General features: G+C 35.7%; 2 protein-coding genes across 3 annotated transcripts; one reads left to right on the top strand and one right to left on the bottom strand.

The window, feature by feature from the left end:
* The first annotated feature begins 1,629 nt into the window (after positions 1-1,629).
* Positions 1,630-58,784, top strand: Atad1 (ATPase family AAA domain containing 1). Of its 2 annotated transcripts, XM_027949230.3 has the most exons (10): positions 1,630-1,711; positions 5,437-5,611; positions 23,290-23,388; positions 27,052-27,172; positions 30,252-30,452; positions 32,433-32,539; positions 39,327-39,416; positions 42,586-42,636; positions 54,926-55,059; positions 57,062-58,784. In XM_027949230.3, exons 2-10 carry the CDS (start codon positions 5,450-5,452, stop codon positions 57,180-57,182), a joined length of 1,086 nt encoding a protein of 361 aa, XP_027805031.1. In that variant the 5' UTR covers positions 1,630-1,711; positions 5,437-5,449; the 3' UTR covers positions 57,183-58,784. The 2 variants fall into 2 exon arrangements, with proteins under 2 accessions (XP_027805031.1, XP_071467350.1); XM_071611249.1 differs by lacking the exons at positions 54,926-55,059; positions 57,062-58,784 and adding an exon at positions 45,023-50,707.
* Positions 50,580-53,415, bottom strand: LOC114103513 (gap junction alpha-1 protein-like). Its single transcript, XM_071611691.1, is given in 4 exon segments — positions 50,580-51,586; positions 51,588-51,854; positions 51,856-52,518; positions 53,411-53,415. Coding segments are annotated over 4 exon segments (1,251 nt in total). The 3' UTR covers positions 50,580-51,270.
* Positions 58,785-60,948: the final 2,164 nt, after the last annotated feature.

Below are 60,948 nucleotides of genomic sequence, written 5' to 3' on the forward strand. Positions count from 1 at the left end.
TCCTGAGAGTAAGGCAGGTAAGCTGCTTAGTTGAAGAAGTTTCACAGTAAATAATGATAATCCTTTGCCTTCTTGAATTTCTCAGTTCATTTTTCTTACTAGGGGCTATGATTACCCTAGTTGGCCTCAAAACCTAAAGTTTTTTACTTTCATAACACCTTCTTTTGGGCCTTGTCAAATCATATCCCTGTGAACCTCCCAAGCAATGACTTAAGTTTGGGATCATCCCAGAGAACCAGCGGAGAGTCTCTTCCAAGCCAAGCCTGCTAAGCACTGATGTCCTCTGCTTTTTTGTGAACATTTTCCTGGCTTCATAATATCCTGTTCTTAAAGACCTATCTTCATCTAGTATTCCCAAACCTAGCTTCACATTACTTTTTTTTTTTTTTTTAGAGAGAGAATTTTTAATATTTATTTTAGTTTTCGGCAGACACAACATCTTTGTTTGTATGTGGTGCTGAGGATCCAACCCGAGCTGCACGCATGCCAGGCGAGCGCGCTACCGCTTGAGCCACATCCCCAGCCCCCACATTACTTTTTTTTAAAAAAAATTAAGAATATAGACACATATATAGGAAGCCTTAAAAACAAAAAAGGTCTGGATGTAAAACATTAACCGCTTATAGTATTAAATTCCATTCTATTCTTGTCAATGAACTATATACTACAATATTACAAGATTGTAACAGTGGTAGCATTTGCTAATTCAATAATCAGGCTGCAGAATTCTTTAGCTATCCAAGACGATCCCTACAGCAGACAGATACAAACTGCCTTTCCGAGGAAAATATGGAAGGGAATTGTCTCATGACTTTATAGTCTCACCACCTCTATCTAAAGGAAGTGATGCCTCTTTTATCTGGGGACAGGGCTAATGTTATCTCGCCCCATCTCGCCCCCAGGCAGTCTGTGTAATCAGATGGCTTTCAGTTTGTTCCCTTAGGACCTCTAGTGTCACGTCGCTCATTCTAGAGGATAAGGAAAAAAAAAAAAAAAAAAAGGAAAGGAGTGGTGGTGGTGAAGTAAAAATACGTGAGAGAAATAAAAATATATATTATCAAATACCCTATTCCGTCCCAACTGCTAGTCCTGCCTGCGTGGGCTGCTCAGTCATTTCGTCAAAGGTTTTTCAGGCGCCACCCCCAGGTGTTTGTCAGTACAAAAATGGGAGAGCAGGGTGAGCTCACTCTAAAAACTAAGACAGATGGTGAGGGGTGGCCATGCGCGTCGAGCTTTGGCTAGACAGAGCAGCAGCGCAAGGAACTGCATGGGGTGATGGGAAAGAGTCAAAATCAGCTGGCGTCAGGAAAAAGATTTTTGTTCTTTGCGTTCTCAAAAAGCCTCCCTTATTTGTTAGTGTTGCTCCCAGCAGGCCAACAGGGCAAGGACTTTATGGTGATAAGCGCCTTCTCCAATTCAATCTGAGACACAGCTCTGATCCCTGGAAAGCTGCTTGCAGACACTCTGGCTTTACGGAAAGACTCAGCTCAGCGAGTACCAGAGAAAGCACGAGGTACGCGAACCCACTCGCATGCAGCGACAAGCCATTTCTAGGACACCACAGCGCTCGTTCGGGGCCTGCGCCGCGGCTCGCGCACGCTCAGTGTAGGGGGCGGGCCGCGGCTCCGCCGGAAGCGCTTTCTCCCAGGCGGCATTTCCTTCCTGTGCAAGGCCGGCTGAAGGTTCCTGCTGCTGCTGTTTCTTCCTCTGGGTGAGTAGCGGGTTCCCGCGGGGGCTGGTGAGACTCATACAGGATCTCTCCGAGCTCTCTTAGGGACTGGCACCACTCTGGGAAAACCCACCGGAAAGGTCACCTCGCCCTCTTCTAAGTCCCACCTCAGTGCCGCCCCCCAGCGCTCCGTAGCCCTTGCTATCGAGCGGATTAACCTCCAAGGGCGTCCCGGGCCTCGCCTTGGCTTCGGGCCCGGCCTGGGCCCTGGGTCTCTGTGGGCGCAGCCTAAAGACTTATACCATTCCCAAGGGAATCTCTATAGACAGCCTGGACACTGTGGAGGCTTAGGGTCGTCCCGGACGACTTCAGAACTAGGGTTCATGGGCCAAGGCAGCCTGAATGAGCCGGGTCTGGTTGTTGCACTGGTGCTTCTATTATTTTGTGCAAAAGTAGAGGTGTTGTGTAACCCAATTTTGAGGGCTGGGCAGGCTTTCACAGAGAATGATGATGTTAACTTGTCCTCTCTGTGAAGGCAGGAAGGCCTTCATCGTAGGGCCTTGAAGTCTGTGAAACTGGGACTTTTTGAGTTTGAGAAACCCGTTGTAAAAAGCTGCAGTGACCTAGAGAAACAATACAGCATGAATGCTATACTCTCGTCTCTTAATCTGTCAGTAAATTGCTCATAGATGAGGTAGTGTGATCTTAAAGTTTTCCATCCTGAAATCGAGAAATCAAAATAAACCATTTGGAATTCATGGTTGCCTAACAGATAACTGAATTGCCGGAGTTTTGCGATACATAGAACTGAGTATATGTACATCATTGTGTATTCGTTTTGTTGAACCTAATGTTTATGCAAGATAGAAATGCTTCCATCCTGTTATGTGCATTGGCAGCTTTTATTTGTATTCTTCTGGAATGGTATTGTTTCTGTAATAGCCTTACCTTGGAAGTATATCAGTGCTGTAAGAATGTGCTGTAAGTGCACATCTCATCTACAGATAAAATGTAAAGTATTTGCAGTTACAGTCTACAAAGCAAGAGCTTTCAGTTTCATTTCAGGATTCTGAAGTCATTTAAAAAGGTAGACAATATACAATTTTAGAATTGCCATCAGTACACTGCTGTACTATTATGTTAATAATTTTAGAATAGGAAACTATATAAACTGGTTTCTTATCTCGGCATTTTAAAATAGGATTAAAAATTGTAACTATCTTGATGACTTTGGAATGTGCTTTGGAAACAACCTTAATTTGTTCATGTAGTTCAGTGAACATCCAGTAGATGGCAGTTTATCACTACCAACTCAAACTATAGACCAATGAAAATGTTTTATTGGAATGTCACCACTTTTCACAAATTGTTAATAAAACTCCTACTTTGCCTGCTGGATTATTTTCATCCATGAATTGTACCTCAGATTATGCCGCCACACATTGCTACTGCATTTTCAATTTTATTCTGATGGAATAAAGACTGAAGAAGTCAATTTTTCACTTTGTGTGAGAAGTGTTTTGTAACCCAACTTTAAAAATCCATCCTGATGGAAAAATCACACTTTGATTTGTTACCCGAGGAAAGATTTCAGTTATGTGGTTTTTTTATAGCTCCATTTAAAAAAATAATTCATTATAATTAATATAATTAGTTTCTTAAGTAGTTAGGCATTATTGTATATCCACTATATAGTAAGCTTTGTATATAGATGTTTAATAAATGGCCATTGGATGGATTAAATTGTTTAATATCCTTGGGCCAAAATTTCTTCATCCAAAATGAAGGACTTCAGTTATTTGTTGTGTTTAAATTATTGTATTTTGGTACTGGGGATTGAAACCAGGTATGCTTAACCACGGCGCCAATACCCAGCTCCCTCCCACTTTTGTATTTTATTTAGAGACTGGGTCTTGCTGAGTTGCTGAGGCTGGCTTTGAACTTGCAGTCTTCCTGCTTCAGCCACTGGGACTACAGGCATGCACCACCATGCCCATCAGTTATGTTTAAATTAAGTAATATAATTATTGTGAAGTGAATGGTTCTGACTAATAATGTGAAACCTTGACTTTTGGAAATTCTGCAGAAGTCTGACTTTGTTGATTGAATGTAAGATTTTTCTTCAGTAGAACAAATAATTTTTGAATAGTCTCTTTGTGTGACAGTTGTAAAGATGTCAATAAGATGAAAATCCTGTTTATGAGGATTTAAACTCTAGTTGAGTAGACTAGATATAAATCCAATAATGATTTAAAATAAGACATTTCTTAAAATTGTGTAGAACTAAATAAATAATATAGAGAGTTAATGTGATTTGAAAGACTTTATGGAGCAGATAAGGTTAGTGTTTGAAGTTTGTATAGAATTTGAGTCATCTTAAATGAATGAGGGGAAATGGCCCCTCCAGGGCACAGACTGAAGGAGAAATTTGGCATTTTCTATGCCAGTGACTTCATTTGTTGAGAGTTCCTATTGAGAAATTTGAGAAATGGTCAGAGATAAAAGGCTTTAAAGTGACTCTTTGGAGCTAGATGAGGATAGGTTTGAATGCTTCGGAATCCTGCAAAGGGAAAGCTTTGAAGTCTTGATAAGGAAGAAATAGAGTATACGTGAATGAATAGGAGGTCTATAATAGAATTAAAAATATTGTGGAGTTAAAAAAATATTGTGGAATTAAAAATTAAAAATATTGTGGAGAGATGTTCCAGAGGGAAGGAGATGAAGAGGATCTTTAACTTAAAAGAGAAAACAATAATTTAGAGCTAGAAGGACCATGGATTTTAATCTCTGCAGTACCTAATTTTTAGGTGCTATTAAGCTGTTTGCACAATTGTGATTTACTCCTTTCCACTTGAATGCAAAATATATATTCCTGTGTGCATGTGTCTGCGTGTGTGTGTGTGTGTGTGTGTGTGTGTTTTGAATGGCATTGTTTGAAAATGAGATCCTATTCCCCAAAATGCAATTAGTCACATCATCCCTAATAAGTTTATTGTTTTATATATTTATTGCCTTTGACAGTGGAGTGCATGCCTCACTGTAAACCCAGCTGCAGTTGTTGTAGCTGTTAAGGGATATATACTTTATGTAAAAGTAAGCATATTACTTCCTTTTTCCCTGCTTTATTTTTGTGGTAGTTTTCTTGATTAAATCTTTTGAAAGTTCTATTGTTTCATATTTAGCTGGGTTGTTGGGAGCAATAGAGGGATCAAAAAATTTAATATCACTTATTAATTGAGAAAATGGAATACTTAAGATTAACCAGGCTTCAAAAACTTTTAAAAGTAGGTATGAGAAAAAATAAATTATTTCGTAGTTTGAATTTCACTCTCAAAAATTATCTGGTATATAGATACCTAATTGAAGAGATAGATTGTCAGCATCATATTAGTAAAGTATTTCATTGTCAGGCAGCCTTTCTTCAGTTAGATTAGTGTAAAGTCATTATTCTCCAGATTTCCAGATTCTCTGGAATATTTATTTAAAAACTGAAAGTCACTTAAGACCATGTTTTTCAATAAAATTATTCTACTCCTAAATAAACTTGTTTTTTAATCTACTTCAATTTGTAAGAAAAGCTTTAAATGTGTTTGTTTATTTAACATTGAAAATCCACTTCTCCTTAAAAATGAAACACATTTTTCTAAGGTAGGTAGTGTTTGAATTTGATTAGAACTTAGCTTCTTGCTTAGTTCAAACATTTTAATAGTCTCTCAATGTTAATGAATATAGTTATTATTTAGTGACATTTCTCTTTGTTTTTTAAGGTTAACAATCAAGATGGTACATGCTGAAGCCTTTTCTCGTCCCTTGAGTCGGAATGAAGTTGTTGGTTTAATTTTCCGCTTGACAATATTTGGTGCAGTAACATACTTTACTATCAAATGGATGGTAGATGCAATTGATCCAACCAGAAAGCAGAAAGTAGAAGCTCAGAAACAGGTATGATTGAAATGTTTGAAGATAATTTCTATTATGGCTAACAAACATTCTCCTTCAAAACTAAAAATAGAGTAGAATTTTAAATTAATAAGTTATATAAACCTCATAAGAAATGCAATGGTACTGAAAATGAAAGTCACTGAGATAACAGGCATGTGCCACTATGCCCAGCTGAGTTGTGACTCTTGATTCATTCAATAAGCATTTATGCTTGGTGTTAAGGAAAAAAGACGAATAACTCTTGTTCTTTCAAAATGCAACAGACAAATGTTGAGAAGAGGGCTGCATTATAGGCATATCTCTTTTTTTTTTCAGTAGTAATATGATTTATCTTCATTGGCTTACAGTGTACCAGCATATTCAGAAATTCTTTTTTTAAAAAATTAATTAATTTTTTTATTATTTCTTACCTACATCACAATAGAGGAGTGCATTAAATTCTAATTTTTTTTGCATTACAATTCTTAATACACCTTTATACCACAATTTATCAAATCTCTGTTTGTATATAAGGTATGTTGACACCAAATTCACATCTTCATGCTTGAATTCTGTATAATGATGACCATCTACAGGCATACCTCTTAAATCAGTAAAAAGTGAAAAATCAGTTTAATTAACACTGATAGTAAATATATATCTGAAAAGTAGTTTTGATATTTATGAATTTATTTCTTAAATTTGATTATAAAATAATTGGCTCAAGGTCTACTTATATCTTTAGCCTATTTATAACACGCTGGGAAGTCTGAGCAGTGTAGGTTGAAAAACAAAAAACTGACCATGGCCGGGTACTCTGGTGCACACCTGTAATCCCAGCAACTTGGGAGGCTGACATAGGAGGATTGCAAGGTTGAGGACAGCTGTGGCAACTTAGCAAGACCCTGTCTCAAAATTTTAAAAAGGGGGTAGGATGAAGCTCAGTGGTAGAGTGCCCCAGGATTCAAACCTCAATACCATCATAAAAAAGAAAAGAGAAAGAAAAGAAAAAGCACCTTATTATATATTATATACCTCAGTGTAGCTTTTTTTTTTTTTTGCCATCTAGAGAAAGTCAGTTTGAGTCTCAGGTTAAGATATTGATAAGATATATCATTTTCAGCTTTTTGGGAGGTACTGAGTTAGAACTCAGGGGCACTCGACCACTGTGCCATATTCCCCAGTCCTATTTTGTATTTTATGTAGAGACAGGGTCTCACTGAGTTGCTTAGCACCTCACTTTTGCTGAGGCTGGTTTTAAACTCATGATCCTCCTGCCTCAACCTCCTGAGCCACTGGGATTATAGGTGCATGTGCACCAGTGCACCCAGCCCAAATATGGATGCTAAGGGCTATGTAAATAGATCACATCATTAAGCCTTTGGTGAAAATTATATGTATAATATTGTTCTAAATATTGGGTATGTGAAGTGTCAGATAACTGTCCTCATTGTGCTTATGGTAGGGAGAAAAAACTTGTTGTGACAATATAAATTATAGTAGTAAGTGGCATATGCTAGTTGTCTAATGAGTAGTATAGAAGACAAACTGGCTTTTGGAGAAAGGAATAGTTACCATGATTGAGCCAATTGAGTATGGTTTCATGAAAGAGCTTGGCCTCTAGGTTCGCAAGCAAGGACAATAGTAAGTAGAAAGAACATGACCACACTCATAGTGGGGGTAGAAATAGCAAGACCTATTAAAGGAATGGTAAATGGTCTAGTCAGGTTGGAGAAGGAAGGTTTATGTAATTAATTAGGTGGTAGAACCTTCAGGGATATGTAAGGACTACATGCTAACGGGTCCTAAATATAAAGTTTGAGATTAGGGTTCTACTTTTTCTTCAATCTTTAATTTTCTGGTGGGTAGACTGAGGCTGATTAAAAAATGGTACAGTATTTTAAAAGTCCATCATCACCTGAGGAGACATGCTTTTTGCTTCTAATGTTATCCTGTTCCACACTAACTTACTAGTGTTTAAAACATCAAGAATGAAAAGATTATCCTGAGTCTTGGGTGTCTAAGGGCTGTAGCTTCTCTGCACTCTGTTATTCACTACATTGCTGACCAACTATTGAAATACACTGTTGAGCAGTTGAAGATTTCTGTGTAGGCAATGATAAACCATTAAATGTATTTGAATAGGTGGGTAGTATGCAAAGCACTGCTTTTGGGATAATTCACTTTAAAGTGGTTTATAGGAGGAATTGAAGTCAAAAGAAACCAAAAGGGAGATGTGTTAGTTATAAACTACAAAAATCCTAACAAAGACCTAGAATAGGGGAATGAAATAAATTCAAAGGAATGAATGCAGGAAGCACTCTGTGATGATGTGAGGAAAGAAAAAGGACATTGTTTAAAGGAATCAAAGATTTGTCTTGATTCCTCAAAGACTCGCTAATATTTTTATAGAGGTTTGGAAATTGTTAGGGCAGGTTTTATGAGGTGATGACTTTTGAAATGTGCATATTGAGTTTGTTTTGATGGTAGAGATTCAGGGAAAAGTGTTGACACCATTTGAAGTTGTAGATCTGAATCTCAGCAAAAATGTCAGTCTTAGGGGTACTTTCTTATGCCCATAAGTAATTGGCATTGGAATCATTAAAGTAGTGAGTCTTGGTCGAAATGGTGTAAGTCATAAGATTTTTGCTGTGTATGTGTGCATCATTTATAGAGCTTTTTCCAGACCACTCTCCAATCTTCCCCACCACTATCCAGAATTATACATTCAAATACTTGTTGAGAGCTTTTGATATAATTATCATAATAATCAATGCTGATGACTCCACTGAGAGTGTTGAGATCTTCAAAGGAAGTGTGATAAGTAGTAGTCTAAAGAGTAATCCTTGACACATTCTCATCATTTAGAGAATGGGAAGATGATATGAAGCCAGTGGAGAATGACTAGGTCATTCTGAGTTGTTACATACCTTAACTGAATTTCCTGTTTAGAAAACTAAGTAAACTTAATTTTATTTATATATATATATATAAATTTTTTTAATCCTCTTTTAAAGTATTCATGAGCTGTCAAGAAAGTAAGGAATTCTGACTGGGCACAGTGATACATGCCTATAATTCCAGTGATTTGGAGGCTAAGTCAGGAAGATGGCAATTTTGAGGCCAGGCTCAGCAGTTCAGTGAGAGCCTATCTCAAAACAAAAAATAAAAAGGTCTAAGAATGTAGCTCAGTAAAAAACACACTGGATTTGATTCCCAGTACCAAGGGGGTGGGGGGAAAGTAAGTAAGGAATTCAGGTAAGAAATACTTCAGGCAAAAATTCAGAAAGGTAAGCTGAACTTGATGACTAACTTTCACCTTGAGGGAATTTGCTGAGCCTACTGAATTTTCATTGTTTATTCTTATGACTCCAAGGAACTCAGGATGCAAAGCACAGAGCCAGTCCAAGATAGAGTCTCATAGACAGCAGGTAACATAAGAGTATCCAGAGATGAGTAACTCAAAAGATTTGGTTAAAATTTTAGTTTAAGCTGGGCAGGATGGCACACAACTGTAAGCCCAGTATCTCCAGAGGCTGAGGATCACAAGTTCAAAGCCAGCCTCAGCACCTAAGTGAGACCCTGTCTCTGAAATAAAATTCAAAATAGGTCTGGGGATGTGGCTCAGTTGTCAAATGCCCCTGAGTTTAATCCCCAGTACCCATCCCCCACCAAACAAAACAAAATTTTAGTTTATATAGTATCTTAGCAAAGGAACAATATGTTTTTAGAGAATTGAGCAAACAAAAGTGCCGCAGTCTGGCTGGGCACAATCAGGAGCCACTTGTCAAAAGAAACTAACTTTATTTTTAGAACCACACAGCCAAACAAAACAGCCTCTCAGGAAAAACCCTCAGAGCCTCAACTGCCACCACCGGCTTTCCACAAGCCTCTCCCACACAAGCTTCTCCCCCCCTCCCACAATCCTCCTGCTCTTGAGGTCGATTGGCTGGGTCACGTGGGCGGAGCCAAAAAAGTCCCCCAATGAGCAGCTCCGTGGTCTGAAAGGGCAGGGAAACAGTCCAATGAGCATCACCGCAGAGGAGCCAATCAGCTAGATGTTGCTGGGGCCGAGGAGCCAATCAGCTAGATGTTGCTGGGGCCGCTGTGAGCCAATGATCAGCCGGCAGCTGGAAGTTTGCTGGCAGCTGGAAGTTTGCTGGGGCCCCTTCGGCTGTGGCTCTCAACATCTCCCCCTCTCTGTTTAAACAACAAGCATGTGGCTTAGGGACCGTGTCTGTTAGGCAGTCCAATTCAACATATGGTCCTTACCCGTCATCGGATGAACTGACCTCTAGGAGTCAGCCTCCTGTCTTAGGTTGGTACCACTGCAATTGGATCATACCCGTCACTGACTACCGGTCCAGCATACAGCTATACTTGTGGATAGGCCTTTGCACCAGTGGGGGGGTGAGGTTCTTTGCCTCACCTCTGTTGGCCCCCAAATTTTAAACCATCACTAGTAGAGGAGGATGCAAAATGCCATGACATTAAGCCAATTGAGGGCTCCTTTGAAAAATTGTACCACCGGTGACATCATCAGCAAAAATACCCCAACACTACCACAAGTCGCTGCACCAACAGATAGTTCACAATGCATACAGGTGAGCTCACATTGTGTCCAGGCAAGTTCTGCAAGCAGTTCAGTGATGGCTATTGTAGAAGCTGTAGATTGGTTTTATCTTTGACTTCACCAGCACTGGGATGACGATAGGAATTCTGGCAATAATGGCTAAAGAAAAAATTATGTAACATTACAGAAGGCACTAAAAGAAAACAGTTTTCTTAACAATTTACATTGTCTTCACCGGCACTGGGATGAAGATAGGAATTCTGGCAATAATGGCTAAAGAAAAAATTATGTAACATTACAGAAGGCACTAAAAGAAAACAATTTTCTTAACAATTTACATTATCTTTAAGAGAATTATTAAATATAATGAAAAGGAAAGGTGAAAGTAAACAAACAGATCTGTTAACCTTCTTTTTTGTTTACATATTAAAACAATCCTCAACAGTTGTTTACCCAATTTAAATTAAACCATATAAATCACGTGAAAAAAAAATATTTGGATCCATTTTATCATGAGCGCTCATCATATATGATATATGGACATACATACATTCAAACATATAACACAAAACACAAGTGTGCACACATAATATAATACATACAACACATAACATTATAGTAAAGGCCTTATAACTTTTTACAGGTGAAATCTCCATTGCAATGTTTAAAAACTCTATAGTCAAAAAATAGAACTGATCAGTAAAACATTAACCTAGGTCTGTATGAGCTCAAAAAACAAAATAGAACTTCATGATATGGCAAAGGGCAATAATAAAATAGATATTGAAAAAAGCATCCTGGTTCTGTTGCAGATGTAAGAATAGCCAAACTGGAGTTTTGGATATCAGTTGTTATGGATTTGAGCCAAATCATCTTCTTTTTGGTCTGTAGAAATCGCTTTAGTTAATCTTTCTGGAATCCAAATCGGCTGCTGTTCTCCCTGTGGAAACACATAAACAGACCCCCGACTCCAGACAATCACTGGGTCAGGACCTTGGTTAATCTCTCTGGAATCCAAATCGGCTGCTGTTCTCCCTGTGGAAACACACAAACAGACCCCCGACTCCAGACAATTACTGGGTCAGGACCTTTCCATTATCCTGTTAGAATATCCTTCCAAAGTACCTTGGGCTTATGCACATTTTTTGGACACATATGCCTTTCCGCAGCACTAAGTCCTGATGAATCCAAATTTAAAAAGTTTAGAGTAAAAAGGGTTATTTTAAGTTTATCTTTGGGGAATATATACCCCTTCCCAATTCCTTCTTTTTGCTTTAATAAGTACATTTTAATAGTTTGATGAGCTGTTTCAACTATGCCTTGTCCCTGTGGATTGTATGGGATTCCTGTTATATGAGTAATGCCAAATGTTGAGCAAAATTGTTTAAAAGAGGTAGAAGTATAACCAGGGGCATTATCTGTTTTTAACTGTTTTGGAACACCCACAGTGGCAAAATTTTGTAAGCAATGAGCTATAACATCTTTAGTTTTTTCTCCGGCATGAAGGGAGCCCATCAAAAATCCAGAAGAAGTATCAACTGTAACATGCAAATATTTTAATTTTCCAAATTCTGGCAAGTGTGTGACGTCCATCTGCCAAATATGGTTAGGTATCAATCCTCTAGGATTGACTCCAAGATTAACTTGTGGTAAAAAGGTCACACAATTTTGACATTGTTGTATTATTTGTCTAGCTTGTTCCTTAGTTATTTTAAAACGCTTTTGTAAAGTATTAGCATTGACATGGAACTTTTTATGAAAATTTATAGCTTCTTCTAGTGTAGAGAAAATATGTATGTCATGTGTAGTTTTATCTGCTAAATCATTGCCCAAACTAAGGGCTCCAGGCAATCCTGTATGTGCCCTGATATGTCCTATAAAGAATGGATCTTTTCTGTCCCAGATTAGACTTTGTATAGTGGAAAGCAAAGAGAAAACAGTAGAAGAAGGGGAAATCCTACCAGCATCTTCAAGAGATACTATAGCATTAACTACATACTGACTATCAGAAAATAAATTAAATACAGAATCTTTAAACATCACAAAAGCTTGTAAAACTGCATTAAGCTCTACCTTTTGAGCTGATTGTTTGGGTACTAAAAATGTAAAAGTTTGATCAGGGGTAACTAATGCTGCTGTACCATTATTTGACCCATCAGTGAATATATTTGGAGCATTCATGATAGGTGTTTTTCTTGTCATTTTTGGAAAAATTACAGGATGCAATGACCAAAAAGACAATAAAGGATTAGATGGTAAGTGGTTATCAAATGAAACATTAGATTTGCACATGATTATTGCCCAAGTATTTAACTCATTAGCTAACTCATCAATTTGATTCATATTATATGGAGTAATAATTTTATTGGGAGAAATTCCAAACACTCCCTTTGCTGCTTTTATTCCTTTGAGTATTAATTGTCCTACAGCCTCAGGATACCTAGTAAGAATAGTGTTAGGAGAATAAGATAAATGTATCCATAATAATGGACCTTCTTGCCAAAATACTCCTGTAGGAATATTTTTTGTTGGTAGTACAATAAATAATAAAGGCAAACTTATATCAATTCTATCCAAATGCATATTTTCCATATATGTTTCAATGATTTTTAATGCCTTTCTTGCTTCAGGCGTTAACATTCGGGGTGAATTTGGATCTGATGGACCTTTTAGGATATCAAATAAAGGTCCCAACTCTCCTGTTGGTATACCTAAATAAGGCCTTATCCAATTTATGTCTCCTAATAACTTTTGAAAGTCATTAAGTGATTTGAGTTGATCTACTCGTATTTGAATTTTTGGTGGACGGACCATGGTTGAGGATAATAGAACTCCTAAATAATTAATTGGAAAATTTAATTGTACTTTATCTATTGCTATCTCTAGATTATAATTTTTTAATAAGTTTGTAAGTGTGGCATAACATTCTAGCAATGTGTTTTTATCTTTGTGTGCTAATAATACATCATCCATATAGTGAAATATTTGTAGTTCAGGATTTTGATTTCTAAGTGGCTGGATTGCTTTGTTAACATAAATTTGACACATAGTTGGGCTGTTAGCCATCCCTTGAGGGAGTACTTTCCATTCATATCTCTGATCAGGACCTTCATGATTCAGTGCAGGGATAGTAAATGCAAAACGTGGACTATCCTCAGGATGAATTGGAATTGAAAAAAAACAATCTTTAATATCTATAACTAAAACATACCAGGTTTTTGGCAAAGCAGACAACTGAGGAATCCCTGATTGAGCAGGTCCCATAATAACCATCTCATTATTAATGGCTCTTAAATCTTGCAATAATCTCCATTTACCAGATTTCTTTTTGATGACAAAAATGGGAGTATTATGGGGAGATACAGAAGGTTGTATATGTCCTTCTGCTAATTGTTGTTTGAACAGGTCATGGGCTGCTTGTATCTTTTCTTTAGTCAGGGGCCACTGAGGAACCCATACTGGTCTTTCTGATTTCCAAGTAATTTTTATTGTCTCAGTGGCCCTTTCTGAAAATCCAACCCATGTCTGTCTGTTCCTTGATCTATTTGTATTGGTGCTGCTATACCTTGTTCTTGTTTTTCTAATCTTTTTCCTTTCCTAAAACCTTGTCTAGTCATAATAGTGGGTGAATTTTGGTTGATGTTATTTGTTAATGTCAAACCTAATTGATCTAGGACATCTCGTCCCCATAAATTTACGGGAAGATGATCCAATACATATGGCTGTATAGTTCCTTCACATCCTTTAGGATCCTTCCAATCTAATACCATTGCACTTCTATGGGGATTAGTTGCCACTCCTAGGCCTCGAAGCATTTGAGTGGCTTGTTGTAATGGCTAATGTTTTGGCCATTCTTGACGAGAGATGATGCTAAGGTCTGCACCTGTATCCAGTAGCCCATTAAATTCATGTCCTTGAATATTTAGTTTTAGCATGGGGCGAGAATCTAAATTTAAAGAAAGCATAGCCCAGTCTACACCTGTGGAGCCTAATCCCTTGGAACCTCTTTCTACAGTATGACTGGAAAATTTATCATGTAGGCTGGGTATTATTAGTAACTGTGCTATTCTATCTCCTGGTGAAATTACTGATATACCCTTTGGAGAACTGGCTATAATTTTTATTTCACCTTCATAATCGGGATCAATTACCCCAGGACTTATCATAAGTCCTTTTAGAGTAGAAGAGCTGCGTCCCAATAATAAGCCTACTGTTCCTTTGGGAAGAGGTCCTTTCACCCCTGTGGGAATGATTTGAACTCCCATCTCTGGAGTTAGTACTGCTCTGGCGGAGGCGCAGATGTCCAACCCTGCGCTCCCTCTGGTTTGTCTGATGAGGGATCTGATGGACAGTGTGTCCTGGGCACTACTCTGATGGGGTTGCTGGGTTCCTCCAGTGCTCCGTATATTTGTGGTTTTGGGCCCCGGAGCATTGGGCCCCCCTGTCCATTTTTTGGCAATGGAGCCCGATGCCTTTCTCCACGATATCGTGGATAAACACCTGGTCCTTGTTCGTTTTTTGATAATGGAGTACCCTCTATGGTGGTTTGAGAACGGCATTCATTAGCCCAATGTCTCCCTCTACGGCATCGTGGGCAAATACCTGGTATTCTACTCCTTTGATACCTAGTTTTGTTAAACCCTCCTCCAATGGGGCAATTCCTTTTAAAATGTCCTGTTTGTTCACAATTGTAGCATGTTCTTGGCCTGGCATCTAAAGCCTGTTTTACTGCAGCTGCCACAATTTGCCCTTGTTCATTAATGTCTCTGGCATCTAAAGCCTGTTTTACTGCAGCTGCCACGACTTGCTCTTGTTCATTAATGTCTCTACATAATTTAATATATGTGTTTAAATCTTCATGTTTCCATGGTCTAATGATATCTCTGCACCAACGATTCGCTTGCTCATAAGCCAGGTGTTTTAGTAATGGCATTGCTTGTTCTGTATTCCCAAAAACTCTGGTAGCTGTTTGAATAAGCCTATCTACAAATTCAACATAAGGTTCATTAGCTCCTTGTATTACCTTAGATAATTGACCTTGTAAACCTCCATGTCCTTGTAAAGTCTTCCATGCCTTAATTGCATCTGTAGCAATTTGTGCGTATACGCCAGGATCATATGCAATTTGTTGCTGCTGACCTCATAAGGTCCCTTTCCTAACAACATATCTAGATTTCTCTGAGGATAACCAGCTGCTGCATTTCGCCTAGCCGTCTCCTTGCAAAATTCCTCATTGGCAACCTTCCATAACAGGTATTGTCCTCCATTTAGCACAGCTTTACACATATTAGCCCAATCTGCTGGCGTCATGTTCAAGTTGTTAATGGATTCGACCATGCTTACAGTGAAGGGTGCTTGAGGATCATAGGTTGTTACAGCCTCTTTTAGCTGCTTCACTGTTTTGAAATTTAAAACTTGGTAAAATCGCTGCCCTCCTGCCTCAAATACAGGGCATGTTAATATTTGAGATCTTGTCTCAGGATCCCAACTATCAACTGCGGGGGTTGGGGACCTCCCAGCATATGGAGGTGGCCTTGTTAGTTGGACACTTACGTCCTCTGGTGATAGAAAGGTGTTAGTAGCAGTCTCCTGTTGTAACTTTCCCCCTGATGGCTTTTTCTGTTTTACACTTTCTTTCTCTGTCTGACTAGCTTGAGAGGCCTTCTCTTTGACTTGAATCTTTTCCTCTGTCTGACTAACTTGAGAGACCTTCTCTTTTACTTGAATCAATATGTCTTCTCCTTCCTCTACCATTGTCTGAACTGAAGGCTTTGGACTAAGCAAACAAGATATGAACGTCCACAATGGTAATGTGCCAACTGGCAGAGTCCCTGGGCTTTTCTTTTCTATTCTTTTTAAATCTTCACCATGATGGTTCCATTGTGATATATTTAACAACTCCTCCTTAAAAAGCCATGGGCTACATTTTTGTATTGTATCAACGTATGCCCTGATTGTTCTTGATTTTACTGAGATGCCTCCTTCCTCTAACAATTTACTTAACACTCTTTCAGTTTGTTTTTTACTAATTTCTGATCCCATATTTCTACTATAATACAACCCAACAAGATAACGCCTAACAAAACTGAAACTGAGTGAAACAAAATTGGAACAATGCAAAATCATTATAATAGCCTCCTGAAATGTCCATCTGTCCTTTCTCCCTATCTGTTCCTCAGATGTGAGTGGTTTTTCTTCCATCTTACACATCTCCAGGGACAGGCAACTTAAAACAAAAGTGAAACAAAATAACAAAAGAAGAATCTTAAAATGGCTACCCATCCTCTCGCCCTGCCCTCAGGGGCGAGCAGTTCACTTACCCTCAGTCGCTCCCCGTGCGAGCCACCAAATGCCGCAGTCTGGCTGGGCACAATCAGGAGCCACTTGTCAAAAGAAACTAACTTTATTTTTAGAACCACACACGCCAAACAAAACAGCCTCTCAGGAAAAACCCTCAGAGCCTCAACTGCCACCACCGGCTTTCCACAAGCCTCTCCCACACAAGCTTCTCCCCCCCTCCCACAATCCTCCTGCTCTTGAGGTCGATTGGCTGGGTCACATGGGCGGAGCCAAAAAAGTGCCCCAATGAGCAGCTCCGCGGTCTGAAAGGGCAGGGAAACAGTCCAATGAGCATCACCGCAGAGGAGCCAATCAGCTAGATGTTGCTGGGGCCGAGGAGCCAATCAGCTAGATGTTGCTGGGGCCGCTGTGAGCCAATGATCAGCCGGCAGCTGGAAGTTTGCTGGCAGCTGGAAGTTTGCTGGGGCCCCTTCAGCTGTGGCTCTCAACACAACAGAGTTTGATGGGTGTAGTGGTGCATGCCTATAATCCCAGACTTGGGACACTGAGGCAGGAGGATCACAAATTCAAAGCCAGCCTCAGCAATTTAGTGAGGCCCTAAGCAACTTAGCAAGACCCCATCTCAAAAACAAACAAAACAGGTTGAGGGTGTTGCTCAGTGGTAAAGCTTAAACAATCAACCAACAAAATTAGTAGAGTTTGTTACGTAAATTTCTCTGGTGAACATCTTCAGGATATGTCTAATGTGGACTTCGTGATTGACTTCTGTCCTTGGTAGAGAGGGGAGGAATGACACTTTTGTAAGCTTATGTCCTACTTTCAGGAAAATACAAGGAGGAAAGAGGATTTTTCTTATACTTATTTGTTTCCTTTGAATTGCCCTCAGCTCAAATATGGCATTCAGCAGAGAAAAGTAACTAGAATAAAACCAAGATATTTAAGGTACTGATTATTGTCATTTTCCCCTAATCTCACATGTGGCATACAGAACACTGAAGACTATAATAACGGTTCCTTGGGGCATTGATTATCAACTGACATGCCTGTGTTCTGGAAAGAAAAAAAATTGAGAAAATTGGTGGAATGGTGAATATAATTTTAGAAAGCTCTAGAATTTTTTTTGTTTATACCCCTCCTCACATTCTCTCATACTATCTGGAGAATAACTTTTGTATAAAGTCACCATTAGCTAAAGGAAGAGGTCGCAAAAAAGGATTGGTGTAAATGTGGTATAGAGTGGCCAAGAGAAATATGACCTAAGAAAGTGTAGTAAGTTTGGTCATTTAGTGGGGGGCAAGTATAGTTTGAGGTAACGAATATGGGCGTTCCAGCCAGGTGAAGTGGTGTACACCTGTAATCCTAATTATTAAGGAGGCTAAGGCAGGAGGATTACCAAATTTGAGGCAATTATTAGTAATTTAGACCCTGTCTCCAAATAAAATTTTTTAAAAAAGGAGAGCTAGGGATATGGCTTAGAGGTAGAATGTTCCTGAGTCAATCCCTAGTACTGGGGAGGGAGTTGGGGGAGGGGTACGAGGAGGAAGTAGATGAGATTACTAAAGAAGGTGTGTAGTAGATGGAGGAAGGTTCCAGAAGAACCAGGAGGAGTTGGGATTAGTAGTTAGAGGAACATTTTAAGGTTGAGCTAAGTATTTTTTCTCAGTAACATGAAAGGGAGTGGAGGAGGTTGAAAACCTGCTGAGGTAAATAAATGTTTGAGCAGTTTAATGGGATTAAATTATCATTGACCATAGAACATTAGGGGATAGTTGAAGAAATTGGGAACTCAATTGGATGTTTGTTTTGTGGTACTAGGAATTGAAGCTAGGGCCTCACACATGATAGGGAAGCCCCTCTACCTTTAAGCTACAATCCTAGTCCTTGTTATTCAAGCATTACTTAGCAGCTTAGTGTCTGGGAGTATGGTAGTGCTGAACCAGCATTGGGGATAATGCTAATTAGAAGTGTTAAAGGGTTCTGAGGAGGGCATTATCTAACCTTATCTGACCTTATAGTTCAGCCTATGTAGGAAGTCAAATATTGCCAGATAGGGGAATAATTCAGTTGGAGAATTTCCAGGAATTAAGGAATTATAGTACACTTTAAGAGCAACAATCAGATGTGAATGAGAGAGAAGAAAAATATGACTTTGGTCAGAAAGAATGTGGAATCTAAAAGCTTAGATATAAAATACTTCTTAGAGGTTGCCAGATTATTAGTAGACCTCATGTGATTTTTTTGGGGGGGTGGGTATTGCGTATTGAACCCAGGGCCACTTGACCACTAAGCTACATCCCCAGCCCTTTTTAATTTTTATTTTGAGGCAGGGTCTTGCTAAATTGTTTAGGACCTCAGTAAGTTGTTGAGGCTGGCCTTGAATTTGCAGTCCTTTTGTCTCAGCCTCCTAAAGTTACTGAGATTATAGGCGTGTGCCACCATACTTGGCCCTTATGTGATTATAAAGGCATTACAGTTTGAAAGGTGCAAGGTAAAAGATGGCATAGTTGCACTGAAATCAGGAGTATTAACCTGGAGGTAGTTTTTGTTGGATTAAATGGGATATTTGTAAATAACTTCTAGTTTGAAGTCAGGAAAGCTTCCAGCTTGTGAGAATATAGGATATTTAATGGTTCCCGCAGAATGTTATAGAGGGACAGGAATTTTCTGGATATATGCTGCTGTTTGGACCATACTTAAATGTAATAGGAGAGTTTTGATAGACGTCTCTGTAATAAACAGTGGATATTATTAATTGGGACATTATTGTTGTTATTATTATTATTATTATTATTATTTTGTACCAAGGATTGAGCCCAGGGGTACTTTGCCATCAAGCTCCATCCCCAGCCTTTTTTTATATTTTATTAAGGTCTTGCTGAGTTGCTGAGTTGCTCAGGGCCTTGCTAAGTTGCTCAGGCTAAGTTTGAACTTCACGATCCTCCTGCTTCAGCCTTGTTCACTGAGATTACAGGTGTGTGCCACTGCACCTGGTTATTTTATTTAAAAGCTTTAAACTAGGTATTGTGGCACTTGCATGTAATCCCAGCTATTTGGGGGAGGATAAGGCAGGAGGATTGCAAGTTGAGGCAATTTAGGGAGACCCTTTCTCAAAAAAGAGCTGTAGATATGTTAGTGCTTACCTAACATGTGCAACACCTGAATTCAAACCTCAACATGACCAGTAAAGAAGAGCTTTAATGTACAGAATGAGTGATTCATACTGGAACTGTTGTGGGCATTTATAAATGCAGTATTTTGTTTGTCACATTAGTAAGACTATATACTTTTCCTGAGATAGATTTATTTAGTAATAAATCACAGAAAAGATTCAGTACCCAAAATTCGTCATATACAGGAAGATAATGTACATAACTGTGTAACTGTGGCCTTAGTTTTCTTCCTGTTTGTCATACTGTCATTACAACTATAATCTTACAAATTTTGTTTCCATTATTTTGAGAGAAATAATACCTCAAATGCTTTATAAAGAACTGTACACTGGAACATTAAACTGAAACTCTAAGCTGCTAAGTAATTTTAAAAGTAGCCATCATATAATGACAATTGGAAGAACTATCATTTGTTACCCCAGAAAACAGTTGTAAAACTGTATCACTGTATCATCAATCATGTGACTTTTAAAGCGTATGATTTACTGGAACCAAATCTTAGAACAGTAAAAGGTAAGGTCAATAGGAAATTAAGATAGGAAATCCGTAAGGAATGTACAGTATTGTCTGAGTGAGAGAGTAGATAGAGGAATAAGGAAAGAAAAGCAGTAAAAAAGGAAACAAGAGGAGGAGAAAAAAACTCAGTTTAGCATTGAGTTTTATACATAAGCATAGTAGAAGAGCACTATAGTACAGATATCTTACCCAGGAGCTTTCAGAACCCTACGGTAATATCAGATATTACCCTAATATTACGACAATAAGTACACTAATGCTAACAAAGAAGTTTCCTGTCTCCACATTTCCTAGAAAAAGATGTTTCTAGTCTTTATTAAAAGTTTGTGATAATAAGGGCTTATACTTAACATGTAAAGATACTCAAATTCTCTGCTAGTTCTGCTTTAAGTGCATTTCTTAAGATAGTTTATCAATGATTTCCTCTACCTACACTTAAAATGGAGCAGTTCAGCTGTGACCTCAGTGAAAGAATCATAGGTTGTCCTTGTTTCTGATCTGTTTAATTAGTTCCTCTGTGTTTTTCATTTTAAGTTGTTAAAGTAACTTCCTAAAATTATTCTTCCAAAAGGACAGTTAATCTTACGAATCTTTTAGAACCTGAATGAAATGAGTGTTACGCATAATAGTTCCTTTTCTATTACTCCTTTTCCTTAATTCTTCCTTCCCCATTCTAGGCAAAAATAGTAGTTCACTGTTTCCTATCCCACTACTTCTTCTTCATTTTTTTTTTCCTATTCCACTTCTTAACAGCTTTTAATAATTGTACTTCACATGAAGAAGAAAAAAAATAGCAAGAATGGGTAATAAAGTAATGTGAAAGGGTAAAAAAAAAATAGTGTAAAATAGTTTTTTTAAAGAGGGTGGGTATTCAGTAAAAAGTAATTTTCCTACCTGTTTTTTTGGTACCAGGGATTAAAGCCAGGGGTGCTTAACTACTGAGCCACATCCCCAGCCCCTTTTTTTGAGCTTTTTATTTTGAGACAGTATCTCACGAGGCTATTTAGGGCCTTGCCAAGTTGCTGAAGCTGTCTTTGAACTCAGAATTCTCTTGCCTCAGCCCTCAGAGCCGCAGAGATTATAGCCATGTGCCATTGTGCCTGGCTCTTGGTGCATTTTAGTCGTATATAGTGCTGGGTGGAGGGGGGCTTTCTTGTGCATTATAGAATGACTAACAGCATCCCTGCTTCAATGGTCTAGATGCCGATAGCCCCTTCTTCCCCATCTCCAAGTGTGCTAGCTAGAAGTATTTCTAGACATTGCCAAATATCTCCAGGGGACCACATTTCCCCAGTTGAAATCTACTGTTTTAGAGCATTGCCCTAAAAGAACACATATAGGATGGCTTCACATTTATAGCAGCATAATGAAAAAGAAGAATAAATTAATGTCTTTACCAGTGCTAAAATAAGATACCTTCCATAGCTGACACATAAAAGCTTTACAGACAGTGAAAGAGAAGGCATTTTCAAGAGATAAAGGAACCTGGAAAAGGTTACTTATTTCATAGGAAGTGAAAAATTGAAAATTTATTCTATGTGATTATCTGATATGACTTATTATTTTTTAGTTGTAGTTGGACACAATACCTTTACTTTATTCATTTTTACGTGGTGCTGAGGATCGAACCCAGGGCCTCGCACATGCTAGGCATGTGCTGTAACGCTGAGCCATAACCCCAGCCCTCCCCCTTTATAGCACTTTTTTAGAAGAGGTATTACCAGGATATGACTAACACATATTTCTCCTAATAACCTAGCTAAACTGTAAGCATAAGCTCTGTGATATGAATTTCCTTTATAGAACAGCGATATCCCTGACAAACAGCAAGATCAGCAAAAGCATCTTAGGAAAACGTAACAAAAATTGTAACATTTTAAAACATGATATACTAGAGTACCTTTATTCTAAAATGCTCACTTATTTGAAATTTTAATGTATATATAGATTTATGAAGACTTTTTTTTTTTGGTGGTGCTGGGGATCAAACCCAAGGTCTTGTGCATGTGAGGCAAGTACTCCGCCAACTGAACTATATCCCCAGCCCTCTGCATTTTAAGTAGAGAAACCAAGGCAAATATGTGTGGTGGTTAGAGTATGTGCTCCATAGTTGTATGGCTTGGATTCAGATCTTGCCTCTTACATTTGTTAACCTTTCATCTAAGGCAAATTACTTAATCATGCTAAGCTTCAGTTTCTTTTTCCTTGATAGGGGAAAAATCATTCTACTTTATAGGATCACTCTGAAGATTCAATGACTTCATCTGTTTACTCTTTTGGCATAGTCTTTGGCACACTCAGAAAATGTTTGCCTTCAAACATTTGTTGCATTGCTAGAACTCAGAGATTTAAAACTAATTTTGCCCTACTTCCAGAATACATACATACACACACACACACACACACACACACACACGTTATTTAGAGTCATTTTATTATCTTTGGTTAACTAGATCCAGAAATTGACATTATTATTATTTTAGTTGTAGATGGACACAATACTTTTATTTATTTTTATGTTGAGGATTAAACCCAGAGCCTCTCACACATGCCAGGCAAGCATTCTATTGCTGAACTACAACCCCAGCTCCCAGGAATTGACTCTTAACTGAAAGGGACAGTGTCTCAAAACATTCTAAGTTAGATATTTACAGACACCTGTCGTAGATACCTGGATAATTTGAAGGCAGTTGGATATCTATTTTAGATTCTCTGCTAATTTAAGGAAAGAAACACCAATTGTACATTTCTTGGTATCCTTAGCTACTTGGACTTTTATCTTGAGGTTTTACCTTTTCTTGTGTGTTCATTCTACTAGGTCAGAGAAACCACATTGTACCCTAAGGTCTCCTTGAAACCATATGAGGCCATATTATGAAGTACATCCTTTCTTCAGTCTTGTATTCTATTTTCTCATTTCCCAAGAGCTGGTTAAATTGCCCTGGTTTCTGTGGAGTGGAAATTTTTTTCTTATAATTCTTAGTGTCTCACAATAGGGAAGGATAAGACCAAGAAACCTAGAATAGTCCTTGAAGATTCTTGTTTATTTATTGCTTTTTAGACTATCTGTCTTTCTATCTATCTTGAAATACCAGTAACTAATATCAAACTAACAATGATCGCTTGTTTTTTCTTTCTAGGCAGAAAAACTTATGAAGCAAATTGGTGTGAAAAATGTGAAGCTTTCAGAATATGAAATGAGTATTGCTGCTCATCTGGTAGATCCTCTTAACATGCATGTATGTATCCTTAATCTTATTATGATTTATGTATTTTGGCTAGTGTTCTATATTAAAGGTGTGGAAGATTATGAGTAGGTTCAGTGATTCTCTAGGAGGAATCACAGGACTTAAAACGTAATTGTATTCACAGATATGATTTATTCTGGGTACAAGGCAGCATCAGCAAAGGGAAAAGGGAATGGAGTAAAGTCTGGAGAAAGGCACAGTCTTCCTAGAATTCCCTCCACTTGAAGTCATAAGGACATGCTTAATTCTTTCATCAATAAGTTGTGACAACACATGTGCAGTATTGTCTTCTAGGAAGCTTAATAGAGACACAGTTCAGGGTTTTTAATTGGGGGCTATTCATGTAGTCCTCATCTTCCTTACGTGTTTTGAAATTCTAGACTCCCAGAAGGAAAAGTGATATTAACCATAAACCACATCATTGGCACACACTGTTTAGGAACAGTGAGCTGTTGTCAAGGAATTGTGGGAACTCTCAAGTTCCCAAATGCTAGGCCTGCTATTTTACTCTTTTCTGAACTCATTTTGAACACATTTGCCTAGGAAAACTTGTAATTTTATGTATTTTTCATTGTTTTATAAAACTTCTTTCCTCATATGGGTGTTTTGATTTGTGTAGTTTAAATCTAGACTTTTTTTTTTTTTTTTTTGTACCAGGGATTGAACCCAAGGGTGCTTCACCACTGGTTTCTCCACATCCCCAGCCTTTTTATATTTTATTTAGAGACAGGGTCTCACCGAGTTGCTTAGGGCCATGCTACATTGCTGAGGCTGGCTTTGAACTTCTGTCTCAGACTCCTGAGCCTCTGGGATTATAATCATGTGCCACTGTATCCAGTTAAAATCTAAATTTTTATGGTATGTTATGGTAAGCAACACAGGATTCTGAATCCCAGTTTTTCTATTTGTGACCTTGGCAAATGGTTTTCTCAAGTTTCAGTTCTGATGTCTATAGCCCAGGGATAATAGCATAATACCTGTATATATACTTCATAAACATTTTTTTGAGGATTAGATTAATTTAGTTTATAAACTCCAAGATGCTATGTGAATACTTGATTAGCAACAGATATAAATATGCTAGAATATATTTATCTAATACATTAATGTTATTGATACAAATTGAGTAAAATATGGTAGACCCATCTCTAAATCTAGAAAATAAAAATGTGCAATACCTTTTAATATTTGTGTATAGAGAGACATATATACACATCCCTAGATTTAAGCCTCTAATTTAATTTATGACTTTACAATGACATCTTTTAGGGCCCTAAATGTATCTATGTGTGAGTTAGTCACAATAGGGATAGTATGTTTTCCCAGCTATTATGAATATTTTCTTCAGATTTGGCTACTGTTTTACATCCCCACCGGTTATGGTTTGGATTTGAGTTGTTTGCCAAAACCTCATGTGTGAGACAATGCAAGAAGGTTCAGAGAAGAAATCATTGGGTTGTGAGAGTCTCAACCTAATCAGTGAATTAATCCCTGATGGGATTAACTGAGTGGTAACTGGAGGCATGTGGGGTGTGGCCGGAGGAAATGGTTAATTGGGGGCATGGCTATTGGGTATATATTTTGTATCTGGAGATTAAAAAATATTTTATCTTTTAATTTTGAGATAGTGTCTCTCTATCTTTTCCCACTGCCCACTCTTTGCTTTCTGATCATAATGTGAGCTGTTTCCCTCTCTCACACTCTACCACCATGATGTCCTGCCTCACCTAGAGCCCAGAGGAATGGAGCCTGCCTTCTGTAGACTAAGATCTCTGAGACCATGAGCCCTCAAATAAACCTTTCCTCCCCTACAGTTGTTCTGGTCGGGTCTTTTTAGTCAGAGCAGTGAAAAAAAGCTGACTAAAACACCACCCCACTTTTTCCCCAAAGTTATAAAAAAAAAAAAAAAGTAAAGCAATGCTTCTGAATGACCCTTTTACTGTGCTAGCTTAGAACTAGGTTGATTTCTTTTTCTCTTTCTGTTTTGTTTTTTTTTTTTTTTTCCCCTTGGAGTGGCAGGTATGTGCAGCACTGGGGATTGAATCAAGGGCCTTGTGCACTATAGGCAAGCATTCTACCACTAAAGCTACACTCCCAAGACTCTTCCTTAAAGTTTATTTTGAGACAGAGTTTCAGTAAGTTGCCCAGACTGGCCTTTAACTTGCATCCTCCTGCATCAGCTTTCTGAGCTGCTGGCATTACAGATGTGGGCCCAGCTTATGGGATGGATGGATATATACACACACACACACACACACACACACACATATATATACACACACACACACACACACACATTAATATTAAAATTATAAACATATATATAAATGTCTATATAGATATAGCTTTTGTTTTTTGTTTTTTTTTTTAGTCCCTTTTAGCTTTATTTAAAAGAAACATTTTGATTCAGAAGGTTTTCCATGTCTATTTGAAAATAGGTTGTGTTAGTCAGCTTTTTGTTTTGGTGACCAAAATACCTGACAAGAACAACTTGGGGGAAGTGAATAAACTCTTATTTTAGTTTATAGTTTCAGAGGTTCTTTTGATGGTCTGTCAGATATTCTGGGTCCAAGGTGAAGCAGAGCATCATGGCCTAAGGGTGTGGTAGAGAAAAGCTGCTCACTTCTTAGTGTCTTCAAAGCAGAGAGAGAGAAAGGGGAAGGGGGTTGCAGGGAATGTGGACCTTTACAGGGCATTTTCCCAGTGACCCACTCTTCCAGCCATGTTCCACTTGCCTAGTTACTACCTGGTTAATTCATTCAAATTAGGTTGGATTGATTAGTTTACAGTTCTCATTAATCTAAGCATTGCACCTCTAAATATTCCTACATTAACACAGGAACTTTTTGGGGAAATCTCATATCCAAACCATAGCATTTATTTTTCTTTTTGTTACTTAGAATTTAGCCCTGAGGTGCTTTACCCTGAGCTATATTCCCAGCCCTTTTTATTTTTTATTTTGATATAAAGTCTTACTGAGTTGCTTAAGCCCTCACTAAGTTGCTCCTGCTGGCCTTAAATTTACACTCTTTCTATCTCAGACTCTTGAGTTGCTGAGATGGATTACAGGCATACAGAACTGCTCCCAGCACTTCATAAGTTTGACAGTTTTTACTTTTGATGAATAAAAATCAGAAGTTCAGTTTGATTAGTATACACCTTATCTCTAAAATTCCTATTGTGTTGATAATATCTTATGTAAAATAGGTACATTCCTGGCAAAACTCTTCCCCATCAGCTAGTGCTAATTATCTTAAGCTGTTTCTCAGTATTCTTGTGGAAGTGTATTTTCTACTCACAAATGGAATGAATTCAGTTAAATTCTTAACCCCACATAAGACACTGGCGACTGAACCCAAGGCCTCTCCCATAAGAGGGAAGTGCTCTACCACTGAGCTACATCCAGAGCCCTAATGCTTTATTTAATTTTTTTTAAATAGAAAGAAATTGACTTCTAAATTCCTTTTTCAAGTGTCACTGAGCTTATTAATATCATTATTGCTGCAAAGTGTTTACTCATATTAATATACAATTTTAACTTTTTATTATTTATCTGAAATTACCAGATTATGTAATGGTTTACAATTGGGGGTGGATTTTGCTTTGTGAGTATACATTAGTTGTAAAATTTATATTGACTTTAACTTTTTCCAGGTTACTTGGAGTGATATAGCAGGTTTAGATGATGTCATTACGGATCTGAAAGATACAGTTATCTTACCTATCAAAAAGAAGCATTTGTTTGAAAATTCTAGGCTTCTGCAGCCTCCAAAAGGTATGGTGAAGAATATATATTTGAAATTAAAAAAAAAAAAAAAATAACAAAAAAAAAACCAAAAACACACAATCATGATTAAGAAGTGTCATTGAAATAACTGCCTTAAATTTACTTTACTTGTGAAATAAACAGTACTCTAGAGAGCTAATTTCATTTAAAAAAAAAAAGAATATATATTTGCCGAAAGCATTAAAAGTCTAGAAGACATAACTTTTAGGCCTTAGAGAACTGTTTTTTGTTTGTTTGTTTGTTTTTGATGAAATCAGATTCTCCAAACACAATGCTGAGATCCAGTGAACTGTTGTATAAGTAATAATTTTAAAATAATTTTTTATTCTGTCTACTTATTTTGGTACCTGGGATTGAGCCCAGGGGGACTTAACCACTCAGCCACATCCTAGGGCTTTTTATTTTATTTAGAGACAGGTTCTTGCTGAGTTGCTTAGGGCCTTGCTAAGTTGCTGAAGGTGATTTTGAATTCAGATCCTCCTGCCTTAGTCTCCTGAGCCACAAGGATTATAGGTGTCTGCCATCACCCCCAGCCTCAGTCAATTTTTTTTTTAAATTATTTTTTTGTTGTAGTTGGACACAATACCTTTAATTCACTTATTTATTTTATGTGGTACTGAGGATTGAACCCAGGGTCTCACTTGTGCAAGACGAGTGCTTTACTGTTGAGCCACAACCCCAGCCCCCCTCAATCATTCTTTAGCTTCTAAAATTTTTATAAATTATTTCCTCATTTGTAGTTAGTCATCACTTTGAAACCTTGAAACTTAAGCATTGAGAATGTTTATACCTGCATCTGTAAGTATGATCCTTTTAGTTTTGTTTATGCATACAGTCTTATTATAGGCAATTCAAATAAAGAATGCAGAAACACTTTCGGGAAGGAAAGTTGGTCGCTTTTCAAATACACTAATAAGATAGTGTATTTGTCACCAATGAGGATTATTTTATGTTGGAATATGTATGTATCAATTAGTCTTGTCTTTCTTTTTTTGAGTGAGAGGGATACTGGGATTGAACACTACTGAGCCACATCCCCAGCCCTTTTTTATATTTTCTTTAGAGACAAGGTCTTGCTGAGTTGCCAGGACCTCACTAAGTTGCTGAAGCTCTGAACTCAGCATCCTCCTGCCTCAGCCTCCTGAGCCACAGCGAGTGCTGTATGTCAGCTTAGTTTTTTCTTTCTTATCCTAAATCTTTTATTTGCCTGTAGCACTTAACAAGTAAAACCCTCACAAAAAACATCCATCTTAAAAAGAAGTATGAATTTTTAGGCTTCTACAAAGCACAAGATAAACATATATTTGTTTTGTTTAAATTGGTTATATAAGTGCCAAATTAAGCTCAAGAAACTAGTTAAAAGATTGTGAAACTAATAATTAAAGCAAAATGCTTCATGTTAACTTATGGACTATTACTCATTTACCACTCTTAATACATACTAACACTGTTTAGACCACTAAACTGCTAAACTCACTGATAATATGTCAGTTGAATCTTAAAATGAAACATAACATACATAGAGAAATGGAGATAAAATATTTGAGTGAATAATTATAAAGGTAACATGTAACTATCACCCAGCTGAAGAAGTACAATATTGATATCTCCTTATATATACCTTATTTATCATAACTCTATCTGCCAGAAGATTATGAGATTTAAAAGCCTTCATTTCAAGTTTAATTTTCAGACACTAGCAACTACTTACTTAGTAACACTAATTTTGATTTACAAAGAGAAATAATTGGAAAATATTAATCTTCTGTCCAAACTACTAGGAGAAAAACATGAAATGATCAACGAATACTTTGAAACAAATATGACATTCTAAAAGTAGTGCATATGTTTACAATGGTGTAACTGTAAAGTGTACAAAATACAGAGGCTTTCATATGAATGGTTTGTTCTAAAAATTCTGATATAATTAATATTTACGTATGAATTTGCTAGTAAATGTGCAGCCCACATTATTATATGATCAAAAAATGAGATATAATAATTCCACAATACCAGCAATCATCCATGTGTTTTCAGCTTTAAATGAAATGTCATTAGATGACTATTCTTTATTGTTTCACATGGCTATCCAAAAGAAAAATGTCAGTTGAAGGATCAGATTATAATTGACTTAAGTAAATTTTAAGCAGCTATAAATGGACTTGAATTAAAAATCGCAAATTCTGCTTGAAAATATTAACTTGTCCTGGTAAAGCTTATGGAGTTAAATTTCAAAATCAGCTTTAGAAATGTTTAAAATTTGGGCTAGTTGATGGCCAAGCGCAGTGGCACATGCCTGTAATCCCATCGACTTGGGAGGATGAGGTAGAAGGATCACAAATTCAAAGTCAGCTTTAGAAATGGTGAAGCACTAAGTGACTCAGGGAGATCCTGTGGCTCAGTGGTTGAGTGCCCCCTGAGTTAATCCCCAGTACCAAAAACAAACAAACAAAACTTGGGTTAGTTTGATGTTGTAACATGAATCTTAAAGAATTGTGATCAATAGAAAAATATGTCTACTCTTTAGGAAAAGTTTGACCGTTATTTTGAGATGCCTGATGTAAAAAAATATATAATGTTTATGGAAACAAGCTCAAGTTTTTTATTTAAAAAAAAAATTGAAAGGTGGGCTGGGAATATAGCTCAATGATAGAACTCTTGCCTAGCTTGCTCAAGAACTTGGCTTTGATCCCTTGCATGGCAACCAAAAAAAAAATTCAGTTTTTGACGTGTGTTTTATATAAATATTTTATGCGAAGTATTTATTTTTTTCCTCAGTTTGAATTTTATTTTTATTTTCCAACATTAAGAAAATTTGTATATCTCCATGGGGCTGGGGATGTGGCTTAGCGGTAGAGCACTCGCCTACCATGTGCGAGGCCCTGGGCTTGATCCTCAGCACCACATAAAAATAAATGAATAATATAAAGGTATTGTGTCCAACTACAACTGAAAAATAAATATTTTAAAAAAATTTGTATACCTTCATATCTATTATACTTTACTCCAAAGAAAGCAAATATTTCATTATCTTGAAGATAATAATAAAATAATTTTAATTTTTCAGGTGTTCTTCTTTACGGACCTCCAGGCTGTGGTAAAACATTAATTGCCAAGGCTACAGCTAAAGAAGCAGGCTGTCGGTTTATTAACCTTCAACCTTCAACATTGACTGATAAGTGGTATGGAGAATCTCAGAAATTGGCTGCTGCTGTTTTCTCCCTTGCCATAAAGCTACAGCCTTCCATCATCTTTATAGATGAAATAGGTATGTTGTTTTCTATGTGAGCCTTTTGAAAAGTCATTTTAAAGGTAATATTTAGAAAACCAGATTTAATTTTTAACAATTGTTAGGCTCTGCTAATAAAACAAAAGGCATAACTAGCAGCTGAATATTCTGTATCTCATATCTGTATTTTGGAATGAATCATAGCCTTTTCATACCCTTGCTTGATAGGCTTTTTTCTCTTAACAGTATTCAGTGGAGATATATGTACATGTTTTATTATGCATATATGTTTATCTAGGATAGGTTCCTAGAAGTTGAACTTTCTTCAAGTTCACTAGGATTACAAGTTCTTCAAAATGATTATACCTAGACACTCATAACAGTGAATTTGTTTCCCAGCATACTCTCTAAGATTTATTTTTTCAGACATTACCATTAATTTTTGTCGATTTGAAAACCAAGAATTATCACACCATTATTTTAATTCATGTTTTACTAATCACTAGTAAATTTGGATGTGTTAATATGTTGATTCGCTGTTAGGTTTTTTTGCTTGTAATTTCCAGTTTTTCTTTGGGGAATTTATATTTTTCTGGATAATTCGTTGTTGATGTTTATTATAATTACTTCAATTTGTTTATAGTAGTTTCTTTTACAATGATTTAAATGGCTGCAGTGATTTAAATTTGAAAGTAGTCACATTTATAAGTATTTTTCCTCTGTGATTTATGCTTTTTATGTCTGGTTTACAATACTTTACACTATCCCCACAAATATCCTTAAAATTTTTTTTTTTATTATATGGTATGAGATAGAAATCCAATTCCATTTAGACAGCAAACTTATAAAAGAGACCATCCACCAGATTGCTAAATAAAAAGCACTAAATTGCATAGTAGAAATAAATTTGAATACATTAGCTGTCATAAAAATAGCAAATTAACTACACTTCCCAATTAAAGAAATAGGTAGAAATTATTTTTAAATCCAGCTATATACTCTCTTCTTCAAGATGCATACCAGAACCCCAAATATTGAAAGAATAAAACAATGAAAAAATTCCCAAGGCAAATACATAACCAAAACTTTTCTTTTGCTACAGATTTAGAAGTTCTTTATTCTTCTTCTAGTGAAACATTTAACATACGTACTTGTCTTTTTCTTTGGTATGGGGAGTGAACCCAGAGTGCTTAACCTCAGCTCTTTTTTTTTTTGATTTTGAAACAGGGCCTCACTAAATTGCTTAGGTCCTTGCTAAGTTGCAGAGATTGGCTTTGAACTGGATCTTCCTGGCTTAGACTCCTGAATTGCTAGGATTATTGGTGTGTGTCATTGTACCCAGCTATACCTACTTTTCTTAAATGTCTAAAGCCTAATCATCGTCTCTGCCCTCCTTGCAAACTATACAGTTGACCTTAGAACTTCTACACATTGATAATTCCCCCTAACTTTTACATGTTTTCCAACATTTTTTCTTATTTTATATCTTACCTATTACTGTTATTTTCATTGCTTTTTCACCTACTCACATTTGCCAGTTTTTTATTCACCAGTGCTTCTTAGATCTTGCCTTTTCTGGATTTAATTTTCTTACTAAAGTCTTAAATTTCTTTCAGCAAAGGTTGTAAGGAGTGAATTCTTTCTGTTTTTAGATGAAAGAGTGTTAATTCTTTCTGCCTTATCTCTTAAATGATACAGAATTATTTTCCCTCAGCATTTTGAAGTTTCAGTTTCCATTGTTTTTCAAACTTTCTTGTTGCTTTTGAGAAATCTGCTTATTGCCTAAGATACCTAAAGATTGTATCTTTTTTCTCTAGTTGTTTAGGTGTTCTATTTGCTAAGCCTAGTAAACCCACAGTAATGTGTTTTGATCTGAGAATTCATGGCCTTCGTTACTTCTGAAAAATTCCTCAGGCCTATGTATTTTTTGAATGTTGTAATTCTTCCAATGCATAAATTATATAAAGGGTAAATAATTAATTTCTAAAGTTAAGGACTTTTTTTTTTTTTTTTTTGAAGACTCCTTTCTACGGAATCGTTCAAGCTCTGATCATGAAGCTACAGCCATGATGAAAGCTCAGTTTATGAGTCTCTGGGATGGTTTGGATACTGATCATAGCTGCCAGGTATTTGAGTAAAACTTGGTTACACTAAACTGGTTGTTTTATTATTAATTGGAAATGTGGTGAGCCACTTAGTACTTCCATACAAAAGTTTTTTCATAATATTTATACTTATACTGTATTATACTTATCATAATATAACGTATTCAGATACATAATCTTTATACTACTTGTTTTGTCTTTTCAAAAAATACAAGTGATGGGGCTGGTGCTGTGGCTCAGTGGTAGAGCGCTTGCCTAGCATGTATGAGGCCCTGGGTTCGATTCTCAGCACCACATACAAACAAATAGATAAAGGTCCATCAATAACTAATAAAAATATTAAAAAAAAAACACAAGTGATGAGAATTCAAAAGAAATAGTTTGTATAAATTATCCATTTTGAGGGTTTCATGTTTAACATTGACAGATTGTTTAAGTACCCGAAATAGATGGTGATGGAAGAGAGAAAACCAGGGTAAAGCCCCTCTTTGGAATTTTCAGAACCATTATGCCAAAGAATTGACTAGTGTCTGTGGGTGTTTTCCTTTTGACTCTTACCCATAATTCCTTATAGTTTTTCAGTTTTGTGTATATGTGTGTGTAGTGCTGGGTTTGAAATTTTGAGCCTTGTACATGCTAGGCATACTCTGCCACTGAGCCCTACTTTCAGTTCTTATGTCCTTTGTCTTCTCATTTTACTGTGCTCAGTAGCTGCTGAAACTTGTATACTTTCTCACTTACTGTCACATGAGCCTTCCTTTAGATTTCTACGTTTATGCTAAACAGTCCTTTATCTAGACTTTGTCTCTTGCTGCTATAAGGATGTGAGAATGGGTGAGTTCTCTTGTTATGCCCCTAAAGAGAAAGTCAGCTTTAGTGTTCAGTTTTCTTCTTTTGTGTTCTCACTTTCACTTACTTGATCTCTGAATATTTCGTATTTTTTGCCAGCTTGATGGTGTGTACATGGGTGTGTTTCGGCATGCTAGGGAAACGCAGGGCCTAACACATTAGGCAAGGCTCTACCGCTAAGCTGCATCCTCTGCCCTCAATGATATATTTTAAAAGTAAAATTAAAATTTATTTGGCATTTTATTTTTTTCTGCATATTGCTGGAAATAGAAATCCCAGAACCATTTTCCCATATTTTCTTCATGAATTATGTCACATGGAAAAATTAATGTTACTTTAGCTTTTTTTTTTTTTTGTACTTGGGGTTGAACCCAGGAGCACTTAACCACTGAGCCACATCTGCAGCCCTTTTTTTTTTTTATATGTATTTTTACTTTGAGGCAGGATCTTAATAAGTTGCTGAGGGTGGCTTTGAACTCATAATCCTCCTGCCTCAGCCTCCTGAGCCTTTGGGATTATAGGTGTGCACTATAGCCCCTAGCTTGTTTTGTCTTTTCAAAAAACACAAATATATTTAAAATCACATCTTTCATAACTTTTTTTTAGACACAGATAGGAACAGAACCCAGGGCCTTGTGCATTCTATCACTGAACTATACCCCTGGCCCCTTTTTTTTTAATATTTATTTTTTAGTTTTAGGTGGACACAATATCTTTATTTTATTTTTATGTGGTGCTGAGAATCGAACCCAATGCCTCACGCATGCTAGGCGAGCGCTGTATGACTTGAGACACATCCCCAGCCCCCCTTGGCCCTTTTATCACTTCTTAATAATTCAGCTGCATTTCTTTAATTATTCTTTTTTCTCCTTTCCCCATCTCCTTTTGGCATCCAGTTAGATGTATGCCTTTTGATTTTCATATTGTTTTTTTATACTTCATTCTGAGTAATTTCTTTACCTCCTTTTGTTGTTGTTCAATTTGATAAATCTGTGTTCCTTTGGAGCTCTTCTACTGTAAATGGAAACATTGAGCTTATTTTTTTAGATTGTTTTTAGAGGAAATTTTTTTAGATTGTTTTTCAAGTCTATTGGGTCAATTTTGATAGGCTCTTGCTGGTTACTTATGTTCCCAGTTCAATCAGAAAACCAGAACTGCGACATCAACTAACCAACTTTAATAGTTATTCTGTACTGTATAGAGGAAATAATTTATATGAAAGGGAACACTACCTCGGAATTGTTGTAAGGAACCAGTCTGAGTACAGTGCCTTAAAAGGTGCCTGGCATAGATTTATAACTCCATAAAAATATATTAACATACTGATTTTATAATTTTAAATCTAATATATGACTCTGTACGTCTACATTCTTGTGACTTTCTATCATTTGTAGTTTGAGTTTATAGCATTTTTTTGTTGTTGTTGCTATTTAGAGGATACTTTATTTGATAGAACTTTGTGAATTCTTTGAAACTCAAGTTGAAGGTTTGTTGCTCAAAGGAAATTTTGTATTTGCCTTCTGCTGGATTTTTTTTTTCTTTCCCTAACACAGGTATGTAAATTCACGCCAGGCCCAGTGGCCCACTCCTTTAATCCCAGCAATTTGGGATGCTGAGGCAGGAGGATTGTGAGTTCTAAGCCAGCCTTGGCAATTTAGCAAGACCCTGTCTCTATAAATAGAATATAAAAAGGGGCTGGGAGTGTGGCCCACTGGTTAAGTGCCCCTGGGTTCAAACCCCAGTACCAAAAAAAAAAGAAGAAGAACAAAACAAAAAATAACCCAAATATGTAAATTCAAAGATCCAGCATGTTACCTGGCTACAAATTGTGAAATCTGAAGAACTTTGTGTGCATATATACCACCCCCTCCCCATGAAGGCATGCTTTTACTAAGTGAATTTTCTAACATTTGACCACTTTTTGAGCATGTAGTATGTAATGAGTCCTGGCTTCAGGTAGAGTGTGCTCTAATAAGGTGTTATAACCTGAAAGATATTCAATACATACCATACATTCTAGGTTTTATACATGTCTATAGGGTATTTGGTCAACTTCTACTTTTGCTTACTTTCTTTATGCATAGGCTTTACTGATGGCCTCAATTCATTTTTTCTTTCTTTCTTTCTTTCTTTTATTGGCAGACTTAAAGATCATCATCATTATTTTGGTAGCACTGGGGCTTGAACCTTGGGGAGCTACATCCTCCACTGCTTTTTTATTCTATATTTTGAGAGAGGGCATCACTAAGTTGCTGAAGCTGGCCTTGAACTTGGCAGTTCTCCTGCCTCAATTCCCAAGAAGCCGGTATTATAAACACATGCCATTGTACTGACTCCAGATTAATTTGTTTGAGATATTTTTATATTTTATTATTCTTATATGTCTTGTTGCCACAGGGCTTTAAGAGTCTCTTAAAGTTCACCACATTACCATAAAATTCTGAACCACATCAATTTGAAGAAGAAAATTAGGCCACATGTCCTAAATTGCCTTTATGAAAAGTGTATTTTTTATGAGATTTTGAAATAATCTTTAGCTCTATTGAAAAAAGCACAACATAAATTTCACAATAGTATTTAACTCAGACAATTTAACTCAGACAACCCATTTGAGAGAAAACATTTTAATTTCAGAATATAGTGTTCATCTATTTAGGGCAGAGAATATTTAGTCATTTGGATATAGCATACTCTAGAACTGCTTGTCTAGCATGTGCAAGGCCCTGGGTTTAATCCCCATTATTGCAAAAATAAGCAAAGAATAGAAGTAGAAAATAAGATTTGATAGATATTTTAACTTGTTATGAGATTATATTTCAAAAATTAAAACCTTGAGCTGAGGAGGTCTAGATAGTTCTGATACAGCACAACTGAGTTTGCAGAACAATGAGTCCTTATTCCATTGATAGCAATTGCTTTTTTGATTATGGTGAGTTTTGATTTGAAGAGCCAATAGAAGATGTTGCTATTATATTAAACTCCAGAACCTTTTTTTTTTTTCATTTTAACATTTGTCTTTTTTTTTTTAATTGGTTTTATTTTTTAAATACATGACAGCGGAATGCATCTTATTACACATATAGAACAATTTTTCATACCTCTGTTCAGAACCTTTTTTTAAAAAAGAAAACTTTTATTGTGTGTTGAGGGGGTTAAAATTGATATTAATAATTTTAAATAAAAATTTTAGACATGTTACTTTGCTTTTTCCATATTTTTTGTTGGTTCATTATAGTTGTACAAAATGGTGGCATTTGTTGTTACACCTTCGTATATGCACACAATAAATAATATAATTTGGCCAGTATAATTTCTCACTATTTGCCCTTTCCCTCCCTTTAGATATATTTTACTTTCATATGAATTTCTCAGATCTCAATTACTTTTAACTAACTAAGCAAGTTTGTAATCTGGAGGAAAAATATATATACAAATATAAATTTAGGAAATGTTAGCTTCACAATGTAATGCATCTCCATGCTTGGATTAAGTGACCCTAGAATCCAGTATTGATGCTCATCCCCATTTTTCTTTACTGGCATCTTACAATTGATAAAATTAATGAAAAAGAAAAAAAATTCTACCAAACAAGTGATTAAATGGATTAACTGCATAAAATAAAGAATACATAAATATTTTTACATATCAAGTATCAAAAGAGAAATTACAAGTGATATAGAGTAGCTTATTGAATACTGACTATACTGAGTCGCAGAAAATCATAAAAGATATTGTAGTTGAGAAAATATTTGAGGGACTAGGGTTGAGGCTCAGCGGTAGAGCGCTTGCCTCGCACATTCGAGGCTCTGGGTTTGATCCTCAGTACCACATAAAAATAAATGAATAAAAAAGAAAATATTTGAAAAAAATTAAAAATGGGTAACATTTTAAGAAACATTCTAGGTAATAAGTAGCCTAAGACCAAACAAAAAACCCAGTAGTAAGGTGAAGTGCTAGAAAACAGAATCAAGGAATTCAAAGCAATCTAGTTATATAAAGGACTTTCATGATGATAAAACACGAGTGATTGTAGATACTTACACCTTCACTCAAAGAAGCAAATGTTAAAAAGTGATTTTAAGGATAAAGACAGAATCTTAACACATTAATCCTATTCAGTACAAATGAGCTAAGAATTCAAAACGGGAAACAATATTAATTTTTTAGTATTTAAGCAGCAAAAAAAACCCATCTTCTAAGATAACTTTTAAAAAGTCTTAAAACAGATTATAAAGTTCTTTATCTGTTCACATTTAAAATAATCAGATCTAAATCTGTGACTCAAAGCAAAAACCCTCCTATAGCACAATGACACACACCTGCAATCCCAATGATTTGGGAGGCTGAGGAAGGAGGAGCACAAGTTCAAGGACAGCCTCAACAATTTAGCAAAGCCCTAAATAAGTTAGTGAGACTCTGTTTCAAAATAAAAAATAAAAAGGGCTGGGGATGTGGCTCAGAAGTTAAGTATTCCTGGTTCAATTGTGGTACCAAAAAAAACCCATGAGAATGTGTCCTCACTTGCTAAGGTTTCCATTTACAGTGATGATTTTCTTTGGGTAATTTACTATATTTATTTCCGTTGTAACCATATACTGGAAAGGTAGTTAGGATACTGGGCTCCATCTGTTATCAGAGAAAAGATAATTTTAATGTGAAGAGTAGAAGTAGAGGCCTGGAGAGGTAGCTCAGGGGTAGAGAGCTTGCCTAGCATGTTCAAGGTCCTGGATTTAATCCCTAGTACCACACACACAAAACAAAACAAAACAAACAAGCAAAAAACCACAATGAGTAAAATATAAGATTTGGTAGATATTTTAACTTGGCCTGGGAGTTATGTTGCACAGAAATAAGAATAGAGAAATATGTTTCCATAAATACCAATAAACTTCATTTTGGATAGCAGATGTATGCTATTACTAGATTATACCCAAGTATTGATCCCTCCCGATTCAGAGATGTACTTCTGAATAGTTGTTTTGTTTGTGTCTTAAGGTTTAGTTTTTTTCTACTTTCCACATCCTTTATAAATTAAGTGATATAGACCCAGAATTTGATAGGGCCACCAACAATTTTTTTCTTTGGTATTAAAAATTCTTTTATTTTCCCCTCATACATGCTAGGCAACTGCTCTACCTAGCCCGCTACACAGCATTTTGTTGTTTCCTTTTACTCTTCTCTTTTTTTAGAATTGGATTGCTTTATGTTTAACTTTTTTTTTTTTTTTTTTTTAAAGCTTCTATTTTCTTTCTTTCTTTCTGGTACCGGAGATTGAACTCAGAGGCACTCGACGACTGTGCCACATCCCCAGCCCTATTTTGTATTTTATTTACAGACAGGGTCTCACTGAGTTGCTTAGTGCCTCGCTTTTGCTGAGACTGACTTTGAACTTGCAATCTTCCTGCCTCATCCTCCCGAACCACTGAGATTATAGGCGTGCACCACTGTGCCTGACTTTATATTTAGCTTTGAGAAGATATTGCCTACAATGCTGATAGTCTATAAAGACAATGATGTGAAATCTAGAGGGAAAAAAGTATATTTTCAGAATCCTCATACTTGTGGAGAATTGATTCTCTCCATATTATTATTAAAGGACATGATCCCCCACTGTCTATATTCCCGAACTATATTTAAGGTAAGTATTTTGTAAAATACAACAACCCTCTAAAAAATCTTTATAATTCTTTAATAATGACACTTGCAACTGAACAGTACATGTTTTAGTTACTAGACATTCAATGAAATGCATGAATCTTTCCAGATTGGCTATTATTTTATTTAGGATTAACTTTACTTTTTTCTATAAATACTTGAGTAATACTAGATTAAAACTAGAATTCTTAAAGGATTCAGTTTAAAAACCACTTAATTTTCTTTACCTTCTAAGTCCTAGTAATAATAACCTCAAAGGTTATTATTGATATATTTAATACCTTGTGTTTCTTTCTGTATTTAGGTCATAGTAATGGGAGCTACTAATCGTCCTCAGGACCTTGACTCAGCTATAATGAGAAGAATGCCTACAAGATTTCATATCAACCAGCCTGTAAGTGCTCTTGATTTATAAAACAGTTAAATATTCACCTTTTAAACAAGTCTTTCTGTGATTTTTAAAGAAGGAATGTTTTGTTTCATAGGACTCATTTATGACAGGCAGGGAAGGAATGGAGCAGGAAATTCCACAATTGCTTCTTTGAGCTTTCCTCTCTCTTCTTTGCTTTTTTTTCTTTTTACCCTAAGATCAGTGGGTTTTGCTCCTCTTCCAAGAATATAATTACATCATATTTGCCTAGTTATTTTAATGATTTACTTTAGGAAGATATGTTAAAAAATCTAAATTATATTTTTAGATTAGCATAGAATAAAATTGGGGAAAAAATGTTAAATACTTATTTTATTCTGAAGGCCTAGCATGAAGAACTACTTGGTTTTGATTAATTATTGGTAAATGTAATCAGTGCTTCTCTCTGACTGGATACTAATTCCCAAAGCTAAAGTATTATATATACTTAACTTAATGCAAATTTGTGGCTCATGTTGAACCATTACTGCCTTCTTTCTAGCATTTTTTTTTTTTTTTGGTTAAGATGTAACCTCAAATAGATGATTATAACTTTTTGATACCCTTTAAATTTTGCAGAGAATCTTAAAATATTGAATTTTGTATGTCTTCATATTGAAGAAAAAAGAAAAAAAACAGATTTCCATGGTAGAAGATATGTTCCATATAGTCAACATGTTACACTTATCGTTAGTTTTTATTTCTTTCAGGTTTGGTTGTAAAAATATATATAATTTCATTTGTAATCCATGACTAAAATGTCCCATTTATATTCTGAAGCTTATCATATCAGTTTGTTGCAGTAAAAATTGGCCTTCTAAAGTTTGATGATTGTGACTCTGTAAAATTGGTCTGATAAAGTATTTGCTACAGTTAGAATCTCTGGTACTTCTGGTTCCTCAGAGAATATGCACATATTTAGTTACTATATTTGAAAATTACCTGATAAATCAATGAAGAGATTTTTTTAAAAACTTGATATAGGAGAGCATAAATTATATTTAGTATGATGAATACTTACCAAGTATTAATATTTGTCAGATACTTGCTGGTTCTGGTGAATGAAACATTGCCCTTTTTCTCAAAAGAACTTTGGGTTACTGGGAAAGCAGACAACATAAATAATGTTAACATGTTTTACAAAGGTATGTTCAAAGAACCATGAGAATCTGATGAAAACTAATAATTTTGTCTATGGAGCCCTTGGATTTACGGAATCCAGTTGGATGTTGAAGGATGGTAGGAATTTAACAGGCAAATAAAATAAGGGTTCCTCCTACCAGAATGAACAAAGGCAGGAAGGTGTGCAGTCATAGTTTGAGTGAGTTTTAGGGGTAGTTCTGTTAGATACCAAGGAAAATAGAGATAAACCTGGAAAGGTTGACTGTAACCAAGTTTAACATCATATGCTTTATGCAAGAATGTTTTATGTTTTGTAAGCAAGACATTTTAAAGTAAATTAGTTTTCCTGTAATTCTGAATCCCAAGATTACTGACTTTTATCAGTAATTCAGTTGGAGTCCCATGGACAACAGAGGTTTTGATGAATAGTATTTATCAAATAATAGAAAATACCTTGTAGCCCAATAGAAAAAGAAAGGTTTTTGATATACCAAGTGTATAGAACTTAGAGTACAACATGGAAAGTATTCTTTTTTGAAGTTATAATGTATTATATGTTATCAGACTAATTTGTAACAGATTTCATCAAATTTGTTATAAATTTGTGTATGGATAACATAGAAATTGGAACTTCATTACTTCCTTTTCATTCTGTTTTAAATGAATATGCACATATATTAGAGGATTTTCTTTCCTGTTTAACTACAGTGTCAAAGTGTAACCTTATCTTAAAACTCCTATTCAAATAAAATGGTTATTAACAGAAGTAGTTATTGGTGATCACATAACATACCGAGTGAACCTTCATTACTCAATACATGTGAATTACAGAAACTGTAGAGTTTTATTTGGTTTTTCAGGTAATTTGATTTGAGGATCATTGTAATGAGCGTTTTTTTGTCAGTGGTTCAAGAGGATTAAGGATGAATTCTGTCATAATTCTAAAAATCTAAACTGACGTCAACTTCTTTCAAAACCTTTGCTGGGATTGTAGCTCAGTGGTAGAGCACTTTGCTAGCATGTGTGAGGCATTGGGTTCGATCCTCAGTACCACATAAATAAATACACAAAATAAAGTTATTATATTCATCTACAACTAAAAATACTTTTAAAAATCTATATAAATATTCCCTAAGTGTAGTTTCTAATATAATAATGTGAGGTATCACTGGGGGAAAATCATTGGAACTAAATAAAAATTCACTGATAAGTGTTAGTGAACGTGGACATTTTATGTTAAATGGAGGAGAGGTAAGTGTTGCCCCAACCTCCAGTTACTGGTAAAAAAACATCTTATGGCAGCCAGGTGCAATAGTATATTTCTATAATCCTAGCTACTCTGAAGGCTGAAGCAGGAGGATTACAGATTTGAGGCCAGTCTGGTGAATTTAGCCTGTCTCAAAAATAAAATGAAAAGAGCTGGAGATTTAACGCAGAGATAGAGCACCCCTGGGTTTGATTCCTAGTAACCCCCTTTCCTCAGTACCTCTCAATCTTAGGGTAGTAGTGAGTTTTCATAAATTTTGTAAGGAAGATTGTAGAGTTATATGGGAAACACATTGTAGTCTTAGATATTCCTTCACTCATTCAGTAAATATTAAGGGCATATTCTTTCCCATACATTATAGGCACTGGGGATACAGAATAAGAAATAGAATTCAGTGGCATAACCACAGATGATTACTGTAGAGTATCAAAATAAGATCTTGCTTTGATCTCTACCAGAGTTTCTGTTTCATTTATTTATTTATTTGTTAGTACTGGGAATTGAACCTCGGGATGCTCTACCGTTGAGCGATATCACCAGTACTCTGCCCCGCCTTTTTAATTTGAGAGAGGTTTCACTAAGTTGCTGAGACTGCCCTCAAACTTGCCATCCTCCTAAGCTGGGATGACAGTCATGTGCCACTATGTACAGAAAGTTTTTGTCATTTTGTTTAGGTATCATCACATAGTTCACAAGGGAAGAAGAATTAGGAAAACTAATTGGTCCTTTAAAAAAAAAAGCTAACTGAAATTATTCTGCATTTAGGCTCTAAAACAAAGAGAAGCAATCTTGAAGCTCATCTTGAAAAATGAAAATGTAAGTAGAAAATCATTTTTCCTCATTCTATAATGTGGTGTTTATGTTCATAAACTTATTTTAAAGAGGAATGAATGAGGTGTCTGAAAATCATGTAATTTCGAACTTGATCAAAATTACTGTAAAACTGTAGTTTGCTCCTGTAACTCAGTACCTTTGAACTAGTTAAGGTGAGCCTCATGTTTTTGTATTAATACTCTTTGATATTTTTTAGACCATTTATGGTTACATAAGAACATTTATTTTTGTAAAGAAAATAAATTTTTGTTTTGCATCTTGTTTCTACTTAGTTGAAATATTTTTTGAAGTTGGAATTTAGATTTAAGAGAAATCTTCAATATCTTTTAAAAAAATCTTTGTTATTTTTATGTGGTACTTAGAATTGAACCCAGTGCCTCACATATGTGAGGCAGATGCTCTACCACTGAGCTACAACCCCAGCCCCTTCAATGTCTTTTGTATTTAAGGTTTTTTGGTTTTTTTTAATAGACCGTATAGTCAAATGTTTCAAACATTAAAATACATATATTGAATGGTATACAGGGAAAATTCTCCCTTCCTTGTATTCTGTACTTTGAAATTGTTGTTATGTCTTTATAAGCAAATTAAAATATACTGTTATTCCTCCTTTTTTAAAAAATATAAACCATGTTAACAAGTCATTTCACTATTCTGGTCATTGCTTTCTTATCTTTGAGGTCTTTCCATATTAGCATATATTTTCCTTATTCTGCTCTCTCTCTCTTTATACTGCTGGAATTCTGTTGTATAACTACAATGTAATGTTTTAATCAGTGCCATATTGAAGGACATTCAGGTTGATTCTAGTCTTTCATTATTATAAAAAATATTGCATTGAATAACCTTGTACCAGAATATTAGTAAAGCAAATTTTTACAGAAGAGAAATTGCTAAATCTAAGGACAGGGTATTTCTTTCTGTTTTGGTAACTCTTGCCAAATCGTCTGTGAAAGTTTATTCTCATACTGGCAATATTGGAGTACCTCTTTTCTTATAGCTTCAGCAAAGAATGTTATAGAATTTTGTGCCAACATGATGGGTTAGAAAATAGTTATCTCATTAAAGTTTTAATTTGCATTCTTTAGAGATGAAGTGAGTATTGCTGTATATTTTTAAGAGGAGTTTGACTTTTTTTCCCCCCCTATAAATCCCTCCACGCTCCCGCCCCCCATTTTTTTGTACCAAGAACTGAACCCAGGAGACCAAACCCAGGAGCACTTAACCACTGAGCCTCATCCCTAGCCCTTTTTATTTTTTATTTTGAGACAGGGTGTCACTAGGTTGTATACAGTCTTGCTAAATTGCTGGGGCTGGCTTCAAACCTGTATCCTCCTGCATTAGCCTCACTCATTTTCTATTGAATTGTTCCTTTTTATAAAGATTTGTAGAAATTCTGTATTAGGGAGATTTGTTCTTTGTATGATTTGACAAAGTTTCCAAGTTCGTCTTTTGATTTTATTGATAATTTTTCCCCTGTTAATGGCTTCTGGGTTTTAAATATAAATTAAAAGATCCTTTTCTCTTCTCAGGTTTACAAAAGAATTTTCCATATTTTCTAAGTTCTTGTTACTTGTTTTTCTAAAACTCCGTATATTTTTAATTTTAATATTTTTATTTTTAAAGTAAAACAAAATCACAGCCATCCAAGATATTGTATATCTCCTGAAGGAAGAATATAATTTCACCTAAGAAGTCCTGTCTCCTCTCTCTGTCAACCTGAATATATATTTTTAAATTTTTACTTTAAAAATATTTTTAGTTGTAGATGGACACAATACCTTTATTTTGTTTTTTTAAAATGTGGTACTGGGGATCGAACCCAGTGCCTCACATGTGCTAGGCAAGTACTCTACCACTGAGCCACATCCCCAGCCCCCAAATATATTTTTGATATCTAAACTCACTGTTTGAACTCAATACTAAAACTAAGAAAGTAAAATAGATTTCCCTAGTTCAGGATATTTGTATGTCTGTGGCTTCCTTCCTTCCTTGAACCCATTGGTTCTGTATCTACTTCTCCTTTCATATCTCACTTCCTAACTTCCCACATTTCCCATTGTATTACATCTGTAAATATTTTATTTGTATTGCTTCTTTAAAAAAAAACTAACCTTGTTAATATTCCATCTAACAAAAATTTAGTTATCATTGTCTAATCTGTTCAAATTTTTAATTGTCTCCTAAATGTCTTGATTTTTTTTTAACGGTTTTGGTTTGACTTGATTATCTATATTGAGTTCATAATTTGCAGTTATTTGGTACTTTTTTTTAAGTCTTGTTTAATGTATAAACTAAAGTTTCATTTCTCTTCTTCTTCCTTTTTTTTTTTTTTTTCTCCCCCTCCCTTTTGAATTGTTTTCCACAGTCAGATTTTGCTGTTTATACAGACAGTTACCCTCTAAATTTGGTAGTTGGGTTAGGAGACTAGTAATATTTAAGTTCAGGTTGATAGAAAAGACAGGACAGAACTACTTCTTAGGTGAGATTATATTCTTCCATCAGGAGATATATAATATCATGGTGGCTGTGGTTTTATGTTTTATATTTAAATATTGGGTATAAGGGGCTAGATATGGTGGCATGCATCTATAATCCCAGCTATTGGGAGGCTGAGGCAGGAGGAGCATGAGTGCAAGGAAAGCTAGCCTGGGCAACTTTTGAGACTATCTCAAAATTGAAAAGAATTTTTTTTTTTAATTTGTTCAAATTTGAAAATGTATAAAAAAAGACGAGATGGACTGGGAATGTAGGTCAGTTGTAGAGTGCTTACCTAGCACATGTAAGGCCTTGGGTTAAATTCTCAATATTGGGGGGAAAAAAGGACAAAAAAGAGCTGGGGATGTAGTTCAGAGGGTTCAAATTAATAAGTAAGTAAGTAAATCTTTGCTGTATTTGGAATTTATCTGAATAGGTAATGTGCAGTATGAATCCAAATTTGCTTTTATTTTATTTTTTTTAAGATGGGAATTCATGGGGCTGTAGCTCAGTGGTAGAGCGCCCGCCTCCCACAGGTGAGGCAATGGGTTCAATCCTCAGCACCACATAAAAATAAATAAAGCTATTGTGTCCAACTATGATTAAAAAAATATTTAAAAAAAAAAAAGATGGGAATTCATTTGTCCCAACACCAATTATTGAATAGGCCATCTTTTTCTTTATTGAATTTTCACATTTTGGCTGTGTTTTGGACTTTGAATTCAGGTCATTGGTCTTTTGTGTTTGTGTACACTGGCAACACACTGTTTTAATTATTGTGGCTTTATAAGTTATAATATCTAGTGGGACTACCCCATGTTGCTTTCCTATCCCTATTATTTATTTATTTATTCCTATTCCATTTATTTATTTATTTTTCATGAAGTTTAAAATCAGTTTGTCTTTTGGAGGGAAAAAAGTTAATATTTTTAGTGGATAATTATTCAAGAGAATTGAGATCTTCTTGGTGTTAAATCTTTCTATCCCATAGCAAATATTCTTTCTGATTAATTCTTCCTTATGTTTCAGCAGGGTTCTAAAGTATATCAGAATAACTGTTTTAGTCATTTTTCCATTGCTATAACAGAAGCTTATTTAGCTCACAGTTCTGGAACCTGGGAAGTCTAAAGGCATGGTGACAGTGGATAGTGAGGGCTTTCATACTGTATATAATGGCAGAAAAGCAGAAGGGCAATTGAACACATGTGGAAAAGTAAAAGTATGAGTGGTGGATCTCTCTAACAGCCTGCAGACTCAGTAACTTACCCACTCCCATGGTGACATTAAACCATTCTTTTATATATATATATATATATATATATATATATATATTTATTTCTTAGTTGTAGTTGTACACAATACCTTTATTTATTTATTTTTATGTGGTACTGAGGATAGAACCCAGGGCCTCGTACTTGCTAGGTGAGTACTCTACTGCTGAGTCACAACCCCAGCCCAACATTAAACCATTCTTGAGGGCTCCAATCTCATGAGGTCTCAATACTACTGAGGTGAGGATTAAGTTTCTGACACATGAATTTGGGCCACTTACTTAAAGCAGAGCAGTAATATATACTCTGTGAAAAAGATTAAAGAACCTATCAAATTACAAAGATCAGAATAAATTACAAAGATTACAGATCCATGGTTTTAACCATTTTGGGAGTGGTAGAGTCTTTTAAGAATGAGATAAAAGCTCTAGTCTTTCCTAAGAAAGCAACATACTTCATGGAATATTTTGTTTGATTTCAGAGAAATTCCTAAATCTTCCATATTAGTAAGGAATTCCTGTCTTAGATAAAAAATGCAAATTACATTTTGCCTTTTAATTGAATATTTGGTAACTGCTTTCAGAAAGATATTGTGTAGTTGCAGTACTATTTAGATAAAACACAGTTTATAAATCTTTCTCAAGAATAGACATCAGCAGGAGAAATAAACAGAGGAGATAGGTCGACTATATTGTGCCTAGAAATTGAACAGATATTAGGAGATAGTTCTTGACAACTTTGCAGAGATATCAGATTATCAGTATAATTTATTTAACTTTAAAAAAATGTAATGAGATATTGTATTGCGTAACTGAAAGTTAACCATGTTTTTAAACCACATGTATGTATCTAGTAACGATATAGATAATGTAGATGATTTTGTAAGGGTCAGGCGAAGCGTTGGAGAAAGAGACCACCAAGTGACCACTCATGCAATTGGCAGAAGGGGATTTATTGAACCAGCATGCTGGGGCTCCGTGCCCACTCAAGAAGGGAAAGCAGCCCAGAGCCCCGAGCAGGGGCTGAGCACTGCTTAAGTACACTTTTTGGGGAGGGCGGAGGGCTTTGTATACATCAGAACAAATCATCATGAGGCGCGGAAAAATTGAACAACAACTCCTAAACATGATTAGTTCATTCATTGGCGGGAACAGGTGAGGCTGGAGCGATAGGTCATTTCTAAACGGGGTACATATTTAAACTGATTGGTTTTAGGGCCTAAAGGACTCTGTGACCAGTTACACAGAGCCCTTCAGTTATTAAACAACCAAACAGCCAGGGGAAATGTTTACTGGGCAATTCAAGTATTGTACTAACAGCTACAGGGATTTCAGGTTTTGCAGGTAACATAGAAACCTAACAATACGTAATCCTTTACATTTTAACTCAGACCTTGCAGCTTAGAAACTTTACAACACCCGGTCTTTTACCCTTTAACTTTTACGCTTTAACTTCAATTTCTTTTACCCTTACAATTTATATATTTAAATATATATCAACAGTGTAAATGATGAAATTTAAGCTCTTTGTCTCATTTAATTTAAGGAATTACTCTTCTAATTTAACATTTTGATTTCTGTTTCAATAGTGTTTTGTGTGATTTTTTTTTTTTTTAACAGTAATGTCTTTGGAAATTCTTTTAGAATTACATTTGTCATGGGCGCAGGAAGTTTTTAGCATTCTGTTTCTTATTCATGAAAGCACAAATGATTAGTCTCTAACCAGTTTTATGATGCAAAATATGAGTGTTCTCCAGATAATTGCTGACATGGGAACATCTTATTTCCTACTAGCTAGTATTTATATGCTGAAGGCAGATTGCTCCTTCAATAAAATATGAAAGAAATTTATTTACTTTTTTTTTAAAAAGATGCTTCACATCAGTAGCACAAGTGAGTACCATTGCTGTTTTTACATTACTGAATAAATAAGCGTTTATTGATAGAAATAAAGTAGCAGACTTTTATATTTTTTGAGTTTATCTTCTCTGAAGAAAAGATTGATACTCTTAAAATGATCCTGTGTTCCATTCTTACAGTTCTTTGTTAATAGATATTCCATAACATTATTTGCTTTCTTTTAAAAAGAAAGGGTAAGCTGGGTGCAGTGGTACACACCTGTAATCCCAACTACTTGGGAGGCTAAGGCAAGAGGGTTCAAAGCCAGCCTGGGCAATATAGCAAATCCCTGCCTCAAAATTTAAAAAATTAAAAGGTCTGGGGATGTAGCTCAGTGGTAAAGCTCCCTTGGGTCCAGTCCCTAGTACCAAATAAAATAAATAAGTTTTTAAAGTAGGGTAGTAGTTTTGGCTTAAAATTTTAAGGGTAAAAAGAATTAACGCTAATAAAATTTATATAATAAAAGTATCATGTCTGACTGTAAAGTAAGGAGGTCACTTTTTTCCCCTATACAAACTTATCTGAATTTAAACAGAAATAATTAACAGGCATGGGCTTCAGAGACAGATCTGAGAGTCTCCCATATTCTGGCTTGACCATTCCCTGCTTGGTCATACTATTCAGTATATTTATGCCTCATTTTTTTTTTTTTCCATTTGGAAATTAGATGCCAACAATCTAATGAAATCATTTTGAGAATTTAATTAGATTTTTGTATGTAAACTACTTAGAGTAATATGCATATTAAGTGTACAGTTAATTTTAGGTAAAGTAAATACCTATATAAACAAGTGCTTTTCTTTCAAGTTATTTTAGAAGTCTCTTAATATGCTCTAATATTGTTACCAGTTCTCAAAAACCTTTAATTTGGGAATTGGCTTTATTGCTTAATGAAAAGAATTTCCATTCATGATTTATCTAATGTCTATTATTCTACAGTAAAAAAAGGCGGGGGGGGGGAGTACTTTTGGAGTGCTTGTTATGTACCAGCACTGTTGTGAATTGTGCCTTGTTTTATATATTACTCAGTCCTACAAGGAGTACATATTAGTTCTGTTTTATAGTTGAGGAGCCTGAAACCCAGAGAGTTATATAAAAATTTGTTCAGAATCACACAAAGAAGTGATGGAACCTTTCTCTGAATCATTAGGCTATGCTTTCTCTGTTAACTAACTTGCTCCCCCATGACTAGAATTTTCTTTTTTTTTTTTTTCTTTATACTAAATTAAAACTTTATTGAATAAAGAACACTCTGCAGAACACAAGATCTGATGGACCAGGTCTACATTAAATGCAATGAAGCTGAACATGACAGTAGTTTAACATGGAATGTCAAACACATTAGTATTTTCATTGTACAAAACTGTGTAGCTGATGTGCAAGAATAGTATGATGATATTCAGCATTTTCACCAATCATCTGTGATGAGTTTAAAAAGGCATTTGAAGAAACTGGTAGATGTCTTCAGCATATAGTTCAAATAAATTAGTTTCATGTGCACTACTGAACCTCTTTCAACCTCTCTTGCATTCCAAATAAAATCTTAGTGCAAACATCAAAGTTGCTGGTCACTCCAAAAGACTGTCAACCTCATAAGAGAATACAAGTTCTGAATTAATGTGTATTAAGTAGGACAAAAATCAAGAATACCAGTTACTGCAAAATTCATTTAGGCACACTTAATAGTCCAATCTAAGCATTTCTTCTAATTCTCTCACATTAATGACTAAAGCCTGTTTACAGTACTAAAATTCTATCATTCAAGCATCAATGATTATATTTCAGAAAAAGGAAGTCATTCATCTCAGTAATAGCATTACTGCTACATTCTAAAAAAAAAAAAGAAAGAAAGAAAAAAATCATAATTAACAAAACCAGTATCCATAATAGAATACATGGGGAAAAACATTTTAGGAAAAAAAAAATGTGCTTTATTTGCACAGCAGGAATTATATAATGTAAACACCATATTGGCCCACACCACAAAATCCATGAGAAAGGTTCAAATTTGAACCCTGTGTGTGCATTATTTTCAAATCTGTGTTTGTGAGTTTATACAGAATCTGCTTGTACCAATACATGAGAAATTAAACACACTCTTCCACACACATACACATACAAGTGATTGTTAAATATTGAGCATGGCTTGCTTCCCTGACACTAAATCAAAGAAAATGCTAAGTGACATCCCAACTGTTTTAAAAATGTTTACAGAAACCATTAAATGAATGTGAATAGTAGTTGAGGAATGAAGAAAAGTGATGGCAATGATATGATGAAAGTGGATGCAAAAAAAAAAATACTCCTGTATGGATGGCAAATACATGGAACACCTTTTTCTGTGGGCCTTGTCTGAACTTTCAGTTGTTACCAAGAATTAAAAAAAAAAAAAAAAAAAAAAAAAAAGTAGTAGCACAAGTCCTTTGACACCTGGAGGATTGAAAGTTTACCTTCAAAGTGCAAATTTTAACAATGGAATGTTTTAGCAGGGACATAAGAACAATCTTCTGTCTTTTTCTTGTTGCAAAGAAATAAAATGTTCAGGAAGTATTTATTCCTGGCCAAAGCTATTTCAGTTTCTTGGTACAACAAAAATTTTAAAAATATTTAGCCACAATGATCACCCTCTCTTTCACATACACAGAACCATTCTTAGGGGTGTACGTTGGGGAGAAAAAGCCCTTACCTATGTATCACCTAATGCAACTCTGCTTTAGAAATTAAGTTCTTTGAATTCACTACGTTAAATCTCCACATGTACCTCCCTTATCCCCTCCCTCTCCACCCACCTATCCCAGACACCCCCTGATGAACCTACATATTCTAAAGTCTTTGTTGTTTTCTAAGCCTCATGACTAAGGCTGTTGAGTACCACCTCCAACTGGAACAAAATTAACACCTAGGGTGCCCTTTCTACAGCACCTTTTTTCTTCTCCACAGTTAGTGGAATTTTGATGCTCAAGCCTGATCTAGATCTCCAGGTCATCAGGCCGAGGTCGGCTGCTGGCACGGCTGCTGGCTCTGCTTGAAGGTCGCTGGTCCACGATGGCTAGTAGCTGTAGTTCATGTCCAGCAGCGATTTTTTTAGAATTCTGGTTGTCATCCGGGAAATCGAAAGGCTGGGCGTGGGAGTTAGAGATGGTGCTTCCTGCCTGCCCCATTCGGTTTTGTTCTGCGCTGTAATTAGCCCAGTTTTGCTCACTTGCTTGCTTGTTATAATTACGGCATGAAGAATTGTTTCTGTCGCCAGTAACCAGCTTGTACCCAGGAGGAGACATAGGTGACGGGAGCGGTTGGTGAAGAGCAGCCATTGAAATAAGCATATTTTGGAGATCCACAGTCTTTTGAGGGGCTCAGTGGGCCAGTGGTAGCGTGGTAAGGATCACTCCTTCCCTTCACACGATCCTTAACGCCCTTGAAGAAGACATAGAAGAGTTCAATGATATTCAAGGCAAGAGACACCAAGGACACCACCAGCATGAAGATGATGAAGATGGTTTTCTCTGTGGGGCGAGAGAGGAAGCAGTCCACTTGATGTGGGCAGGGATCTCTTGCAAGTGTAGACAGCACTCAAGCTGAATCCATAGATGTACCACTGGATCAGCAAGAAGGCCACTTCGAAGACAGACTTGAAGAGGATACTGATGATGTAGGTTCTCAGCAGCCCTCCTTGCATCTTCACTTTACCATGCTCCTCGATGCCATACTTGAACTTCTTTATTTCAATCTGCTTCAAGTGCATCTCCATGTTTACCCCATCAGTTTGGGCAACTTTGAGCTCCTCCTCCTTCTTGTTCAGTTTCTCTTCTTTTCTCATCACATAGAACACTATGTGATGAGCCAGGTACAAGAGTGTGGGTACGGACACAAATATGATCTGCAGGACCCAGAAGCGCACATGAGAGATTGGGAAAGACTTGTCGTAGCAGGCGTTTTCACAACCAGGTTGTTGGGTATTGCAACGAAAGGCAGACTGCTCATCACCCCAAGCTGATTCAACTGCTGTCCCCAGTAGCAGGATTCGAAAAATGAAGAGGACAGCCAGCCACACCTTCCCTCCAGCAGTGGAGTAGGCTTGGACCTTGTCAAGGAGTTTGCCTAAGGCACTCCAGTCACGGATACCTCTCTTTCGCTTAAAGAAGTGAAGTAGGCACTCCAAGTGATTGAACTCCGTGGAGGATGAAGTAAAATGAAAAGGCAAGTTCAGGCACTCAGACCTGGCTATTTAAAGTTTAAAAGTCTGCTGCTGTTTGGTACTTTCCTCACGCCTTCCCCCCAATGAAAGAAAAGTGCTGATACCTCGAAAAAGCTTTTTTCTAACTTCTAGAATTTTCTTTCTTTCTTTTTTTAAGTTATAGATAAACAACTAACTTCTTTCAAATTTAGATCAAATTTAGCAACCCATCTCTACCCACACCCCTATCACCATCTAACCTACTTTCCCGAAGTTGACAGTGAATATCAGTTTCATTAATATTTGAGAGTAGATGCCTTACATTTGCATAGGTGTAGGTTATTTATTTTTTACTATTACAAATGGTAAAGAAATTGGATCCTTGTATGTATCTGTTGATGTACAAAGAAGAGTCCCTGAAACAAAAAAGTGAAAACTACAAAGAGAATAGACAAATTTGACTATATCAGACTTAAATCTTCTCTATGACAAGATAACATGAACAAAGTGGAAAAACAAGTCATTGGAAAAACATTTACAACCCTATAACCAAAAAGGACTAATATCTAAATTATATGCTGAATTCCTGTAATGTGTTTGCAAGGTTTATGTATCGTTATAGTTTAGATATGAAGTATCCCCTCCAAAAAGCTCATGTTAGGCAAATTGGGAATGTTCAAAGGTGAAATGCTTAGATTACAAGAGCTATAACCTAGTGAGTGGGTTAATCTGCTTGATGAATTAATAATTTGAAAGGACTACTGTACTCTGTGATGACTATAGGCAGGTAGGGTATAACTGAAGGAAATGGGTCACTGGGGGCATGCCTTTAGGGTTTATATTTTGTTCCTGGCACCTCGAACTCAATCTCTGCTTCCTGACTGCCACGAGCTGAGAAGCTTTCTTCCACCATTTCTTTCCTCCATGCGTTCTACCTCATCTTGGCCCCAGAACAATGGAGTTGGCTGATCATGGACTGTGCCTCGGAAACTGTGAGCCCAAAGTAAACTTTTCGTCCTAAGTTGTTCTGGTCAGGTGTATGAGTCCTAATACATGTAAGTACATTAGATCACAGGTGCAAATTTTGACTAGCTCTAAGAATTTATTCTTTGATGTTTCAATATATGAGACATGTTAAAAATATCCCAATATTATTGTGAATTTGCCCATTTTTCTACATAATTATGTTTTGGGACCATGATATTAGGTATGTAAAGATACAGGGAGTTTTTGTCTCTTCTGGTGTATTATTTTTTTATGTAATGATTTCTCATCCCAGTTAAGCATTTTGCATAAAAATGTTTGATCTGATGTAACTAGAACTATATTAACTTTCTCTCAGTGTTTGCTTTGTATGTCATTTTCAACTTTAAACTTCTTTTTAAATATAAACAAAGCCTATTTTCTTTAGCATAGTTGTGAATTTCAGACCTCAGCTACATTTTTACTACATACACATAAACAACATAAACACAGAATATCTTGTCATTTCCTGATTTATTCTATTTGTGATGATTACTGGTAAATTTGTGTTTATTTTTATTTTAATCTTTCTCATGCCTTTGCTTTCTACCCCTACCCCCTAGTCTTTGTTCATTAGTATTGCTCTTGCATTTCTTACTCCCCTTTTTCCTCTTTCTCGCCTGATTTCAAAGCTACAAATTCTCTTTGTATGCCTTAGTGGTAACCCCCCAATTTTTTAGATATATACATAAAGTCTAATTAATAACATCTCTTCCCTCTTTCCAGTGCTATTATTATAAAACCTTAGAATGCCTTAATGGCTGGGCAAGGTGATGCATGCTTATAATCCCAGCTACTTGGGAGGCTGAGGTAGTAGGATATATCCTTGGCAACGTAGCATGAGCAGATATAGATGGTGGTAGTCATGAATATATCTTCTTTTTCATTTTTTTTTAATCCATAAGTTTATGATGATGCTTTTATTCTCCCAAAGCTATTATTTGGCCTTGACTTAACTGACTTGACTATAAGCTTAGGATGAAGAGTAGAACTGTAAGTACTAAAATAAAGCATCACATTTAAAAGGAATGTTAAATAGAGTGTTTTGGTTTTTGTAATGGACTCTGGACTTAAAAATGCAAGCTCTATGCCAAGTATGTTGAATATATTATAAAATATGTCAATTTGATATCTTCTTTAGAAGTTCAAAAGTGAATCCCAATAGTGCTTGAATGTCTACTCTTCCTCATCACTCCACAGTGTATCCAGTAAACTAACTTCTATCATGATAAATGATAATGAAAATTGAATTTCAAGTTTCTAAACTTTGTGGTTATTGAAAAAAATTCTAAAATTTGAAAGTACTTTTTAATGTTTCTGCTTTGACAATATGCTTAACTTTCTTTAACTCTGAGACAGATGTTTGGAAGCCTCCTTTGCAGTATATTTTGTATTTGTTTCTTAAGCACGTTTCATGTTTGTTTAAGGTGGATAGGCATGTAGACCTGCTAGAGGTTGCCCAGGAAACTGATGGCTTTTCAGGAAGTGACCTAAAAGAGATGTGTCGAGATGCTGCCCTCCTCTGTGTCAGGGAATATGTTAATTCTACATCAGAAGAAAGGTATGTATATATTTAGACTTGTTTCTGGTATTTATCAAACCTTTTAGAGCTTTTAGTTTTAGTTTTTTGAAATTTTGCTTTGTAGTAGTAACCCTACTTGGGGAATAAAAGGTAAATTTGAATAAGCAGCTCCCCTTTCCCTCTTATTTCTTTCCCCCTTATTTCTCCCAAATTTCTAAAGGGGAGTTCTAAAGGAAGGAAGAAAGGGCAGTGGAGAGGTTCTAGGATGAAAGGGGACAAAAGCTGAATTTCTTCTGGTAATCCATGGCATGGGCCCAGAAAGCTGACAGAAACCTAGGCATGCCCGTCTCTGTTAGGAGAGTTCTCTCGCATACCTAGATAACTTTTTCATCTTAAATTCCATTATATAGAAATGAATGTCTTGTTTTCCAGGAATTTCATGTGTAAACGAAAGGGGTACTGAATCCTTAATTTGTTAGTAATAATGTTATTAAACAAACCATTTGTACTAAACCAAATTTTCTTGAAACTAATTTCAAAGTATGTTAAACTTGAGAATTAAATTTTCTACTATTAATTTCAGCAAGAATACTGGTGGACTGGGATAATTCAGCCCTATTAACTTAATCCTTTAAGGAAGATTCTCAAAAGGTCACTTGCCCTGAACAAGTACTACTATGCATTTCTTTTCAGAATAGCAACCCTTTAACAAAGAATTCCTGAGACTCTTAAAACTAGTATTCTTTGCAGGGGGTGGGGGGCGGGTAGGTTGAATGACTTCTCAAACTCTTGCCATTTTGTTTGTCAGTTTCCCTTCTTGAACTCCCTGAGGATCTTAGTCCAAGTGATCCTAATTTGCCTCTGGTAGTTTTATACTTAAGCATAGGGTGTTACCATAGCACACTTCTGCAAAACCTTTGTGTGTGTGGGTATAGAAGGGTTTATGTGAAAGCTACCCTATCAACCAGTAGCTATGTATGCAGGATTCTGGTCCCATTGATAGTACTTCCTCAAGCTCCATTGTGAAGAAGTTGACACTCTTTATTTGTTGCCAGATTAATCCAGCTACTTTAGCAAGTTGGGGAATACTTTTGACCTCTGCAGCTAAGAATCTGCCTTCCAAAGGTCTTTATTGTTGTCAAATATGGAAAAATAAGCTGGGTACACTGGCATACGCCTATAATTCCAGCAACTTGGGAAGTTGGCGCCAGATAATTGCAAGTTTGATGCCAGCCTCAGCAACTTAGCAAGATTTTCTCTCAAAATAAAAAAGGACTGGGGATATAGATCTGTGGTAAAGCTCCCCTGGGTTAAGCCCCCAGTACAAAAAAAGAGGAAAAATAAAAAAGAAAGTAATAACCTATACAACATAAATTTTAAGATTACTAAATTAATAAGAAGACATGTTTTTCTCTTCTGAAATTTATATATTTCAATATTGAAAAATCCAGCTTCTATAGACTTGGGTTATCAAAACTTTCCCTATCAATATTTTTTCCATCAAGTACCTTTGAATTACATAGGAGGCATAATATACTTAATTTTTTCCTCATGATTAAAGTGGGGAGGACTTGGATTGGTTTTTTATTTTTTTAATGATGTTTTACTTCCAGTTTGTAAAAAGCTAAACATATAGATGAGTATATACCTAGAAATGCTACTTTTCAATTTCATTTTCATAGGAATAACTTTTAATTTCTTGATGGGAATTATGTATATACCTGTTTGGATAAACTGACAATACTGGGTAACATCTTCATCTTTTGGTAATATTCTGTACTTACATTATATTCTTGGTATTGATTTCCTATCTTTTAGCAGTCAGTGTCTTTAAAAAATCTCTTATGACTTGAGTATGCATAGAATTCCTGAGAGAATTTGCTGTGTTAATTGTGGTTGTTTTGGGGAAAAGAGACTTTATCATTAACAGTCTTATTATCATTAACAGTCTTATTTTTCTACCACGTGTATTTTTTAAAATCTTGGTAACATATTTTAGGGAAATGTATTATAAAATTATTTGGATTTGTTTGCATTTTAGTCATGATGAAGATGAAATTCGGCCTGTGCAACAGCAGGACCTCCATCGGGCAATTGAAAAGATGAAGAAATCAAAGGATGCAGCATTTCAGAATGTTTTAACACATGTTTGTTTAGATTAAGAGTAAAGATCATTTGTACAGTTTGGTGATCTAGTTCGTGTGCCCTCTTATTATGGAAATAGAGTGAAAGGAGTGCTCCTAAAACATTGAGGGAGTTCCGTGTTTATGGTTTTTTACTCTGAATTCTAAGTTATTGAGGTATAGTTGTTATGTAAATGGCATGAGTACTTGTCAGAAATCATGAGGAAGAACCATTTAATCCAGCCCAAGTGTGGGTGCTTGCGTTTGACCTCTTTAGCCATATGTTGTTATAGCCTTATAGAATCTAAGCTGGTCTTAAAGTAATAAATGATTCATTGGGTCATTAGTGAGAAATGGGAATGTGGTAGGTGCTGGTTCCTAGATATGTATGTATGTGTGTGTGTGAGAGAGAATATGTATGTGTGTATATTAATTGTATATACCACTCATTTTTTTATTGACATTCTGTAGATATGTTTGAATACAGAACTTTTTTTTACCCCAACTACTGAATCCAAAAGTACTGGATAGTATATAGCAAAACTAAGATTTAAGGTTGTGTCCAATAGGTACAGTGATTCAGTCATTTCCAATTGTCATTTGTTTTATCTTTTTTAAACTGAACATTTCTTTGTCTGCAGTTGATAAGTTGAATCAGCTACGTCTGAATATATACTCATGGCTTTGTCATAATGGCTGACAGGATAATGAAATAAAAATACTTGTTCAGTGATCAGCATTGGATAGTTGTTAGGCAGACATGGTCAACACTGATTTTGCCTCTTTTCATAAGCACATTGAGTAGACTTTTTAAGTTCTAAATTGATTGATTTAGGTGGATTGAAAGGCTTTCAAAAGAATAGGTTTGAAAAACTTCCATGCCCTTCATGTGCATGACTTACTTTCCTTTCTTCCTTTAATATAACAGATAGTTCTGTTGTAACCATGTGTTTCTTAAATGTTTGTCCTTTAATTATGGTCAAATATAATTTGATCACCAAAAATGAAATGATAGTTTAAAATAAGTAGCTACTACTAAATGTACTAAGAATACTCATTTTGTAGCTTTAATTTGAAAAATTTTCAATGTATTAAAAATTGTGGCCTCATTAAGTACAAAACTACACATCAGAATTCCTATATTATATCTGTAGTTATTTACTGCTCTGTAACTACATACAAAACTTTATTTTTAGTTCCAAATCTACTAACCAGAATTCTATTATAGGCACCTAAATACATAGCATGAGTAAAATGGCACGACACAATCTTAAGGTGCTTTTTGAATCATCAGAAAGATTAAATTAAGTTTTAGATGCTTTTGTTTTGATTATATTTTTTTGAAAACTCAATCATTGTTAATGAGTTATTGGATTAATTTAGTTTCTTTGATAATGTCTCTCACAAGAACCTATTGGATAGTTTTTTTCTTTAATTTGTACTCTGGTGGGATAGAGGTTGCAGAACACTTTGGTAACAGAAAGCAAGTTATGAAAGATTGTAAGCATGATGGAAAAAGGAATGCAAAATATAAGATACCAAAAATTTGAAAAATTGTCCCATTTTTAATAACTGTAGTATATATACTAGTGTTTTATAAATGTGTAATAAAGGGGTCCCTCTTGATTTTTCTCCACTTAATCCTTGGTCTTTTTCAGTTATTTTAAATGTTATGGGGGTTTCGGGTTATAAAACTTGTATTTGGATAATTTTTATCTGGCAATCTAGATTTCATATTTTTATAGTATACATTTTAGTATCTAATCATTATTTTGTTTTAATATGAATTTCAGTTATCATTTCATTTTAATCTAATGGCACATTGTTTAAAAATCAGTGGTGATATATCCCCTTGTGTCCTTTTTATCCTAAATTCAAAATATCCAGTTGTGGTAACTAACTGAATTTGTCTTGATTTTTGTCATCAAATGAAACCAGAGAAATACACTAATCCCAATAACTGTGACTCTTGTAGGCATGTTAAGGCCATAAAGATGAAGAAACTATTTTCCTATGATTTTAAAGAACTTTTAATATTATGTAGTTACCTCTCTTTTGGACTCAAGTTTCACATATGTAGTCTGATCTCTGATTTCTGAAATATTTTGCTTTTGGTAACACTTAAGAGTACTCCTGGATTCAATCCTCCATACCAAAAAAAAAAAGAAAAAGAAAGTACTTTGTCTAAAATCAGACTTCTTGAATTTAAATTCAGGCTTCCCATTAATTAACTATATATTCTTGAACTCTTTACCATTGTTTGTTTTTGTATTTTTGATTCAGGGACTTGGCTGTATTTCCTAGGCTAGCCTCAAATTCCTGAACACAAATGATTCTCCTGCCTTAGCCTCTCATGTAGCTGGGACTGTTTGTACATACCACCACTGTCTTAAACTGGTTACCTTGTTTAAGCTTCAATTTCTCATCTATAAAATAAGGGCAACAGTAGCACCCACCTTACAGGGTTTGACAGTGAGATAATGCACATAAGGCACTCATCACAGTGTCTCACACAAACATAGTGCTGAAATTTTAACTATCATATTGTTAAGGTTATTACTTTTATACATTTATACACATCCTGTTGACCAGGTTCAATCTTTAAGCATTCTCCATGCTTAACCCATTTTCATCATCCCTAGGCCTGCACTCTGAGAATTGAGATTAAAAGGATCACTTGTGTGGTGTTTCTCTAAAAGTTTCATTGTCAGAAGACTTCTGATAAGTCTGGTGTGTCTCATGCTTTTCCCATTCCTTTTAAAATAGAAGTTAGAAACTCCAAAGTTTGAATCAACCCAGCGTTGCCTTTACTGTTTTTCCATTTTCTGGCTTATCCAGGCTCCCACCTGCAGATAGACCCAGAAAGCATGTTATTAAGAGCTGGGTTAAGGTAACCTAAACATTCTGTGTGGACCATAATAATCTCATGGCGTTGGTGCTAGATGCACATGTCTCCAGCCTTGACTGTGTTTGAATAAAAACGACAGCAGTGTCTTGTGTAGGAATTTTTTACTGGAATAATGTTGTCTGTGGGCAAATATTACAGCTTTCTTCTGATAAGGAAAATAAATTGGATAATTTACATTTTATGATTTTGTTCTTAGTTGCTCTTTCAATCTGAATATTGAGTAGAATGTTTGTTCTAATTAGTTATACGTGATAGTAGAATGCATTTTGACATATCATCATATATGGAATATAACTTCTCCTGGTTGTACATGATGTAGAATTACATTGATTGTGTAATCATATATGCACATAGGCTAGTAATGTCCGATTCATTCTACTATCTTTCCTATTCCCATTCTTCTTCCCTTTCCCTCATTCCCCTTGTCTAATCCCAAAGTACCTCTATTCTTCCCTAACCACTGCCCTGCTTATTGTGAATTAGGATCCACATATCAGAGAAGATATTCAGCCTTTGATTTGTTGGGTTTGGCTTATTTCACTTAGCATGATATTTTCCAGTTCCATCTATTTACCAGCAAATGCCTTATTTCTTTAGGGCTAAGTAATATTCCATTATGTATATGTACCACATTTTCTTTATCCATCCATCTGTTGAAGGGCACCTAGGTTGTTTCCATAGTTTAGCTATTGTGAATTGAGCTGCTATAAACATTGATGTAGCTGCCTCACTATAGTATGCTGAGTTTAAGTCCTTTGAGTATAAACCGAGGAGTGGGATCTCTGGTCAAATGGTGGTTCCATTCCAAGTTTTCTGAGGAATCTCCATACTGCTTTCCACAGTGGTTGCACCAATTTGCAGTGCCACCAGCAATGTATGAGTGGACCTTTTCCCCAC

This window comes from Marmota flaviventris, chromosome 4 (genome assembly GCF_047511675.1).
Source record: "Marmota flaviventris isolate mMarFla1 chromosome 4, mMarFla1.hap1, whole genome shotgun sequence".
Taxonomy (NCBI): Eukaryota; Metazoa; Chordata; class Mammalia; order Rodentia; family Sciuridae; genus Marmota; species Marmota flaviventris.

What these genes read in the sequence shown, in the direction of transcription:
- Atad1 (XM_027949230.3), top strand. Translation starts at nt 5,450, where the DNA reads ATGGTACATGCTGAAGCCTTTTCTCGTCCCTTGAGTCGGAATGAAGTT. An exon ending in CATCTTTATAGATGAAATAG is followed by an intron (nt 30,453 to 32,432) that starts GTATGTTGTTTT and finishes TTTTTTTTGAAG; the next exon opens with ACTCCTTTCTACGGAATCGT. An exon ending in AATTCTACATCAGAAGAAAG is followed by an intron (nt 55,060 to 57,061) that starts GTATGTATATAT and finishes TTTGCATTTTAG; the next exon opens with TCATGATGAAGATGAAATTC.